The sequence below is a fragment of the Glycine soja genome, chromosome 3, assembly GCF_004193775.1.
Source record: "Glycine soja cultivar W05 chromosome 3, ASM419377v2, whole genome shotgun sequence".
In the NCBI taxonomy this organism is placed as follows: Eukaryota; Viridiplantae; Streptophyta; class Magnoliopsida; order Fabales; family Fabaceae; genus Glycine; species Glycine soja.
In genome coordinates, this window is record NC_041004.1 from 30,200,202 (window position 1) to 30,272,290 (window position 72,089).

Consider the following 72,089-nt stretch of genomic DNA (forward strand, 5'->3'; position numbering starts at 1 on the left):
TTTAAATGCTATTGCAAATTGGGGCATTATTTTACTGAATGGTGATTATTTGTGTTCATAAAAACAATTTTCATTTCTAAATCTGAAAACAAAAATCACCATATGAAAATAATATTTTTTGTGCATGAATATTAACAGTTCCTTGATTCTTGCTTTAAACGTAAATAAGTAGAAATTTCTATTCTCTAAGTACTTGATTGTTTGCTTTTATTTTTTAGTTTCTGATTGGGACTGGATATTCTAAACTAACCTTTCGCGAAGACTAAGGAGCAAATAGAGGTACAGAGCATGTGTGTAATATGAGAAAAAAGACAAGCAAATATTTATGCCATTAGGACATTGGCAAATTGAGTGATTAAGTATGCCATTGAGAGATGAAAAACTTAATCTCATTTTTAGGATATTTTACTCCTACGGAAGATAAGAACAAATCTATAATATGTAATTAATAATCTGTAACAGAAATAGTTGTAATTGGATTTGTTTTTTGGGAAATTGCTGGATTTTTATGTGCAATAAAATCTGCAGTTTCAGTTTGTCAGGAATAGCTTAAATTCTAGGAAATTATTGCTTTTTCAAAAAAAATCTCAGAAAACTGGCAAAAACAGCCGGTTATTTCTTCAAAAGAACTAAGCACACACTTAAATGAGAAGGGAAATATGGAGGAATACACTTTACAGACACAAGTTTTGCTTCATTGTCTGGCTGCTAGCCTTCACTGCAAAATTTGCACAGTAGCTACTTGGTTCTGAAATATCTGCAATATAGGGAGTTAGAAGCTTGAAAACGTACACCCTAAAATTATACACTCGCAGAGGCAGAGCTTTGTTTTCTGAACATTGCCAATTGCTCAACTCCACTCCACCAACAAAAAATTCCTCCTTTAGGTAATTATATATTATAACATCCCTAAGTTATAGTAGCTTTTGCTCTCAGCCTTTATCATTAAAATATTTTCCTCAATGGCAACCTTTTATCTGTTTTTTGTTGTTTTTATTTATCTTGCATCTGGATAGCATGAGTATTGTTTTTCTCATATGATGTATGTATGATTATTCTGATATCAAGATAACGAGTATTGTAATTGCTGATATATGTTTAGTTCCTACTACTGCACATGGTTTGTCTGTATATAATTTAAAACTTGGTATTTGTTTCATTATTTTATCTTCTTCAGCTTCTTTGCTATGGAAGACTCGGATTCAGTTGCTACACTGATAGATTCTACTACTTCTAAGATACAACAGCTGCAGAAGGCATTTGCTGAACTTGAAAGTTATCGGGCTGTTACTCTTAACTTGAAATGGAAAGAACTAGAGGAACATTTCCATGGTCTTGAGAAATCCTTGAAGAGGCGCTTTGATGAATTGGAAGACCAAGAGAAAGAGTTTGAAAACAAAACGAGGAAGGCTCGTGAGATACTGGAGAAGCGGGAAGCAGCTGTTTTTGCTAAGGAGCAAGATTCGTTGCAGAGGCTTCAAGAGAAAAGAGATGCTGCTTCATTTGCCATTGTAAATGCTCGAGAAAAGCAGAGGAAGATTTCATCACGTGAATTGGCTACTTTCTCTAATGGTGGTAAAGGAGGGATGCCAGGAGTGGAGGAGAAACCAGTGGATACTTTGTCCACTGCAGCTGAAGGTAATGTGGAAGATGTAAAACTTCCTGATAATGGAAATGTGGAGTTGGTATCTTATCCAGAGTTGGTAAAACTATGCAAAGAGATGGATGCTGCTGGACTTCACAAATTCATATCTGATAACCGTAAGAACCTTGCTGCTGTAAGGGATGAAATACCAAATGCTTTAAGAGCTGCTCCTAATGCTGCCTGTTTAGTTTTAGATTCTCTGGAAGGATTTTACTGTACAGAAGTGTCAAATCAGGACGTAAAGAAGGATGCTAACTTATTGGGTCTTCGCCGAACCTGTATCATGCTGATGGAATGTCTCTGTGATTTCCTGAGCAGCTCAGGTTTTGTTTCTAATGTGATTTCAGAAGATATCAAGGACAGGGCAAAAGCAGTTGCTGAAGAATGGAAACCCAGGCTGGATGCTCTTGACATGGATGCTAGCAATGGGAATTCCTTGGAGGCTCATGCATTTTTACAACTTCTTGCTAGTTTTGGAATTGCCTCTGGTTTTGATGAGGAGGAGTTATCTAGATTGATTCCAATGGTGTCTCGGCGCCGCCAAACTGCTGATTTATGTCGTTTTCTTGGGCTGTCAGAAAAGATGCCTGGTGTGTATTTGATCTTTATAATGTTTGACATGAATTAAAACATTACAAGAACTAAAGGAAATTTGAAATATTGAGCCAAATTTGATACAAGGAAAAAGTTTTAACATTCTGTGCAAAAATTTTCATCTAATTGCATCATGTGTTATTTTTCTTTAGTTTTATTTTTATTTCAATAACAAAAACATGTTCCCTTAATTTTCATTTTGTGATTAATATGATTCTTTGTTAAAGTATTGACTGTCAAGTGGCTGCCAAAACTAACCATTTTAGTAACAGGATTTTTCGAAGTCCTACCAACTTTGAATAATTATTTTCTTATACTTTGCTAGTCTTCTTGGATGTTCCTGCATGCTGGTTCTTGTTAAATAATTGAAAGGAAAAGCTAAAGGAAACTTGAATTGTGATAGTATGCTAGGATATCTACTGAAAACTGATGACTCTTAAACTTCCCTGATAATGTTTGAAGACAATTGAATGGTGTGTATTAGTATGCTAGGATGCCCACTGAAAACTGCTGATGCAAGTTATTTAATATGATATAAATTATATGGTAAGAGAGTTTTGGTTCTTAACATATTACATTGCAGCTTTGATTGACTCTTTATTGAGAACCCTTTACTTTTGTTTCTTGGAAGTATCCCAAATGGCTTTTAACATGCAAGTTTCATACATGAAATCTAGCAGTTGTATCAATTACAGAGTGAAGCAATAAAACTATTGCATCTGTTTGTTTTAATGCTTCATTTTTCTTTTTGGATATGCAGGTGTAATTGAGGTTTTGGTGAACAGTGGGCGACAAATTGATGCTGTTAACTTGGCTTTTGCATTTGATCTTACTGAACAGTTTTGTCCTGTTTCTTTACTGAAGTCTTACTTGAAAGATGCTAGAAAAGCTTCTTCTCCTGTTAGAAGTGCTCACTCTTCTCCCACTGCACAGGTGTGTTATTTATGTCTGCTATATTAAGTAATTATTCCCTCCATTGTCTTCTTTTCACAGTTTGAGCTAGTGATCTAATATTTTGCCAAGCTCTTCTATTTTCCGTGAAATTCTTTTTGCCTTGGGTCATAATTGCATACCACTTGTGACATTTTGCTAGAACAAGACAGTGTATTATGTTGTGCTTCTTATCATATAAAACTTTGGAAAAGTTTCTTAGCAGATACTGATGGAAACACCATCACTCTTTAAAATGTAACCTGGACTGTAGGTAAAGCTGATGAGCTGGAAGGCCTACATATTATTCAACGTTTGTTTCGGAAAAAGTTGGAGATGAAGGGGATTCTCCAATGGATAATAAATGAAAAGTATGCTTAGTTCTATATAGAAGAACCATTTATACTTAGGTTAAAAAGCAATTTGGTGCAAGAGCCTTATGAAAGTCTTAATGGTGTATAAAAATAACTAGATTGTAGAGCTTGCTGTCTTTGTTGTTTAGGACTTAAGGGATATGCTTGTTGAGAAAGATCTCAGATTCTTATTCCTTGTACAGTGTACACAGCTTTGGGTTTTCTGTTCAACTTATGGGTAGTACGTGATTTAGTTTATAGTATACTAGATGTGACATGGCATTTATAGCACAAGTATTGCTTTTATTTATGTCTGAGATTCTTTTGTATTGCATGGTAAATTATTCTAGTAATTTATAATATTCTTGCTGGATGTTTGAACTATGTACATTTTCAAACATATCTCGGGTGAATTAAAAGGAAAAAATTGAAAGCAAATGCTGTTCTTAAAAGCATCCCTTTTTCGGAAATAATTCCACAAAAAGAAGCTGTATATGTGTACTGAAAATATCAAATTTTGTCTTTTCTTTTTTCTTTTTACTCCAAATTTTGTCTTTTCTGAAATGTAAGAAACACCAATTGTTAAGAGGTGATACTAAATCTACTCCTATATTATGAATTAGAATACACAAATTGGAGAGTGAGACCTTACTTTCTTCACTTTGTCAATTAGACATTTTGAATATTGCCTCTCGCTCCTTTGGAGGTGTATTTCACACACTGTCTCTGATTAGCTAAAAGAAATTCTTTCAATCATCTCAAACTATTTTCCTTTTATTTGATCTTCTTAGTTCATTCCTCCTTCAAAATCTACCTTCATTTATCTCTACCTGTAATTTGATTTTAATAGTTTTCTTAAAAAGAAATTGGCTTTTGTGGTAATATACTGCTATTTTCTCTCTTTTAAATATTCCTAGTATCTTTTGTCTCAGATTGAGGTGAATGAACGAGAGCTGGTTGCACTTAAGGCTGTAATCAAGTGCATTGAAGAACATAAACTTGATGAGCAGTATCCTCTGGATCCTCTCCAGAAACGATTGGTGCAGCTAGAGAAGGCCAAAGCAGACAAGAAGAGGGAAACTGAAGCAACAAAGCCTCAACCCAAGAGACCTCGTGCAAATGGTGTGGGATACGGTCCACGTGTCACTAACATTCTTTCGGATAAAACTTGCTATGCTAGAGTTGCTGACAGGTATCCACAATACGTGTATGACCGACCACCTTACATGTACCCTGCACCCACTGAGAATCATTGCCCCCCTCTCATGACCACTGCAACATATAACATCTCTCCCAGCCATGGCAACTACTTTGGAAATGGGTATCAGTACCAAGCCTCATATCTCCACTAGAGTTAGCTGATATGTGAAAACAGGCAACTATGATCCTTTTGTTTAATATCTAGTCTTTAACCTTTAAGCTGTTGTATGTTGCACTTCCTCAATGTAGTCTTAAGAACCTCTGAAAAGAGGTAAAATGACGAGCTAAAATTTAACTTTTGTAGCACAAGATATTCTGATCCTCTAATGTATGAACTCTGTTCTCGTTTTGTACGCTCTTACTTTTACGCTTTTGTGGTATATCTTGTCTTGGATCTATGGTTGTCTTTTCTATTATTATTATTATTATTGGGTGTTGTTTCTAAACAGTTGCTCTTTCTATGCATGTGGTCTTTTTTAAAACATGGATTTGCTGGGAGACTGTGGAGCACCATGAGCCCTTAATCATCAGCATATGTAGGGACCATTAAGAGTAGCAAAATTATCCATTTATCCATGATTTATTCGGTATATCCATAGTACATAGCCGTTCGTTTTGTGGATTGTTGAGACGAAGTCCTTGAGGCTTACGAAAGGCACTTCTCTATCAACCAACCTTATGATGTACTTCACATTATCTACTTACTGTTGATCTCTGTACAAACCCTCTATTTCTAGTTTATACAATACCTGCTTGAAGTTCTGCTTCTTTTTTTCATTTTGTTGGTAGCTAAGACGTGTCTTTCACAGACTTAACTGCCTCATCTAAGGCAGCCAGTTCCTGCTTCATCAATTTTCTTTTCCTTTTCTACTTCATACTTAGCAAGGGCTATTACTTTCTTGAACTATACATTTTCTTGTTTCGTTGACTTAGGCAGTTAGGCTCAACTATTGCAGGTATTTTGCCTTTGGTGGCCTTTCTTCTTTTCCTTAGCAACAAAAGGTGACTTCAATTGTAGCTTTGTCTTCTTTCATTCAAGTTCTGTTTGTTCTGGTATATGATTTCTTTTCTTCCAAGAGCGAATAATAAGAGTCTCTTCTTCATTAACATCTTTAATCGGTTCACTTCTAGATGGTTGCATTATTTGCTTGTCCTTACCATAGCAAGCTTTAGCCTTATCTTCAAAGTGTTCTTATGAGGTTATGTCTGTTGGCTTAGCAGATGGTTTAAGTTTCTTTCTTTCGAGGGTTTTGGGTTTGGGCTTAGGCTGCTGCTTAGGTTTCTGTTTGGGTTTTGGTAAAGGTTGTTGTTAAGGTTCTATTTGTAGTTAGTTCAGACGGTGTTTGAGGGGTTTCTTTTGAGGAGGCTTTTACTGTCTTGTTTTTATGGTTATGGTGGAAGACTTTTTGGTAACTTAGGTAATAAGGGCTTGACCAAATGGTTCATCAAACTTTTGTTGTATATACGCAAGTGCTCTAGGGTTGACAGATGGATTAGCAAATGATTCGACTCTGAAAGCAATGCCAAGGCAATTACTTCCTGCACCTCCCATATTGTTGGGGTGAGGGATTTAAAGTTGTTTAATGTTTTCCTGAAATTTATTTCATCAAGAAAACACTATGGGTTGATATTTTGGAAACAAAATATGGAAGGTGGATGGGCTTGGTAAAGGAGAATTTGTGTGGGGTCAAATCTAAGGATGTTGGGAGGGGGAGGTGTTGAAGTGGAAGTCTTGGTGGAGGTGTTAGTTAGTTCCAAATGGATTGATAGCTTGGTAAAATGAAAGGTCGGAGATGGGAGAAGTTTAGTTTTTAGAGAGACTCTTAGGGAGGGGATGAGTGTTTGGCTAGGTTATCTCAGTCTTTTTTCTAAATTCAGAGCAAAATGAGAATGTTATTAAAGACTAGGGATGTTGGGAGGGGGAGGTGTTGAAGTGGAAGTCTTGGTGGAGGTGTTAGTTTGAATGGGAAAAAGGAGTTGGTGGAGGTCTTGGAGGCGGACGGTCTAGAAGTCCAAAGATAAGAAGGATGGGTGGTGGTGGGAACAAGAACCGAATGAGGTGTATAGTGTTAGCTTGACTTATAAAACACTCCATGAGCTACACTATGTTTCACAAACAAAAAACTTTTTTTTTTGGAATTGAAAGTTCCTCCTAAGATAAGTTTTTGAGTGTTGCTAGGTGCACCCAACATTTTTGCTGGTGCACCCAGCACTTGTAGTGAAAAGGCCATAATACCCATGACTTATTTTTTTAAAAAAATTAACGCGAGACTCTATCTCTCCCGCCCCGCTTGCGTTTCCGCTTCTTCTTCCTGCGGTTTTCTTCTCTTCTTCCTCACAACCTTTCCGCTTCTTCTTCCTGCATTTTCGCATTGTTGTTGCTCACGTCACTGGCGTTTCCATTTGTCGTTGCTGTTAAGAGGAGGTTGCGGGAAGAGGTTCTTCTTCTTCTTCTTTGTTGAGGAGCTTGCCACCATTGTTGCCGTGAATAGGAGGTTGCCGTGGTGCATTGAGGAGGCTTTCGGGAAGAGCAATGCCACCGTCCTCCGTCCACCGTTGAGGGAGCTTTGTCACCGTCCACCGTCGAGGTAAGCGTCGTGACCATGTCGTTTCCACCATTGTTGTCGGAGTTAGGATGATCCGATAGGGTAGATTGTTGATCTGAAAGTGGAGATGTGTGTTACGGATCAAGTTGATCCGTAAGCATCTTACGGATCAAGTTGATCCAGAAGATGCTTACGGATCAACTTGATCCGTAAACTGCTCGAAGAAAGTTTACGGATCAAGTGATCCATAAGCATCTTCCGGATCAACTTGATCCGTATGATGCTTACGGATCAACTTGATCCATAAATTTTCTTCGAACAGATTATGGATCAAGTTGCTTACGAATCAAATTGATCCGGAAGATGCTTACGGATCAACTTGATCCGTAATCTTCAATCTTCATTTTAAAAATTGTCAAATATTTGATACATAGTGAGTTTTATTTGAAATTAGAAATTTTGGTTATTAGGATCACCTTTGAATGTATGCTATATATTTGATAAATAGTGTCATTTTGGAGAATATCAATTGTTTCAATTTGATTTAATGCAAATATGTAATTGCCTTTTATGTAATTGCCACTTAGCATCATAAGTTGGGGACTACCTAATGCACCTGCTGCCAAAATGACATCACCCCTCGAACTTGAATTCTTGGCTTTGTTTATGTATGCTTCATAGGTCTATGTATGCTTCATGAGGAAAATAAAAAAAATATAGCATTGCAGTGTTCATACTTCATTTAAATTTAAAATGAAAAGGCTGCCAAAAGCCCTTAGGTGAGGGTGTGAGGTTAAAGAAAACGACTAAGAAGGTTGCACTCCTTTCAGAAGGGTATTACTACTAATGTGTTAGGTTTGGAAATTCATTTTTGTGCAATTCAATCTTTTAGACTTTGACACTACTTCAATTTGATCTCTGTGATTGTTATACATTTGGAGGGTGGTTACAAATTCATGTAACCACCCTCCACACTTTCATTCTATCAAGTGATTTTTTTCTTGTTATACAATTTTGTAATCATACTATAATTTATGATTTCATTTGAGTGGCTATCTTCATTTGAGTTTATTGAAATATGCCTATTTAAAATTATGGTGAGGGGAACATGGTTGGTGAATGGAGGAAAACGAACTGAATGTGGTATCGAAAAACTGATTCAAAAGAAAAGACAACTCCTTGAAACTTATTATCTATACACTTGATGGGACTTTTGTAATATTGATGGAAACCTGGAACTGAAACAGCAACAGAAACTAATATGCAATAATTGTTTATGAATTTGAGAGAATATTAATGGATTGCTTAAAGGAAAACTCAGGAAAATACAATACCCCCTGCCTAGAGCTAGGCTACTTCAGATTGCTCAAAAAGCAATCCGCCATACCTCTAACACTACAACCCCAAGAACTGTTCCTCTCAAAGGAAACCCTAGGAACTAAGCCACTACCAATTGTACGAGGAATGACATATATTCTGCTTGGTGAATATGGTGCATACCTCTATAAATGCATCTTCAAAATTTAACTTCAACTAATATTAACATTGGGTTTGATAGATTTTTAATTGTCTAAAATTTCTAAAAAATACACATTTAAACTAAACTTTTCAAATACATAAATGTAATCCTGAAAACTTTGCAAATAAATAATTGACTAAATGACAGCCCTACAGTCAATGAAATCCTGACAACTTGCGTGACTTTGAGTCGATGAAATTTGCGTTAGACCAATGAAATTTGAGTGAATGAAATCAAAGATGGAATTTGCGGTACAGATTTGCAGATCATGGTTAAGACCAGAGGATTAGGTCGTGTCATAGATCACGTTACTGGCAGAGGTGTGGGCAGAGGAGATCGTGATGATTTCGGTGATGCTCCGCAGCATCGACGACCTACCGCATCCGCATAGAGGCAGCGAGTACCTGTGACTGCGACGCACGATGAGCCAGTGCTCCCTGCGTCAGATGTAGAGGATGACGTATTTCCAGATGACCCGATGGCACCAACTGATGTAGAGGACACTGGGACAGACATTCCTGCAGACACAGGCGCGTAGGCTGCTGAGGATGAGCATGAGGGATTTTCGGGTGGTCCGAGCGACCCATCCGTGCTGACCCAGTATGCGGATCATGTTGCTTGCAGCGCATGGACGGGAGAGGTATTTATAATATTTATTTTTAGTTACTTGTTAATTATACTTTATGATTGAAATTAGTTTTCCTTTAAATGATTTTAACGAATTTTGCGTTCTTTTATACTTTAATTCAGGAGCGTCCTGAGTTGAAATTATCCTCTCACGGGAGGAAGGTCCATAGTTTAGGCAGGTCTGTCCCTGCCATTGAGGGACTAGTTGCTGGGACAGGACTAAGTCCTCTGATCGCGTGTTCGGTAGACACTGGCGATCGGGGACTTTTGTCCTCGTTTGTCGAGCGGTGGCATAGGGAGACGTCTAGTTTCCATCCCCCTGTGGGAGAGGTGACGATCACGTTGGACGACGTCTCGTCGCTATTGCATCTGCCTGTGGTTGGCGACTTGCACGCCTTTCATCCCTTGCACGTGGATTATGCGGTTCAGATGCTGGTGGACTTATTGATGGTCTCTGCAGAGGCTGACAGGGCTGAGACAGGATAGTGTCGTGGACCGTACATACGCATGTAATGGGTACGTGATATCTACGAGCGTCGATGCCAGGCAGGTCATTGGACAGTTGCGACTCTCGCGTATCTTCTTCATCTTCTGGGTTGTACTCTGTTTGCTAACAAGAGTGCAACCAATGTTCATGTTGTGTATTTGGAGGTCCTTCGTGACTTCAATCAGACCGGGAGGTACGCTTAGGGAGTAGCTGCGCTGGTGCATATGTACGACCACCTGAATGATGTCTTTATCAGCAGCAGCCGACAGCTTGACGGTTACATCACACTGCTGCAGGTAACAAACATGTTTTCATTCGTTGAGGTTCAACAATGTTTAACTTTAAATTTCGTTAGACTTTCATTATTAATGTTTATCATTTTGATGTTACCTCTGTAGTGCTGGATATATGAGCACTTTCCCTCAGTCGCAGAGTCCAATACTGATCAGGACTACGACGAGGATTCACCGCGTGCCTGTAGGTGGATTACCACAAAGAAGACCGTGAAGAGCATACGTACATCGGCGTACAGGGAGCGCTTGGACTGACTCTGGATTCCAGATGTTTGTTGGATCCCATATGGGGAACACCGACCGATTCGTGACTTCCATATGATTTCATGCTATTCCGGTCTCCAGCGGTCGGGGCCCTTTGCTGTGTATTACCGACCAGAGAGGGTCATGCGGCAGTTTGGATACACCCAGACCATTCCTGCTCCGCCTGTCGATTCATGGGTGTCGTATGATGATATACACGATAGGTGGATGCACTATTCAGATCATATGTTTCCAGCAGGTGCGGTGTGCGCTGTGACAGGTCAGTGTGCCAGCGACTACATAGACTGGTTCTTCCGCATTTCCCATCCTTTCATGAAACCATGCCAGGCATCAGTTCCTCTGCCAGATGGTCATGCTCCGCAGCCCCGAGTCGTCCCTCAGGCCCCAGAGACAGATATCCCTCACGTGTCGGAGCTAGGAGCACTATTGACATCTGCGAGGCCCGCTGTGGAAGAGCCTAGACATGCAGTGATAAGTAATACTAATAATTTATGTCATTTACGTCAATATTTTCATAATAATTTGTGCAATTTGTTTGTTTTGTATTTAACAGGAAGTTTGCTATGGGATTGCTGAGAGTTTGGAGCTCCATCTGAGCCTAGGGGTGGTCACGCCAAGCTCATCGATACATGAGGTGATTGAAGAATGTCTCAAGATGGCCAGGAGTGTCACACAGGACCAGCTAGTATATGTTAGGTCTTGACGCAGACGGCGCACGGATCAAGCGTAGTTTATTTACATATTTTATATTGATATTCGATGTATATACATATATTGTACTTGAACCCATTTTATTAATAATGTTGGTTTTATTTATTTCCATTAGTAATGTTAGTTTTATTTATTTCCATTGATTGTGTATTCCCTTTGCCTAATCTAGCTTATAAAATTTTATAATTTTATTCTATCAAATTAGAAAAATGTTTTTTTTTTTAAATTTCTCTCCTCAGATAAAAATCCGTATTTTTTAATTAGAATTTTATAATTAGGCGTAACATTTATATTTTATTTTAATAAAAGATGTGGTGCTGAGGGAGAATGTTTAATTAGAGTGTGGGAAGCATGATGTACTTATCTAAGTATTAAGAACCACAAAATCTTGAGTCTTACAACTAATTTTATGAATCTAATTTTGAATTATTTGTGGAAATGCTGTAGAAAAGAATAAATTAAACAAATAATGGAAATTGAAATAAAGAAGTTGAAACCATGGACACGCATGCTTAAAAACTTTTAATTAAAAAAATGTTTTTTTTTAAATTTCTCTCCTAAGATAAAAATTCGTATTTATATTTTATAATTTTATAATTAGGCGTAACATTTATATTTTATTTTAAGAGACTAAAAAATAAAAATTCATATTTTGCATCAGAGTTAAATGTATTTTGTTAAATATTTTTAATTAGTTCAACATTAAATTATTTTTAATTGATGACAAAATATATTTTAATTTTATAGTAGTTTCTTTAAAAAAAATGAACTACTCGAGTTTAAATAATTAATTATTATTTTTCGGTTGTTGTAGTTGTTTTTTTATATTTAAAATAAAATTGCAAGACCGACAAAAAAGCAAAAGTAGTAGAAATCAAATTTAATAGAGAACGATTAGTCATCTTCCATTTCCAGAAAAAAAAAATGATTTATGCGATACATGAATTCAAACAGTACATTAACTTCAACATAGTCGAACGAAATTAAATTTGCATCAAATACTACAACTAACTCATGCTAATTTTATGACAAGGACAACTCGTATTCCATTTCCGGTACATGTTTATCGAAAACAACTAAAATTTCTATTGGCCCAATCTTTTTCCAATAGTTAGACTCAATCAACACTTTCATCACGTCATCGTTGGTTTTGAGTTCAATTATTTCGAATTTTATAACTTTTTCTGAATACTCATGATGACTTGGTTTCCGAAAAAACAATCGCCTTACCATTTGTATTTCATCAATACCATAAGGGGGAATCCCAGGAAGCACAACTTGCTTGGTCAAATCCTTCAGTTCATCCATGGTACATCCGGTGGGAATGTCAAACTTTTTGGGAGTTTTTCCTGTGAACGAGTAACCAACAAACTCATTTTGGCATGACATGTTCCACCTCCCATTGTAATATAGCAGGGCATCATGAGTAGGGGTCATAGTGGCTTGAAGTAAGTTTAAAATATCATCTGGGGTTCTAGCAATGCTACATAATAACTCAATCGGACCAATAAACGAAAATTCATGATTACACATTAACATTGTGTTAACATCAGCATCATTTTTCAGTTGCATACATTGAAACCGAAATTCATTACCTACATATGTGAAAGGCTGTCGGTAGTAAATTTCATCCAAAAATTGCTTGTCGGTTAGCTTAAGGGTATTGTGTATTCTGGTTTTTAACATTTGAAAACCACACCCATTAGGTACTCGAATGGGAACTAGAGTGGAAGCTTGAAAGGAAACACCACTGTCGTTGTGAACAATGGATCCATTTGGAAAAATAAAACCTAATGTAGAGTTCACAACTGTCTAACTGCTTGTCTCTCCCAAGAATGTCATAGTTTTTTGTAAGATTTGGGTTACGACTGAAACTTGTGGTTTTTTACAGTGTTAGGTTGTGTCATATATATAGATGAGTTTTAATATCAGTGCTGCATTTTTTAAAGATTAAAAATACGCATGCACATGCTTTCTGTATGTGTTGTCAACTACACCAATGACGTGACATGCTTTAGCTTGCATCAGATCTGCATGTGTAGTCATGCTGTGCAAGGTCCTTTCACGTGCTTTATGTTAATGCAGACAACAATTTATCATACACATTTTTTCACAATGTGTTGTCAACTCAGACAACGATATATCATACATGCTTTTTTAGAATTAAGTAATAATTTTGTTGTGGACGTAACAAATATACAAAGACACATAAATGTAAATATCCAATTCAAAACGATCAGTCATAATAAATTACATGTTCAATCATCATTTATGTCAACATAGTCTCTCTTGAACATCACGAAACTCTTGTAATGTTGCATTTTGCTAATATATGGATTTGACCACGACTTCGCCTGCGGATGACAATTGCTAGACCATAACAATGCTATAGGCGGTAAGGGACAACGTTCTTTTAAATAAACCTGTTGTACATGCGAAAAAAGTGTTAACTAAATCCTACAAAACTCATTGCATAAATATAAAAAAAAACTTCATATGTACAGTGTACCTCAACAAAATGATTGACATACAAATGATTGATACAAATTATACAATGCAATGAAGAATTTTCCAGCGGTTGACTTCTAAGAGGAAAGAATGTCGTGCTTTGTTGTTTAGACAAGGATACAACGATTACGTCATAACTTGATGCAATGACATGTCCCATGTTTGTTATATCCATCCACTTATCCGTAGTCACCTGAATGAAACAAATATATACGTCAAACTTAATTTCAAAGTTAAGTCTTAAAAATCAAATACATAAATTACATACCTTGGTTAACCCATCAACAAGTAGTGACATCCTTAATTCCTCAAATCTCTCCGTGCCACCAAAGAGCTTGATATAGTCTTCTGAGAATTTGGCAAGTTCTTTAAGTAGATGGTTGCAGACCACCGACCAAGAGTCTTGACCCATACCTAATAAACCGGCAACTGACCGATATCTACAGTTACCATCATCTTTGACATCAACAATCTTATCAATGAAGTCATGCATAAATGGCTGAAACTGGTACAACATGGGCATCATCGTTCTTCGATTTGGTTGCTCAGAGGATGATGCAGTACGCCTCATCGACGAATTTCTTTTTTGCATAGATTCAAAGGCATCTACATACTCCCAGTAAGATGGATCGCGCTTTGTTGACCTTAGGTTCCTGCTCATAGCTTTCTTCAGTGCCCCCTTTGTGTTAACCTTTGCTGGATGAGGACACATGGAATTCTAATCAGGGTATGCAATTTCCCAAAGTTTAGTCTTCAGAGTAAACTTGCCACAAACATCAAGTTCTTCGAATCTTTTGGATATTGTTTCCATTACTTCCTTGATGCTCACCTCGGGCTCAGATAACCCTTGGTCTGAAAAACTTAGTCTCCTCTAGAACATATGGATTGAATCCAATGGGATGCAACCACTAACATATTTGGGTAGCTCACAAGTACAAGGAAGACAAAGCGTGGTTCTCACCACGCAACCACAACTTGAGGGATTCTTGCCAGCATAGTCAACACGCTTTAATTTAGCAACAATCTGATTTAAAGCATACCTTGAAACCATTCCAAGAAGCCTCCTGTATAAGGTTTTTTTGAACACATGTCCAACGACATGTGTACTTGTTTCAAATGATGCTTTAATCTCTGTGTGCTGCAACGCAATCATATTGTTCATGACATTCCACACACTGCATAAGTCTCCAAGGCTATTTTGTAACAGTCTTTTTAAAGACGAGTGAGCAGATTCAACCCTACATTTCAAATACACAAATAAAAATAAACATATACAATAATACAATTCCATCAATTCATCAATGTTAATAGAAATAGTTGAACAGTTTCATACCTATTTGTTGTTGTGTTTCCTAAGTGCATCACCTTATTAGTCCAGGAGGAAACAAATTTTTCCTTGTGTGTTATTATCCATGTTTCCTTGACATAGTCAACAAACATTGGCCAAGGTGCGCAAGCCATTTCGAACTTCTTCAGGCATTCATCAAACTGCTATTCTGAAGGACAATCAGTCAGACATCCCCAGTAATCCATGACATAATCCCAAACATTTTTTTTGTGCAATTAGTGCTTTACATTTGGCCTTCACATTCTTGTTTATGTGAAAGCTGCACCACAAATTTGTAGAGTCAGGGAATACAACCTTCACTGCATTCATCAATGCTTGGTCTGTGTCAGTGACAATAACTCCAGGGAGGGCATCACGCTTTAAAAAAAGGCCTCGGAAGCGTTGTAAAGCCCATACCAAATTATTAACGCATTCACCCTTCACATATGCAAAACCGGCAGAGAATGTCATCCCAGTCGGTGTCACCCCAACAAAATCGAGCAATGAGAGTCTGTACCTGTTTGTTTTGTAGGTGTTGTCTATCAAAAACACCAAATTACATGCGTTGACTAACTTCACTGCATCATGGTGACACCAAAAGATATCATGAACCATGTCTTCATCCTTTATTTTGTGCCAATGAATATACTGATCACGTTCAAGAAGCTTCATCAAATGTTGTATTTCAAGATCGCTTCCTCTTATGGAAGGACGGAATGCACTTCTTGCATTGTATATCTGTTTAATGGTCGTACAACTATTGGCATTGTGTTCCTTCAGAGTTAGTAGAATGTTTCTTGGCTTCACCATGGACTTCGTCATATCATCAATAAGTGTTTTTTCAGCTTTAGTCAATCGCCCCATATATGGATGTCCAACTAATGAGTTGGCCAATTCATGATTATGCACTCCACAAATCAACTTCACCATCCAGCCTTCTCCTCCAACCGCTGGCTTACAACGAAGCTTGAAGGGACACCCACATTTCCTAGTCCCAGTGTCTCTTCTGATAAATTCTTTTTTCCTACACCTATACTATACTCACCATTCCTTTCACAGCCAATTAACACAAACATATTGCTTCCTCTACTACCTGTGTTTGTATCCGACCTTAAAATCACTGCCACAAACCCGTTTTCATGAGCAACGGATTGAGCCCACCGCAAAACATCCTCTCGGCACTCAAACACCTACAAAACAATCCACATAATTAAAGTTTTCTACCAGTATTCATTTTATTAAATCTGTGACAAACATTAACATTATAACCTGAAAAGTATTGAACGCATCCGAACAATCAACATGTTGTTCATTCGCACCACATGCTTCTTCATTTTCATAATCCATATCCGCTTATTCAGACATTATTTCATACATCCACTCATCTTCATCCGTCTAACCAACCCAAACAAAAAATGGCCAAACAAAAAAATTAATAATTTTAAAAAAATGGAAACTAAATTCAAAAAGCATCAAATTTTAAAAATAGTTACTCTTACGGATCAAGTTGATCCGTAACTGTAACACACCAATTTACTGATCAAGTTGATCCGTAAGTCACTTACGGATCAACTTGATCCGTAAGTAATCCGTACGTTCGCAACACAGCCAACACCTTCTGCGTACCTCGTTTGCCGCAGTCAACCACCGCAACGCACCTTCACCGCACCTAACCGTTCACAACGAACCAACGAACCAGAGACAATGCCGCACGAAAACCACAAAAACAGAGAAAAACGGCGAACAAAAATGGCTGTTGAGTGAAGCGCAGGAAAAAAGGGCTTTTATAATGAAAAAAATGCCAGGGGCATTTTTGTCATTTATAAATTTTGCTGGGTGCACCTAGCAACACTCTAAGTCTTTTTGTGTGGAGGGTTATTGAGAAATAGGCTCCCAACAAAAGACAATCTCTATAAGAGGAATGCACTTAGTGATGTTCAGGATCTAATGTGTCCTTTTTGTTATATTGCATTGTAGATGAATCATGCTCTCATATTTTACTAATGTGTTCCAAGGTGGATAATAAATGGAAAACTTGTTACAACTTACAAATGGTTAAGTTTGTTAACAGTCCTTCCGAAGAATATCGAGGATCATTTGTGGCAACATGGTTACTATATGAAAAACAAAGATAGGAAAGAAAAGTGGTCTGTGGTGTGGTGTTTTGTTTCTTGGTTCTATGGAATAAGAGAAATGAATGTATCTTCAAAATTGGCTTTTTGGTTGACCAAGTGATATTATAGGAAGTAGAATTTTTGGCTTGGACCGAATGAAAAATTAGGTGAAAGCTTTTGACTATTCTTTATTTATTTTATTGCTTGGTATGTAAATCATGCAACATGCTTATTGAATGAAGGTGATGCCTGAAGATTGGTGGGAATTGTACATTGCCTATTGGAGCTATGTAATTCACATGGCATATAGGTTTTATATTTTCTGCTGGTTGATATTTAGTGAGGACAAAGCTTTGTGGTAGGGTGCGCATAGGGGAGTCGAGTCTTCAAGAGTTTGAAGAGATTCAATTGGTAATAATGGTGTCTAATGAGATGTTGGATTTTTTTTTTCTTCTGATCATGTTATTGGTACGAAGCAGCCCTTGCTGAAAGCGGTGACTAATCTTCATCGGGGACCTCGAGCGCACACAAGGTGGGTATTTTTCTCCCAACAAGATTTATTCCATACCTGAGGATCAACCAGGATTTGAACCCTAGGCCACTTGATTAAGAGACACAGACCGCTATCACTTATGTCAACCGTTGTTGGTAGTGAGATGTTGATTGGTGCTAGGTGTAATTGTGTAATTGGATTATACTTGCGCGGTGGAGAAATGCATTAGACTTTGTTTTGTTTTGTTAAGGGTAGGATGTTGACTAAATTATCTCTGCAGGATGGGTTATGATCTATTTTGCTAGATTTATGGTAAAATAGTAAATAACTTATTGGTAGAATTTTGAATTATTATCATACTGTATGAGTTTTAGGTACCCTTGTACCTATTATTAATATGTTTATTTTGTAGATAAAAAATTATTTCTTGCACATAATTCAAAATGTAAAATAATATTATGAAAAGGTCTTTTTAGAGGCCAATTCTAAGGTGGACCACGTGATAAGTGATCAATTATGGACCATGATTTTTTACCATTACACTAACCTCAGTATTATAGACTATCCCACACCAAATCTCCAACTCTCTACCAACATCAACTATTTTGTTGCTGCCTACATCACTTTTTTTTCTTCTCCATTCCACCAACCTCTTCCTTCATGGCACCCTCATATCACCACCCACCACAACCACAAACACCGTCATCCACCAACCCTCCTCCACTCCCATCTCCACCTTCGTCCTTAAATCCCACACTGCCATCGTTGTCTTGCGTGGCTCCACGCGTCCTCTCCCACCAATAATCCTCGCACCACTAGCTTCTGAAATAACAACAATCACAATAGAAGGGGGGTTGAATAATGTGTTTATCAAAGATATATTAATTTTTTTTTATAACTTTTAAAGAAAATATATATAGAAATGTAGAAGAATGATGGGTCATCCACAGAAGAGAAAAACAAGTTTTAATAAAGACAAGTTTGGTCCTGTAGAGATTTGATAATAGAGTCTTTTTAAAACAGTTTTTTTTTAAATAAACACTTGGTATAAAAGAAGTGACAGAGAGTATAAATATAACTCTTAATAAACCATAAAGGAGAGAAGTAGAAACACTTGGTTTATACTGGTTCACTCAAACTGAGCTACGTCCGGTTCTCCTTTACTTAATAGTAAAAGGTTTCACTAATCAAAACTTGATTACAAAATAAGTATTCTGACATGTCACTTATGACTTTACAAGTATTGTTAATACCACTTCTGGCACTTTCTTAGACTCCCTTAATATAAGAAATCAAAGTATTATTTAATACTAAGCCACCTAACTTTCACAAACAGTAGTTTGAATGAATACAAGTATTCAGTAACACTCAAAGAGTGAATAAACAATAAATTAAGTTCAAATACAAAATGACTTTGTTTAACAAAGAATAAACAAATGAAAACTTTGTATTAGTCGTCCAGTAATTTTAGCTGAGTTTCACTTTAGATAAGTTCTTGCTTTTTCGTCAATTTTTCTCTCTTTGCTTTTTGGGTAAAGACAACCTTTTATAATTTCAATGAAGGATCCGTTACGGGATTAGTGTCGATTCCTTGAAAAGGCAGTTGTCTCACAGTGGAAGATTAGGCTACGTGACGTGCTCTGATTCGCAAGGAATTGCACGATATTACAAATAACACTATGTGCTCCTTGTTCTTGGCAAAAGCGACCCTTAGAAAATATTTTGTGAATACCTTCTATTTTTTTTCTATTATATCCCTTCCTTAAATTCAAATGTTAGAAATTCAAAATAAAGATAGACAAATTGAATTTATATAGGATAGAGTATTTTAGTGTTTTATTATTTTGCTTGCAAGTTTTTTTAGTTCTCGTAACAGAGATTTGGGGAAGAGGGGGAAAGGGAAGTGGAGGGTTGAAGGGTGTGTTTGTGGTTGTGGTGATTGGTGATAAATGGGTGTGTGGAGGATGAGATTGGTGGAGGGAAGATGAAGCAAAAAAAAAAAAAAATGTTGTCACAAGAGAAGTTGTTCTCTCTCACTCTTTCTTTCTCTCTCTCTCTCACTTTCTTTTCCTTAGAGAAAAAGGTGGATGTGGTTGAAAAAAAATGTTGCTGATGGAGGCAATTTTCAGTGGGGGTGAAAGGTGATTGCTGGGAGGAGGTGAGGAATTTGGTGTGAATGGCCTACAATACTAAAATTAATCTAAGGGTCAGGAATCATGGTCCATAATGGATCATGGTCCATCGAAGCAGTGACCCTTTTTGAAATGTATGTTTTTATATTCTTGAAATACCTTTGTGGTTACATTCTAGATTAGGTGTTCCCGAAGCTTAAAAAAATGCAGGAAGTAACATTGGAGGTGCAGGAAGTAACTATTCAATGCCAACCAAGTCATCAATGGGTTCTTCCTTTATTTCTTGAGAGTGCTTGACAGAGTACCTTAGAGACAACTTTGCAAGGACCATCTTGCGGATGATTGATATGTAGATATCTGAGAGCCATATATTAGAAATAAGATTGGAGAAGTGAAAATAAAAGTTTAAATATGATTATAGTTTCCCTAAAAATAAATTTTAAGTTAGTCTCTATTTAGGATTTATTTATTTTTAATTACTAAAATTGATAAAATTTATATAAATTCCAAAAATGAATAAAATTAATAATAAAAAATCTTTTTTGAAGGTCAAAACTCAAAAACATATTTAAACTAAAAAGCAATATATCTTAGGAGTGTATGTTGGATGTGTGATATTGTACGAACATTTAATTTTGGATTAGATTTATAAAATACAAATAAAAATATTTATATATAAACCTATTTCTTTCTTGTCACTTGTCAATGGCATTATAAATATTATCTGCTCATTTTTTTTGGGTCCCCTTTTATCAAATTTTGAATGTGGTGGGATTATTAGGTAATAAATCATTTTTCAGAAGTCAAAGATGCATTTAACACTTTGATTGGTTTGTATAGACTGACCCCAAATAGTACAGATTATTTAGTTGGATAATTGACTAAATTCTCCCCTTTAATTTTCTAGTTGACTTTGTTCTGTTTTTCCATATACTCTTTTCATTGAAAGATTTCTTTTGAAATATATCAAATTTGACAATTAAACTTTGTTTGGTTGTGACTTGTGAGGAAAGAAGACGAAGAAATGAAACTGAATAGATGAGGGGAAAAAAGGAGAAAAAAAAGTAAAAAATAGAGTAAAAATAGAAGTCGTTTAGTGGTAGAGAAATAAATTAAAATAGAGGATAAATATTTAAATTAATGTTGTTTGGTATGCAAGAAAAAATAATATTGAATAAAAAATATATTATTATTATTATTAAAGAAGAATAAAAGGGGATGGATAGCATAACCTATCATGCAACACATAATTATAACTGGATACATTTGTTAGAGAGGAAAGGACATTTGTGTGGCTTGCAGTATATATCAGTACGTGGAGAAAAAAACATTTATACGCAAATCCACTCACTTTAGCATGAAAGTTTTTTCTCGTGAAACCCATAGTTTTTTTTTATATATATATATAAAAATTTCCTCATCTTTTATTCAATCAAACCACCATAAACCTTTCACTTTTCCTCTATTTCCTCCTCTCCATTATTTCTACTCAACCAAATGAACTCCAAATGTGGAGGAGCCCTAACAACACATTGATCAAAATTTATCAAAAATTATAAAATCATGGACAAAATACATTAAATTGGGATAAAATTTACAAAATTTTGCATTTCTTAATAAATTTTAACTAATAATAAAGAATATATTAGAAAGAGTTTTTTTTTTTTCTTTTTAACAGCAGCGTATTAGAAATTTAGATAGCGTGTGTTAACAACAATTCGTATTATTACAATTAACGGTAGTTAAATGGGATGAATGACTTTTTGCTTAATTATAGCCCCCCCCCGTACGCATACAAGTGTTGAATATATATATATATATGCCCCACTGTTGTCTATTATTGTTAATTAATTAGATATTGATCGACCTAGTATGCGTTTTATATTTCTCCTCGACAGTTATAACATGCATCATGCAGGCTTTCTTGGTATATTAGCAAAATTACATGTATCTTGTCATTTGAGTTGGTAAAGCAAGTTACACACGTATGAAATTGAAACATTTTTTTTTATTATTTCCAACCATATATTGCATATAAATATAGTTGTGCATGACATAAATTTCCCAAGAACCAAGTCAAGCAAAAAAATCTCAATTAGCAACACATAAACCTCAAAGCTGTATCCACTCTCTCAAGCAATTAACATGGCAACAACATTAATCCCCTCAGATCTCACTGAATTTGTGATGCTTCAAGGGAATGGAGTAAAGGGCCTCTCTGAAATGGGCCTAAAGAGCCTCCCAAGTCAATACATCCAACCTTTGGAAGAGATAATGATCAATGTTTTGCCACAAGAGTCCATTCCCATCATTGACATGTCCAATTGGGATGACCCGAAAGTGCAAGATTCAATTTGTGATGCAGCTGAGAAGTGGGGCTTCTTCCAAATCATCAATCATGGGGTGCCCCCTCAAGTGTTGGACAATGTCAAGGATGCAACTTATAGGTTTTATGGGTTGCCACCTGAGGAGAAGGTTAAGTACACAAAAGAGAATTCTTCAACAAAGCATGTGAGGTATGGGTCTAGCTTTAGCCCTGAAGCAGAGAAAGCCCTAGAGTGGAAGGATTATCTCAGCCTCTTCTATGTTTCTGAGGATGAGGCTGCAACAACATGGCCCCCTGCATGCAGGTAAAATTAAATCTCAACCTTGTTTCAATTAAATAACAATATCAAAGTACCACATTTTTTAAAAATAAAAATGAGTATACTCGTATGTTACAAATTAAAATACAAAAATTAGTCTCACTATTCTCAGTCTTTTAATTGGATATTAGTTATCATTATTATCTTTCTGCTTTCTTTTAAATATGTGTTTTATAGACTACTATGCAACTAGTAATTTTTTCCTACTATTTCGAACTTATCTACTTTTATCTTTATCAATATACTTGATATTCTTAGCTAACTATCGATCTATTTCAATATATTTTCTTTTATCTCTATTTCTAAATTGAATTTCAATTGTTTTTTTAATAAATTGGTAATATTTAAAATATTAATGTATCACAATTTAAATTATTCATTGTAAATAAAAAATAAAATTTATACATATTCAAAGATATTTACTATGAATTTTAATTATATAATATAATTTATATGTTAAAAATATTTATTTATTATATACTTTAATACATAAGAATAAAAATTTATCATAGGGCTAAAATATTAGATGCCCAATATTCTTTTAAAATATTCTGAATTTGTAATCTCACCTTTAGTGTTGCTCGTGATGCATATATTGATCTATCTGACGGGTTGGAGTACTAATTGTATTTGTAATTTTTATTTAATAAAGTTAGTTTTCTTGGTTGAAAAATAAAGGTTGCTCGTGAAAACAAAGCTCCTTCAATTATATTTTTTAAGACAAAAGTAACAAACTTGCCATTTTATTTTAACTTTCTTAGTATATTATCGTTTCAGTCAAGCATAGTCTTGACTTACTGTGAGGTTGTTTGTTATAAGAATTGAATATCACTCCTCCTTTCTTATATATATATATATATATATATATATATATATATATATAAAATAGATTAATACATAAAAAAGTCAACCAGTGACAAAAGATATGGATGTTTAAATAGTGGGAGGATACTTCAAAAGTTCAAAAGTTATATGTAGTTATATGTAATATTTTTTTTAAGTATTGATTTTTTTAAAATTCTCACTAATAATTAACTTAATAAACTGACAAAACTAAATATACTCCCTTTTTTACAAAGCAGAATTCAGTTCCCGGATACATCAAACATTTTTTTGGGTTGTATTCTCAATTGAATTTTCATGTTTAATATTTTAAATTGGAGGTTTACCAACTAAAGAGTGAAACAAGTAAACAAATTTGATTGGATGACTCTTAATTTGAAGGGATGAAGCACTGGAATACATGAAGAGGTCTGAAATCTTTATCAAACGACTTTTAAATGTGCTAATGAAGAGGCTAAATGTAAGTGAAATTGATGAGACAAATGAATCAATATTTATGGGTTCAAAAAGGATCAATCTCAATTATTATCCTGTTTGCCCTAATCATGACCTAACGGTAGCAATAGGGCGACACTCTGATGTCTCAACTCTAACCGTTCTCCTCCAAGATGAAACCGGTGGCCTCTACGTCCGAGCACCGAACCACCACGACTGGATTCATGTGCCACCCGTCTTCGGTGCTATAGTGATCAATATAGGTGATGCACTCCAAATACTGAGCAATGGGCGATACAAGAGTATTGAGCATCGTGTGTCTGCCAACGGAAGCAAGAGTAGGGTTTCAATGCCTATTTTTGTAAACCCTAGACCCTCAGATGTTATTGGCCCTTTGCCTCAAGTGCTTGCTAGTGGTGAGAAGGCCATGTATAAAAATGTGTTGTATTCGGATTATGTGAAGCATTTCTTCAGGAAAGCTCATGATGGAAAGTTGACAATTGACTATGCCAAGATATGCTGAGCTTAATTCCTTTGGGAGGTACTACAGCAATGCAGATATTTGAAGAGATTTAATCATGATATGATGCAAATTATTTATTCAAACTTTTCTGCATTATATAACTTACGTTGAAGAATATTATTTAGATGCATGTGTGTTCAAAATAAAGTGGCTTTGAGGGTTAGTTTTATATTATTAGGATGGTGAAAATCCCACAAGTCAAAAAGTTCCGTAATCTGTTTTTCTTTTTTCTTTTTAATCATTTCAATGTACTTTACAACTGTTATACACATGGACACATTGTTGTAACTAGAATTGATATTTTTTCTTTTATAAGATATTATAAGAGATACTAGTTAGTACAACATCATAGTAAACATTTTTACTTTATTGCAACATCAATTGGAAATTAACCGTATCTAAAAGTTAATGATAACATTTTTTTATATGTTTAAGGTAATGATTTTTCTCACCTTATAGACAGATAACAAGCAATTATTAGAAAAACCTAATAAAGAAGAAATTTTGACCTAGCCTTTTTTACTAAAAATTAAAATTAAAAATAACTTCAAAATAAAATAAATCCATCACCTATGAACCAATTTGCCCACTCAGCATCCAAATTATATATCTCATTCATTATCACTCTCAAATCGTACATAGTACATATATTAAATTATTTTCTAGTCCCCTCTTATTAATTCTCTAAGTTCTCTTTAATAATTTTTTATTAGAATATGTTATCTAAAAGTGAAAATTTTCTTTATTTTTTACTTCTATTTGAAAATTATATTTAGTTTCTCATACAATATTGCTTTTGCAAGATTGCAAGCTTTTCTCGTTTTTATTGTTACTCTTATTACTTTGTGCTATGAGTTTCTTTTATTATGTTACCAACATTTTTCATCTTGCATTTTTTATCCCGAATTTTTCATTGTCTAAACATCTAGTAGTTGTAATTATTATCTTTATTGCATCCCTAATGTCCATTATATCTTCTTGCATTTTGTATGTTCTTTCTTTTTAATGTGTATTAAAAGTTTTTGCATTGCATTATTATTGTGAAACACTTTTTTTCTTTTTCTTTTTTATGTTTTGCATTCTTATTTATTAACTTTCTTTGATATTAGACTGCCATTGCTGTAGTAATAGAATTATGCATCCCACTCAAAATCCCATATTGCTTAGCTTTGTTAAAAATACCCCATATGTTCCTATATAAGATTCAATCACTTGATTCATTAAGATTAAGAAAAGTGATCAATTTAGTTGATAACAATGTATTTGTTCTAATTTTTTCCTTCAAAACCATCATTGTCATTAATACTCATCACTCTCTTATAACTATTTGATATAGTACAATTAATTAAGGATATTTTATTATAAAAATAATTAATACAAAAGAACAAGCATTGTTGAATCCACATCCCTGATTTTAATTATGACAAACCATTAGCAATGTAAATTGAAAGGATGATGACTTTAGTTATGGCTAAGATTTTGCTTAAGTGTTTTATTGTTTATTACTTTAAGAAGCATATATGAACAACAATGCCTTATATAAAAGATTCATCAAAAGCAACTTGAAGAGCTTCGTGAACTAGAATGAAGCTATGTAGAGTCTATATCAGAATGATGAAGACCTTGAGTTTGAGTATGTGAAAAATCAGAATGGTTCAAAAAGACTCAGAATGCATCCCTTGGACAATATCAGAAGACTGAAGTCTAGCAGTTCTTCACTTTCCATATGTTGCCACAATCACTGAAGGCACATCAGAAAGTAAGAACTAACTGCATAAGAAGATACAAGATTGTTGAATGATGAAGTCGTTGTCCATGAGAAGCACTGATGAGAAGCATAAGAACAAAGGATTGAAGAACACTACTGAGTCTAACATGGACAATACACTAACACGTCAATGACTGAACTTTCATTAAGTCATTCTAAAGTAATCAACCTTAGAATGCTTAAGAGTTGTGAATAAGTGTTAAGAATGATGAAGATGTGTTACTTTAGAATAAAATATCAATATGAACTTCATCAAAGAAATTCAACAAGCATGGATTCATTTTCAATAAACATCCAAATGACTATTATGATGGTTCTTCAGAATGCCCATCAGAAATGTTTCTTAGAATGATCCCGCATGTTGTCACTTTATGACAGTTATAAAGTGCACCTACTAGCTCCAAAAGCTTGTCAGTTGTGTGGAGCCCACTACAATGACCTTTTTGGGAGCTTTATGAGGCATTTTCGATGGCTATGAAGAATAAGTTGAAGCATTCCAAAAACAATAATAACAAGAGAAGATATGTGAGTGAGAAATATGCATTTTAGCTTCAACCCTTTCCGTGAGAGTAACCCACTTCTGATTTATGCTTACAAAGTCTGTAATATTCTTAGATAGAAGTCTGAGAGTTAATTCCAGAGTGGAATCCCTCTTGTAAGGTAAAAATATTACTTCTGTGCAATAAAAAATAGATCCATTTTTGTGTAAAAGACCAACAATGCTTGGCAAAAGTGAAACCCAATGGTGTAGTTGGTCTACTCGAGGCTAGGATTGAAGTCTAGTGGGGAACTAGCAGGTTGTTGAAACTAGTAGTTGTTGGTCCAGTTGTGAATTGGTTATGTTAGTGAAATCTCATCTTGAAGGGTGAGGACTGGTCATAACCCAAGGTTAGGGTGAACCAATATAAAAAATTTTGTGCACTCTTCTTCCTTATCTCTCTACTTTGCTTTGCACAGATTTGAAAATTTTTGTTTGTCTAAACATTAAACCTGTTAATCTTTCTAATCAACAATTGAACTAAACTCATTTTTATCAAAAGGTTTTAAGAGAACAATTTCCTTTGAAACAAAAGCTTTAAACTGTAAAAGATTTTTTTTCTAGAATTGTTTGCATTTTCATTATGAGTAACTTTTATTTCCATTATGAGCTCATAACAATTCTTCATTTTGAACTAGTTCATTCTAAACTATAATAAAAAACCTTTTCATTTTCAAAGGAAGCTTAAAAGTTTTCAAAACCCCAATTCAACCCCCCTTCTTGTGGTATTTTTGTCACATCAAGCATCACTCTTAATTTGGGTCCTATAAATAAGAATAGAGGAAGTTATAACTCAATATCTTTCATAAAATGATCAACTTATAGAAAAATTATCTTTGAACAAATAAAACAATTGGTTTCTTTTAGTAATATTTTGTATAGATTTATAGTTTCTATTTTTGTTAATGATACATCTATACTTAGTTAACTTATTTAAGCACCTATAATGTGTAATTCATATAACCAAGTATTTTCTAAGAATTTTTCATGTGTGACTCAAGTATATATTTTTGAAGTATTTTGAATAATATATATGCTTTGACAATAATGAAATTTTCTTTTCACTTTTAATTTTTTTTATACTTTCTTCTCCTTTGATCAGGCAACCTATTACTCAACCATTAATTTTAGATCCACAACGAACGACAGTCACAACACTTGTATATAACGACTTAGTCTATTGAACGAATTGCTACAAATTGGGTAGATCCTTTTATAGAAACGAACACCACATCTTTAGGGACTAGGTAGAGAAATAAATACTCGCTATCAAAAGTGGTTTCTAGGGAAGAGAAAGGGAAATGTACCTTACGTAACGACAAACAAGATTGCGAGGTGGTGGAGCAACAAATATCTCTAACACCCACGCTGGAATTATCTTCTTACCACATGGACTTTATCTTTTATTTTAAAATTTGAAAACCCTATTGTCTTGGTAGGTTGCCCTTTGAAATCATAGTCACTACTTATATTTAGGGGAAATCTGAATGGCTAGAAAAACTTCTCCCATCATGGGAAACATTGTCCACCTCCCATGTTAGAAGCCGCCTATGCATGTGGCAGTGTGCATGAAAAGTAAATAATGTGCATCAGAGACTATTGTAAAAAAATATTGGGTAGCATGCAATTTGGAAAACTAGTAAACACATAGAATTGGGTGACGAGTTTTCATCAGGTTAACACCAAGTTGGCTGGTTTTCATGGGATCGATTGCATAACCAATCCAACTAGGTGTCCGGACTGACCATGGCACCAAGTTCCAGTTGAATTGGTCGGATCGATTAGCCTTATTTTAATAACGTTGGTCCAATCTAAAACAATTTGGATTGAATCGTGTGTAATTTAGTCTTATATTTATTTTTCTTTAGAGAAAGTACTAAATAAATAGTAATATATATGAGGGAAATATGGATAAGTGAAAAAAGGTGGTTTATAGCAGTTAAAGGGTAAATAGGTCTAGAAAAAATGAAAACCAAATGTGAGTTTTGTATATGTTAAGGTCTTGGCCATTGGTCAATCATTAGTATTACACTTGAATCTTATTGGATATTGGTCAATCATTAGTACTACACTTAGTTCTTATTGGGCTTTGGTCGACCATTAGTGTTACATTTGGGTTTTATTGGACATTGATCAATTATTAGTGTTATGATTGAGCCTTGGTCCATACTTAAACCTAATTGGGTCTTGGTTAAGCATTAATGTTATATTTGGGTCTAATTGACCCTTATCAATCATTACAATTGTCACTAATTGGACTTTGGTCAATCACTAGTGTAATGCCTAGACGTATTGTGCCTTGGTGAATCATTAGTATTACACTTAAGTTTTATTCGGTTATGATCAATCATTGGTTTTATACTTGACCCTTATTAGGCCTTAACGAATCATTAATGTTACACTTTTACTTAATTGTGCCTTAATAAATCATTAGTGTTTCAGTTTTATCTTATTGAGTCTTAATCAATCATTAGTGTTACAATTGGATCTTATTGAACCTTTGTCAACCATGGTTGTTACACTTGATCATTATTAAACCTTAGTCAATCATCAATGTTACACTTTAACCTAATTCAGTCTAGCCCAATCATTAGTGTTAAAGTTTGACTTTATTGGGCCCTGTGTCTTGATTAATTATTAGTGTTATACTTTAAATCATACAATGTCTTTGTTATTCATTAGTGTCACACTTAGAACTTATTAGCATTAATAAATTATTAGTGTTATATTTAGAACTAATTATGCTTTGGTCAATTACTAATGTTATATTGGATTCTATTGGGCCTTAATGAGGCACCAATGTAACGTTCATATTGAACTTTTAGCATTGTATTTTTATTCTTATTTATTATTTCTATTATATATCAATATTTATTATATTTCTAATTTTAATATTATGGGCTCATTTAGTACCCACAAACATTATAGATTGATTATTGTTTATATTATTAATTACATAAACTATTTATCACATTATTAATATTGATTTTTTTTCAATTTCATAACAAACCTACATGTTTACATTAGGTGTTTTCTTCTATTTTTTAAATTAAAAAAATAAAATCTATAATATAAAAAAATCTATTCTAAGTGATTTTATAATTTTTTTGGTTTTATTATTATCATTATTATTAGTTGTAATTAAATATGGAATATTTAAAATATTTTTTTTGGTTAATAAATATTTATAATTACAATTAAAAATAGCTATAGCATGATCGATGAACTTCAAAGCCATCTAGCGATGGACTCTTTTTGTCGTTACATTTAAGAGAAATATTTGTTTATCAGCGATCAGATTAAATATCGTTGATGCTTTAAACTAAATTTACAATGTTAGCCACCAAAATGTTTCGATCGCTGAATTAATCATAAATTTCTCGAAAAATCGATCACCAACATACTAATGTGAATTTTATTTTAAAAGGAAACCAAATAGCAACTAACTTAGCAACCTACTAGTTTGTACGGAATGCTTTGATCGCTTATTTTGTGGTTGTGTTGGGATAATGAATGATCAATTATATTATCAATGGCTAAATCAGTCACAGTTTGTGACAAATCTGTTTCGGTCACTAATTTCAATTGCTATTTTGCATTTTTCTAATAGTTTGGAAAATCACGAGTCATATTCATATAGGAAATAAAAATATGAAAGTACAATAAGTCTCCTAATTGGATGGAGCATTACATCGGTTATCAGTGGCGGACCCAAGACCCTAGATCAGTGAGAACAAATTATAAAAAATAAAATCAAAGGGTTCAACTATATAAATGTATATGGAATAAAATGCAAAAATATAAGATTTTATTTACAATTTTTAATTTAAAAGGAAATTTATTAGTGAATTTTAAAAAATGAGAGGTACAAGTGCACACCCTTACCATAGTGTAGCTCAGTCACTGTCTCTTTAAGTACTTGATATATATGCTACATGAAGGCTTCTGATTAATTTATTTAGATGACTACAAAGCTGGAGAAAATAAGTAGACAACTTTGCACCCGGTTTAACTTTATTGGAAATACATCATACTCCATAACTTGTTTTCAAATTGATTGTGACTCTGATTTCAGCTTTAATTCTTCTCAAAGGTTAACACCTGAAATTCAAGAATTTCATTACATTTGTAGTCTAATTTGGAACTTTAAATAATATAGCAAGATGATATTAAAAAAATCGGACAATAGTCGAAGCTAGCGACAATTAATTAAGGATGTTTAATTATCTATTAAAAGATTATTGTACATGTTTTTGTTCCCTACATATTTTTCTTTGGAGATAATTTTGTTTGGGACAAAATGTGAAATGAATTATGATTAATTTTTACATTCACCTAATGAAGATTCAAAAAGTTCTATTCTTTTTTATTTTGTGGGGAAAAAACTTCATTTTAGCATTCAAAGAAAAATATATTATTATTAATTTTGAAGAGGAAAAACTATATTATTAATTTTGAAGGGCAAAACTTCATGTACTTGTGAAATAATTCATGAAAAACATAAGACAAAAGAATAAATTATATATGATTCTCTAAAAAACATAAAACTATTATTTAGAACAATAAGCATTTTGTGTCCTATAGTAAAGTGTGGAGAATTAAATAAATCCAAATTCACTCACCAACAAGAAAGGCCTTTCTGATTTGATTAAGTTCCCTAGTTAGATCAACCATATCCATTCTTTCTTTTGGTGATTCCATAGAACAAGCAAGTCCAATCCTAAAAAGTGAAATTAAGCACTTCTTCCAATTGTTTCCTTCCAATGTTGCTTCATTTGTAGGGATGAGCCGTGGGTCCAAAATCTGCAAAAGATTATCAGGAAATGAAATTGCAACAAAGTTATGAATATTTTGACCATCTTCAAACATTTCGTCTGTGGGTCTTCTTCCAGTAAGCATTTCCAACAAAATAATTCCAAAGCTGTACACGTCACCATAAGTTGACACCTCAGAACCAACACCATACTCTGAAATATACATAAAAACTATTAATACACAATACTAATAGCAAGTTGACACAAAAAAAATAATTCAGAAAACACTAGTTATTTCAAACTTAAAGAACATACCTGGAGGAGCATAGCCAACTGTTCCCTTTATTCCAATTGTACTTGTTTTCTTAGAAGTTGTACCATTGATGGTTGAGATAAGTCTTGCTATGCCAAAGTCACTCACATGAGCAATCATGTCATCATCGAGGAGGACATTGCTTGGCTTTAAATCACAATGAACGACCGATTGCTCACATTCATGATGAAGATAATTTAATGCAGAAGCGATATCAATCATGATATTTAATCTTTGATCAAGGTTTAATGCTCTCAAATGCTCTTGACTAAGTGCCCTCGGGTGCAGCCATTGTTCCAAGCTTCCATTTTTCATGTACTCAAAAATTAGAGCTTTAAATTCTTGACCTTTGTAATCTGTGCTGGAACAACATGTCAAAATCTGAACAAGATTTCGATGTTTAATATTTTTAAGCGCATTGCATTCTGCTATGAAACTCTTGTGAGCTCCTTTTCTCTTAAGGTTTAGGACCTTTATGGCAACAACATTGTTTTCTAACTCAAGAGTTCCTTTGTAGACAGAGCTAAAATTTCCAGACCCTATCAAGTTTGCTGTTGAGAACCCATCAGTTCCATTGTGTAGGCTTTGGTATGAAACTTTAGCCAGCAGGTCAAATGTTGGTGAATCCAAAGATGCTTTCTTGCTCCTCCTCATCCAGTAGATAGTTAGAATTATTAACAGTATTAGAAGAAAAGCAACCACACTAACCATCACTGCTATCAACCTAAACTTGTGGTGTTTTGCTAGTTTCTTGCCTTGGATGACAGGGCATGGTGGTAGATGCAGTTCTGAAATACCTCCACAAAGCTTGTTGTTTCCGGTAACCACAAACGTGCTTGCATTTCGAAAGACACCTTCAGTTGGTACATCACCATCCAACATGTTAAAAGACACATTCAAGTATTCCAAGACAAAAATGTTCTGCAGAACATTAGGAATTGATCCAGACAAGCGGTTTCTTGACAGGTCTAAATATCGAAGACTTTTGAGTGATGCCAAAGAGGATGGTATGTTTCCTTGTAAAGAATTCCCATCCAAATAGAGGTACTCCAACATTATGCATTCGCCAATTGTTCCAGGAATGTCACCAGACAAATGATTCTCATACATACCTAGCCAATTGAGATTTTTTAGGTTGCCAACTTCTTCTAGTATACTACCACTCAATGAATTTTGTGACAAATCCAAGGAGTTTGTAAGGGAAGAAAGATTAAAAATCTCAATAGGTATGGTTCCTATAAGGTTGTTTTGTGAAAGATTCAGATATTGTAACATTTGGCAGTTTCCTATGCTTGGAGGAATATTCCTTTCAAACATATTTGCTCCCATTGCCAAATAAAATAATTGACTAAGGTTTCCTACAAAGGCTCCTATCTCTCCTAACAACTTGTTTGCACTTAAGTCTAACAATTGCATCTTTTGAAACATACCAAAAGTAGTTGGGATAATTCCACCAATGTTGTTGTTTTCCATCGTCAAGAGAATTAATCCAATTAGAAGATTCCCTAATTCCTCAGGGATTTCTCCTGATATCTGATTGCCTCCAAGATATAATTCACTTAGTTGGGTGGATAAATTGCCCAAGGAATTTGGCAAATGACCTCCAAAATTATTGTAGGATATTACTAGTATTTGCAACTTACTACAGTTTGTCAATGATTCTAAAAACTCTAAGTCATTAGATGAATTGTCACCTAAATTGTTAAAAGTCAAAGATAGATATTGAAGATCTTGTAACTTCCCAAGTCTTGGAACTTGTCCCATGAAATGGTTTCCGCCAATGTCAAGTTCTGTAAGGATAGATGCATTTGTGATGGAAGGTGGGATTGGACCTGAGATTTGATTACCACCGATATAAAGTTCTTGGAGATTGGGGAGGGTGTAGAACATGTTGGGAGGAAGAGAGCCATTAAATTGATTGTTTGTGGCTGAGATTAGAGAAAGAGATGACATATTATAAAGACAAGAAGGAAATGTTCCACTCAGTTTGTTGTTACTCACATATACATTCGTCAAGCTTTTGAGACTGCACATTTCTTGTGGAATATGTCCCTCTAAGTTGTTGTCACCAACCCAAAGATCAGTTAGGGATGAAAAATTCCCTATGAACGATGGGATTCCTCCGATTAAACGGTTCTTACTCAGGACCAATTGTTGAAGCTTCTGAAGTGAGCCAAATTTCATTGGTATTTTGCCAATCAAATTGTTCCCACCTAAGTCTAAGACTTTGAGGCGAGTGCAACTTGCCAAATTTGTAGGAATTTTCCCTACTAATGTGTTATTATCCACATAGAGAATCTGTAGACGTGACAATTGTCCCAATTCTTGTGGGATTTTTCCATAGAAGCTGTTGTTTCCGAGATCCAAGCTTCTCATATAAGAGAGATTGCCTACGTGAGGGGATATGGTTCCCTTCAACTTGTATCCTAATAAGTTTAACTCTGTAACTCTTTGAAGTGTGGGATTACATATGATTCCATGCCAGTTACAGAAGTGAGCAGAATTATTCCAAGAGAGGAAAATTCCATATGGGTCGGTAGATATGGATTCCCTGAATTTGAGCAGTGCCAACTGATCCGTCTCATTTCCTAATGCAAAGGTAGACCATAGTGAATTTAATGCAAAGAGAGAAAACAAGTGGGCATGTATAGATGAAAATGCTAGTAACATGAAAGAAAAATACTTCATTTTGATGAAGAATTGGAGGCTTCTTGATGGTGGTGTTTCTATTGTTAGATAGCTTTATATAGAGTATGGTAATTGGAGAAGAAGCCCGTGTTGTACCGTCTGGTGCTTTGGTTTCCATTACCAACATTAAATGTCAAGTCAATGGATAATTTATGTGGCAAGAAATAAATCCAATAAATGATAACTTTAACGTAAGAAACATGCTATTATTATGGAGAAAATCCTTCAGCAACTGCCTAACCAAAGTGCTTTTCTATTTGTATTGATAATTACCCCCAAAATAATAATAAAATTGTCATCATATTGATATTTAATATTTATTACTTAAAAAAATTGAGTCTATAACAACTCGACCAACAACAACTTCTTGCTAAAAAAAAATCAAAAAGCTTTTGTCAAATATTATAAAACTATCGTTTGAGTTAAAATGATAATTTACAAATTTGGAAATAAAGCATAATAGAAAGCTATGTCAATTTGAAAATCAATTTTTAGTAAAAATTAGAAGTTCAACTTAGCAATGTAACCTTTCTCAATTATTCAATCGATCAGTTAGAGAAACATTTATACTCAATTTGAAACAAATAATATATATAATTAGAAGATGAATAATAATATTCAAGTTATTAACTATACCTTTTTTTTTATAAGACTTGTTTAAAATTTTGAAAAAGTAAAGATATATAAAAAAGAAAGAAAATTTGTGAAAATGTTAAGATATACGGTATTGAAGTTAAAAATTAGATGAAATTAGTTAAAAATAACATCTATTTTTGTGTGGATTTATCTCTATTTTTTAATTTATTTAAAAAATAACATGTATAAAATAATATTGAATTTATAATATAAATAGAAAATAAATTAAGAAATAATTTATATTTATGTATATTAAAGGGTTTAATATGTTTTTGGTTACTAAAGTTTATTTTTAATATCACTTTTAATACTTAAACAAAATTTTGATTGGTCTTAGTCCAAATATTTTTCTTCCATTAGCATTTTTTGTCCTTGCGATTAAGTATCACCGTTAAATAATAATTTGACATCCACATTAACATCCATGTAAATTGTCACATTATCAATTAGTCTAATCTGATATTCATTTGTAATTTTTTTTTGATAAATTATGTTTTTAATCTCTTATCTTTTCACAAAATTATCTTTTACGTCAACATTTTTTTGACTAGCTTTAGTTCTTCATCTTTTCAGGAATATGATTTTAATTAGGGACGCTTATAGTTTGGTTCGAATGTGAAATAAAATCCGAATCAATTGATTTTAATAGGTTCAAATTTCAATTTTTTTCCTAACTTAAATCAAATCAACTCGATAATAAACGATTTGATTCAGTTTTGGTCATTAGATATCCAATCATTTTTTTCTAGAAAATAGTTTTGAAAAAAACAAAAAAAAACAAGATTTTATCTTGGATTTTGACAAATGATGATGCCATAATATAATGTTATCAACATATTTAAATGTTATTCACTTATAACCAACTAAATAATAACATAAATTATAAAAAATAGCACATGATCAATTTGATTACATCATAAAACTCCATCTATATATAATAATTAAAAAGAAATAAAATAAATTATCCAACACAAACCTTAATTCTGAAGACAAACTGAAGTGAAATATAATGAAAAGATTTAAAAGAGCACAATAGTAGGTAAATTAAACATTAAAAAAATAAAAAAATAGATATATAATTGGTTTGGTTCGGGTTTGAAATATGTGAATATAATATCAAAACCAATCAATATCGAATTTCAATTGATTTGATCTGGTCCAATCTAAACAAGAAAAATAATTGAACTAATTTAATGGTTCAGTTTGAATTGTTGGATTTATCAAATTTATCTAAACCCATACACACTCCTACTTTTAATCCCTTAACTATTTTTTTTTACAATGTTTAATCCCTCTACCGTGTTTGTCATTGTTTCTAGTTCCTCTCATCAAAGATCATTGTTAAGTGATGATGGGTAGTCACCTGACTTTTCATGGGAGCTACAAGTTTGACATAATACTCAATTATATGGTAAAATATTGTTGGTCCAAAATATTTTTTTTTTATGATTCTAAGGTTACAAGTTTTCTGACAATGTAAAACAACCCGAAAAAAAAAAAGATGTGAAAATTTGAAGAAAAAAAAGCAGATGCTATAAGAAAAATCAACCACCAACAACATTTTACCTCACACTCCCATGCTCTTAAACAAGACTCCACACATTTAACATACTAAGAAATGCTTTTAACTAAATTTAAATTGATAATTTTATATTAAATTTTATTACAAACATATTTTTAAAATAAAACTATCAAGCATAAATTAATTTATTAAAAATCATTTTCAATTAAAAATTGGTACTTGTCAACTAAAATGAAACATATGTATACAGAGACACAACAGTCATGCCCCAGTTTATACGTTCGTTCCAAGCCATGACAGTCAAAAGTTGGTACTTGTCCATTTTAGTGAAGACTTGACAAATTGACAAATTTTCAAATTTGCTTAACAAATTTGATTCGTCCCTACCAAGGGAAGACTTGACAAATTGTGCACCTTCCTATCAGGTGCTTCCTAAATGAATGAAGACTTCCCACGGTGACTACAACCAGTCTCGGGCCAGTTTTATACTTTCAAGTGTTCACTTGAAATATTTTAATTTATTTTCTTTGATAAATTAAAAGTCTTATTTATTTTATCACGACTATATATTTTCTTATTCTAACTTCACTAGATGGTTGACAAACGTTTCTATTGGGACATAGAATTTATTTTCCTTTTCATCATGCTTAAGTGAATTAACCAATGTTGAAAGTTTGTAAAACCGAGGAGTCATTTATATACGTCAAATAATATGGGCTTACAATATACACACATTACCATTTGGTATCAATTCTAATATTTGACATGAGAGGAAAGACTGAATAAACGTTAAAGGTGTATTTGCTTTGAAAAAATTTCTGTATTTTTTTATATTTTTAATTATGAATATATTATTTTACGTTTTATATTTTTAATATATATATATATATATATATATATATATATATATATATATATATACTCCCTCCATTTCCTTTTATAAGGAAAAAATAATTTTACACTTATTAAAAAAATTAATTAATTTCATTAAATTATGTAATTTTTAATTAAAAATAAATATTTTTCTTAAACTACCCTTCAATAAAACTTAATATTAAGCATAAATTTGTTGTTAAATAAATGATATTTTAATCATAGTCTCGTTAAATGAAGAAAATGTAGTTTAAATTTATTTATAAAAGAGAAAAAAAAATTGATTTATCTATATCCTATATAATAAAAGAGAAGTAGAGGAAAAACCCTAAAATGTCCCAACTTAAAAATTTGACACATGGCACTTTTTGTGGTTTTTTGGTCATTTGTTGTGTTCAGCTTCCACTGGTTTTGTTGTGCCATGTGTCTGATGATTAAGCCAGCTTCCACTCTTTGGTTGGGCACGTGGTTGGATCATTAAGCGTTGGGTGTTTTGTAGAATCTCGTTTTTGTGTCATTTTGGTTTACTTAATTTTCCAGTTCGAAACCAAAATTGTTTCTTTTTTCTTTGCTTGCTTCTCCATTTCAAGCTGTGAGCTTTTTAGTATACTGAGTATGGCTGTGTTATGTTTTTTCGCTGAATCTCTGCCTTCGGTTTGTTTTCATTTTGCATGTTGTGCCTGCCTGTGCTTGTGCCTGTGTTACCTTTTCCCGCTTATTTTAGAACTCTTTTTGGGTGTTTTTCTAACTTTCGTGCTTTGTTTTCTAACTTTTATGTTGTGCATGACTGTGATTTTAGAACTTTTTTTGGGTGTTTTTCTAACTTTCGTGCTTTGTTTTCTAACTTTTAATGAATTAGGTTTGTTTTTTAGTTTGGCTTTGGTCCGTTGTTTGGTTTGGCTGTGAGAAGTTTGTTTTCCAGCTTGGTTTTGCTCCGTTGCTCGGCTTGGCTACGAGAAGAAAAGGTAATGTTTATGTTGTGCATGCCTGTGTTACCTTTTCCCCCTAATTTTACAACTTTTTTTTGGGTGTTTTTCTAACATTCGTGTTTTGTTTTTTAATGTGTTACGTTTGTTTTACAGTTTTCCTTTGCTCGGATGTTCGTTTTGTGTGCGAGAAATCAAAGTTATACTTTTGTACCCATGTTGTTGGCTGTTTATGTTGTGCATGCGTGTCTTACTTTTTTTTCCCCTTATTTTACAATTTAATGAACTAGGTTTGTTTTCCAATTTGGCTTTGCTTCGTTGTTCGGTTTGGCTGGGAGAAGTTGAGGCTTAACTTTTGTACTGATGTTGTTGTGTGCTTATGTTGTGGATGGCTATTTTTTGTATTCTTTGGTAAGTTTCGTGCTTTGTTTACGTCTATAGTTAATGCATTCTTATATGTTTGTCGGCTCTTTTGTTAACTCTGTTTACTCACATGGTCAGGTGTTTATTTTTACTGATTCATATGCATGATTGCCTTTACAAAAATTCTTGCGGTCCTATGTGTGTTTCTGAGTTTTCTTCTTTGTTTTTTTTGTCATAGATTGTTAACTTTGGTTTCCCGTGGTTGAGGTGGTAATTTAATTTTTTTTCGTTCGGCTATATGCTTAGTTTTTAACTGATGTTCTGTTTTTCTTGGTGTTGTTGTTCAGGGTTTGCGATTGCCTACATCATAGATTTACGAGCAACCAATTTCATATAAAGTTATGGCAAGTGTTCCTGATAAGATTAAGTCGATAGACGGATCAAGGGAAACTCTTAAGCTTTCTGTAAGGATCATTAATCTTTGGTTCATTGGGATCCCTGAAAAGTCTGAACAAGTCGAAATGGTTATTGTTGATTTTGATGTATGTTTTTCCCCGTTTTTTTATTACTATACACTATATTATTGACCATTCAATCAGGTATTTATATACTTTGTATATTATAGGGAGATGAAATCCATATTGTTTGCAAACAAGATCAGCTAAAGTCTTGGAAGGCTGATTTGAAGGAAAATTTAACTTATGTGATGCATAATTTTAAAGTTATGAAGAATGATGGTCAATTCAGAATTTGCGATCATGAATATAAATTATCTTTTACTAGAGTTACTGTTGTTAGGTAATATGATATGGAACACCTACCTTTTAGGAAATTCAAATTTGTTGATTTTTCCACTGTCATTGCTGGTCATTTTCAAACTGGACTCTTGGTTGGTAAGATCGTTTGCAATTTGTGCATTAATTTTGATTGAGATACTTATGGCTTTTCAAATAACATGCCTTTATGTTGTGGTTGCTTTAGACATTATTGGCGTGGTTGATGAAGTGGTGTTCTGATATGTCTCATAAAAAAATACGAGGGTTGTTTTCAAATTAAAGGACTTGAGGTTATGTTTTAGAATTTAAGTTTTGAGTGTGTGTAATTGTTATTTGTATTTGATGATGATTAGATACTGATATACTGATACATTTATTGTTGTTTGCTTCTTATAGTGGGCAGGTGCTATCCTGCCCACTCTGGGAAAATTACTGCTTACAGTTTTTATCTTACTTGAATGAGGTTGAAGATGAAAGGCGTATTGTTATTCTTTTGACACATGCCAGGATCAAGGAAGGCCAGGGTCAGTGTAATGTCAAATTTGTCAATTGTCATGCTCACCAGATAACATTTTTTTGTCTCATCTATAGGATCATATCCACCCTTAGTCAGTAATTCTTTGAAGGCGTCTAAACTAATGATCAACGAGCTTGTGTTGGAAATTCAAGAATTCAGAGAGAGGTATTTTAACAATGTGTTATTTTTGTGTTTGTAATTTCAAACAATTAAATATGTAACTAATCTTTGCTATGTTTTTGCATTTGTACTATTCTTATAGGCTTTCAGATTTATGGATTGAGGTCAGATCAGTTTTGACGCCTATTAGACAAGGGAGTTCACAGGTTTCAGGGTCATCTCAATTATCATCAAAAGATGTGTTTCTTTCAAAGGCTGAAGCAAAAAAATATGTCAGATTAATGCCATTTCCAAGGTGATGTTCTTATTCATTTCTAGCTTCTCTTTGTACAAAATCTAATGCCAGTTTTTTCAAACAAGAAATTGTTTGTGTTATTGTCACCACGATTACAACTATAGTGATGGACAACCATTCATGGTGCTATCCGGCTTGCAGTCAATGTCACATAAAAACTGACATAGAAACTATGCCATTCACGTGTCCATGTGGCAAAGATAATCATCAACCTGTACTAAGGTCATTGGTTCACTGCTCAATTGGTATAACCTTCATTAACTACTTTTTCTTACACTGGTATGTACATTGGCAGGTATAGAGTTGAAGTGATGGTTAATCACAAGGGTGAACAAACCAAATTTTTGCTCTAGGACCGTGAATGTGCAGAGTTAATTGGTCAATCAGCCGATGAAGTCAACAGACTCAAAATAACAGTATGTTATTGTATTATCATGCAGTGTTTTTTAATTTACAATCAAAATTTGTTAAGTTGCTATCCATTTTCATTGTTCATATTAAGTCACCGATTTTTTTCCCTAAGGATGGCAATATTGATTTAAATGCCTCTCCTCAAGCACTAGATAGGCTACTGGGTTGTTTCCTTGCATTCAAAGTCAAGGTACAACCAAGGTTTAGGAATGATGTTGTTCTTAAATATTCAGATGAATTAGACTTGATCAATGTTGTGCTAGATATGCTTCCTGATACTGAGGTGGTCTTTTGTCAAGTGTGTTTTAGTTATTGTGACAGTATCGATATATTCCATTTGTTTCTTTACTCTCAATTCATATATCATGCAGCCATGTTGCAAGATCGAGAGTTCAATGCTTGACTCGACCGACCCTACAGAGCTTGAATCTGTAAGCTAACATTGTCCTTGTGTGTTTTTCCTGGTGTATCTTGCGATGATGGCAACAAAATTTAGCTCACTGATCAGTTAATATTTTATGCAGCAATCTGTGTCTGTTACCGTGAATCATGACCCCCTTTTGAGGATTCCATTAACACCAACTAAGCACCTATCCTCTGATGAATTGGATGATGAACCCAAAAACTTTGAGATTTCACCTGCACAAGTTTCCTCAAACAAATTACCCACGCATTATCAGGCCGAATGAATTAACCTATTCACAGGTTGTCTTGGATGTTTTATTTATCATGGTATGACCAAATTGTAATATTTGACCTGTGGCACTTTTTATGGTTTTTTGGTCATTTGTTGTGTTCAACTTCTACTGCTTTTTGTGTGCCATGTGTATGATGATTAAGCCAACTTCCACTCTTTGGTTGGGCCACGTGGTTGGATCATTAAGTGTTGGGTGTTTTGTAGAATCCCATTGCTGTGTCATTTTGGTTTAGTTCATTTTCCAGTTCGAAACCAAAACTGCTTCTTTTCTCTTTGCTTGCTTCTCCATTTCAAGCTGTGAGCTTTTTAGTATACTAAGTATGGTTGCGCCTGTGTAACTTTTGTCATATGTTATGTGCTACTCAGATTAAATGAAACAATTGTTTTTTTTTGTTTCCATTACTTTATTTGTTAATACTGTTATGAAATTGCAATTTGTTCTATTACGAAATACTATTACGATATTGCAATCTATTCAATTGTTGTCAAAATCCTGATCAATGTAAACAACTCAAGTTAACTGATGAATTAAGGTTTTTTTTTTCCGAAGGAATTGCACAGAAACTAAAACATAAGCTGACATTTACCAATTAAACTCAGTTTTTTGCCAACTTAAACATTAATTATGAGTTATTAAAATCAACAAAATAGATTGGTATATTAAGTAATTTTAGAAACTATTTAATCCTATCTTTATTGGTAATATACAGCTAAACCAGTTTTCGTTTAAAGTTGCCTTCATGTTTTGGCTTGAAATTTAATATAATCAGTACTAACTAAAGCTATCTACATTACCTTTCATATCAAAGTTTTCTGCACTGGCAGCAACCCCTGTCTCTAAATGGAAGTGCAATGATTCCTATATACCAAAATTTTCTACTCGTGGATCTTTAGTTGTAGTTTTGGCTTCTAATTTCAATTTCATCCTTAGCTTTCTTTTTTATTGCAACAACTGCAGATTTGATACTTACCATTTCTTCCTTTGTGCCAAAATAAATTTGTTTATTAATTATCAAATCCATTATATAAAAACGTCTAATCACATTTAATCCACCAAACACAGATTTGATATTTGTCATCTCTTGCTTCATGTCAATTAAAATTTGTTTATTAATTTACCCGTGAATCTTTAACTGTAGTTTTGGCTGCTAATTTCAATCTCATCCTTAGCTTTCTTTGTTATTGCAACAATTGTAGATTTGATACTTATCATATCTTCCTATGTGCCAAAAGAAATTTGTTTATTGATTATGAAATCCATTATATAAAAATGTCTAATCACATTTAATCCACCAAACGCAGATTTGATATTTGCCATCTCTTGCTTGATGTCAATTAACATTTGTTTATTAATTTACAAAATATTCCATCTTTTGTTCCAAGCTGAGCTCCAAATTCTTCACCTTTAAACGTGCAAATCAATCACATAGTTGACTCTACATCAACAACTTACCCCTCTATATACAATGTCTTTACATGTGAGTCTCATCATTGTTAGATGGGTCATTTTCCAACCTACTTAAATTGAATTGCAGTTCTGTGTCTCATTTGTCATTCCTTTCATCTTTAATTTTCTCTTTATTGCACAACTGCACTTTTGCAATTCCTTTCATCTTTAATTTTCTCTTTGTGCATTTCAAAAGTGTGTGGTGTTGAATTTATATATCAAACAACTTCATTGATATCAATTAACAACATGCAAAACCACGGACATGCAAATCCATCTAGCTCAGCTAAAGCCAGGATGAACAAGAAAGCTATCCTGCAAAAAAAGAAAGAAAAAACTTAGCCTCTGACACCACATGAGGCAACTATAGATTCCACTTTGCAACATATACAATGTCATGGTGAGAAATTATAAATAACATGTTTTCTTTTAAAAAAAAAACATTAGTCTATTCAATTTTACTTAATTTTTCTCTATTTTTAAGTCATAACAACTGATTCATTAGAGGATATAAATTCTGAATCCATACAAGGTACGATGATAGAAAATCCTTGCTCCATTTTTTCCCCAAATTTTAATTATAGCTATGATATCTAACTGAAATTGTTACAGTATCTGATTCTAATTTTTTGTCTGAGAATGAAAATTGTCAATCCGGCGCTAATGAACCTGCAATCAACAATGAAAGTAATAATTATAGCTTTGACTTAAGGTTAATGATATCAACTCATATGCTTTAAATTATGTTGTACTATCTCATTAAACAATTTCAGGCTATTCTGACTTGGGTGATCAAGCCATGCAATGTAGACATTGTAATGCAAAAATGTGGTATAATGAAAGAATTTCAAAAGATAAAAATACAGCAAGCCCAAAGTTCAGCTTATGTTGTGGAGATGTCAAAGTTGAACTTCCATTATTACAAAATCCACTAAAATATCTTGAACGACTTTTGTTTGATGATAATGCAACTGATAGTAAAAATTATCAACATAACATACGGACATATAACATGATGTTTTCCTTTACCTCTGTTGGTATTAAGCTAGACAAAACAATTAATGAAACCAGAGGACCTCCTACAATTAGAATTCAGGGCCAACCATGTCATCGAATAAGCAGCCTATTACCAATGCCTGGAAAACAACCCAAATTTGCACAATTATATATGTTTGATACACAAAATGAAGTTGAAAATAGAATTAATACCATGAGGTAGTAGTTCTTTTGTTTCTTTTATTATCAAATATGAAGAATTCTAATTGGCAAAACATGTTTTCTAACAACAATGGATGTATTTTGATATTGTTTTTTGCAGCCAACATGCTGCAATTCAGCCACACATTGTTTCAACTTTGAGTCAAATGCTGGATGACCACAATGTCCATGCAAAAAGTTTTAGAATGGCCAGGGATAGATTGGCAGATATTCAAGTAGATAATGTGAAATTGAGATTGATAGCCGTTCGTGAAAAGGATGGTCGTACATACAATCTCCCAAATGTTTCTGAAGTTGCTGCTCTCATTGTTGGTGATTTTGATGCAAACTCAAGAAGGGATATTATTGCTGAAACTCAAAATGGAGAATTACAAAGAATCCATGAATTAAATCTAGCTATCTAGGACTGCAGTACCATTTACTCTTCCCTTATGGTGAAGATGGATATAGACCTGACATACTTCACCGTTCTACATCTGGCAACAAAAAAAGGAAGAGAAATCATCTAACGATGAGAGAATGGTTTGCTTATAGACTTCAGTCTAGGTCAAATGAAGCACAAACTTTGTTGTATTCTAGAAAACTGTTCCAACAATTCATTGTTAAAGCATGTACCATGGTTAAGTCTGAAAGACTTAGCTACATCAAGAACAACCAAAAAAACTTAGAGTTAACAAGTATTGCAGTTTACAAACATCATTGGATGCTAGAACCAGTAATGGCTCATCTAAAGGAGAAAGAGTGATTTTGCCTTCAACATTTGTTGGCAGTCCACGTTACATGGATCAACTTTACTTTGATGGTATGGCAATATGCAGCCATGTTGGTTTCCCAAATCTTTTTATTACTTTAACTGGTAATCCAAATTGGCCTGAAATCTATAGAGTACTTGCACCTTTGAATCTGAAAGCAACAGATAGACCAGATCTTATATCCCGTGTTTTCAGATTGAAGTATGAACATATGCTTTCTGACTTAACAAAAAAACACATGCTTGGAAAAGCAGTTGCATGTGAGTTTGCTATTAATCTGGTTGTTAAACTTATACATTCGTTTATTACTTTCCATTTTTTCCTCATATGATACAACTGTACAGAATTTCTATATTACTGTTGCACTATTAATACCATCAGCTAACAATTGCAGATATGCACACAATTGAATTTAAAAAAAGAGGACTTCCTAACGTGCATCTATTGCTATTTTTACACCCAGACAATAAATATCCATCTTCAGATGAAATTGACTAGATAATATCAGAAGAAATACCTTCACATGAAAATGACCCTGAACTGTATACATTGGTGCAAAATCATATGGTACATGACCCATGTAGAATTCTACAATCTAAGTCTCCATGTATGAAAGAAGGCAAATGTAGTTGTTTTTACCCTAAAATGTTTCAGCCTCAGACTCTTTTAGATTCAAATGGATATCCAGTCTATCATAGAAGAAATGATGGTCGTACAATCTCAAAGAATGGTATTATCATTGATAATAGATATATAGTACCTTACAATGCAAAATTACTGAGGAAATACCAAGCACATATAAATATTGAATGGTGTAATCAAAGTACTTTCATTAAATATCTATTTAAATACATAAACAAAGGTTATGACAGAGTCACTGCTGTTGTTGTTTATGATGCTAATGGTGCACTTGAGAATCCTATCACTCAAAATGATGAGATTAAAGAATATGTAGATTGCAGGTAATATTGATTTAACATGCATACTTAATTTGCTCATTGTTTCTTTAATTAACTTCGTTAATTAGCAAATCTATGTGGCATCTATATTTCTCCCTGTCAAGTTACTTGGAGAATCTTTGGTTTTCCAATACATGCTAGAAAGCCTGTTGTCGAGAGATTACATTTTCATCTCTCAAGCCAACACAATGTTCTTTATGAAGATGATGATGATATAGAAGATATCCTATCGAAGCCAAGCATTTCAAATTCAAAATTATTAGCTTGGATGAATAGCAACAAATGTTTTTCTGAAGGTAGAAATCTTACTTATTCACAATTTGTTTCCAAATTCGTGTACAACCAAAAGGCTAGATCATGGAACCTCAGAAAGAAAGGCAATACAATTGGGAGGCTAATATGGGTTCCACCAATCACTGAAGAATTATTTTATTTAAGAATGATGCTTACTACATGCAATGGACCTACTTCATTTGAGGATATTAGAACAGTTGAAAATGTACTATACCCTACATATAGAGAAACATGCTTCGTAATGGGTTTTTTGCAAGATTACAGAGAATTTGTGGAAGCAATCAAAGAAGCTAAGGACTGGGACACAACTAATTATTTGAGGAAATTATTTGTGTTGGTGCTATTAACAGGTGCCATTACTAAACCTGAAGAACTTTGGAATTAGACATGGAATTGGCTAGCTGAAGACATTGTATATAATTATACAAAAACAACAGTAAACACAGGTTAGTTTTTATGGGTTTGTAACTTTGTATGTTGAATAACATCAGAGATCATCATTGTTTAACTATTTTCGTTATCATTTGTTAGAATTACACATTGATGATGAACAACTTAAAAATTTAACATTACTGGAAATTGAAAAACTTCTACATTCAAATAAAAAACTACAATGCCATATCCTGAGGGTGCAAATCCTGCATGGTGTCTAGAGAATAGCTTGATATTATCATAACTTAATTACAACAATGATGAGGCTAGATCAGAATTCAAAAATCTTTTTTCATCTATGACAGGTAATCTACCAATTCATATATTATAAATTGCATTTAAGAAAGTTAAATTCAATTGAAAATATGGAAAATGTAACTGCCATCTATATCTTCCAATTTTGCATCTACTTATTCTTCATTTCTATCTAATGTGAACTTATTCTTGATTCTAGATGAACAAAAGCAAATTTTATGAAAAAATTATGCAAGATGTGAACAACGATGAAGGTGACATGTTTTTCCTATATGGATACGGACATACAGGAAAAACATACATATGAAGAACATTAGCAAGTTCATTGAGGGCAAAAAAGCAAATTGTGATTATGGTTGCTTCTAGTGGCATAGCTTCTCTGTTGTTGCCAGGAGGCAGGATTGCCCATTCCAAATTTAAGATACCTGTGCCAATTTTTGAAGACTCAACATGTAACATACTTCAAGGAAGTCAGTTAGCAGAATTGCTAAATCAAACAAATCTGATAATTTGGGATGAAGCACCCATGGATCACAAATTTTGCTTTCAAGCACTTGATTAAAGTTTAACAGACATTATTAAAGAAAAAAATCTCAATCAAATCTTTGGAGGCAAAGTTATTGTATTTGGTGGAGATTTCCGACAAATACTGCCAGTCATTCCAAGAGGAAGCCGTTCAGACATTATAAATGCAACAATTAATTCATCATATCTGTGGCCTTCCTGTCAAGTCTTAACACTCACAAAAAACATGCGTTTACAAGCCAATGCCCAATCAGTTGATGATCAAGAAATTGCTAAATTTGCAAAATGGATTCTAGATATTGGAGATGGAGTTATTGGGAATGAAAATGATGGCTATGCTACAGTTGAAATTCCTGAGTACCTACTGATTACTGAATATAATGACCCAATTGATGCTATAGTCAGATCAACATTCCCAAATTTATATCAACACCACAGTAATCTTGAATTCTTCAAATGTAGAGCAATATTGGCTTCCACCAATGAAACAGTTGAAGAGGTCAATGATTATATACTTTCTTTGATTCTAGGTATTTATACATATCTGAAACTTACAAAAACTAGCATCTATTTAATATTTGTGCTCTATATGATAATTGTTATTATTAAGTTTGCATGCTAACTGAAATAAATATAATAGGTGAACACATGGAATACCTAAGCTCTGATTGTATAGACAAATCAGAAAGCATTGAGAGTTGGCATTTCCAATCAATTACCACTGAATTTCTTAATTCACTAAACACATTTGGTCTGCCAAATCATTGTATAAAGCTAAAAATCAGTAGTCCTATAATATTGCTAAGAAACTTAGACCAAACGCAAGGCCTGTGTAATGGTACTAGATTAGTAGTTACAAGACTAGCCAAACATGTAATTGCAGCTGAAATTATTTCTGGAAAAAATCCTGGCCATAATGTTTACATCCCAAGAATGTCAATGTTGCCTTCACAATCACCATGGCCTTTTAAACTTTTGAGAAGGCAATTTCCAATCATGCTATCTTATGCAATGACAATTAACAAGTCTCAGGGCCAATCACTTTCTATGGTTGGACTTTATTTGCCAAAACTCGTCTTTAGCCATGGATAATTATACGTTGCATTATCAAGGGTCAATTCAAGGGAAGGATTAAAAGTTCTTATTCATGATAAAGACCAAAAAAATATGACTTCTACTACCAATGTAGTTTTTAAAGAGGTTTTCAAAAATCTTACAAGGTAAATCTAAATTTTGCAAGAACATAAATTCTACTATTTATTGGCAACAATTATAAACTGCTATCTTACTCATGTACATTCTAATATACAACTTAGGATGAGATCATATATCACAATCTTAAATATTACATTATCAGGTACGTAATCTTAGTTATTACATTAAAATCTGGCAGCTGAAGTTTATAATTCTATCTTTAATTTATAATTTCATTTACTTATCTTACTTTTAATAATGTTATATTATTAACCGGTTTACAAAGATATCCATAACCTCTGAATATTTAGCAGTTTATCACAGCTTAGCATAGTGCTATCGCAACTTTAAAAATGTCTTTTACTTAATTAAACAATGCTCATGATATTCAATTGCATTGTTTTATAGGGAAATCATAGAATGACCCCCTTTCATCCACAAATAACAGCTGCTCGAAGTCAACTACCATCAAATGACTTCAATATATTTGACCCATGAATAATATTATGAAAATAGGATACAAATTTTTGGCAGACATATTCAATTTTTGCTATGTAAGAATTGTGTTTATTTTTCTGCAAAACATAGGAATTTAAACAAGAACTAAGTTGGAAATTCTTCCTTTGACATTTTTTTATGACCTCTTGAAGTTCAATAACTCAAATAACCATTGATAATAATGTATCTAGCATTCGTCTGAGGCTAAAATTTCTTTTTGTTTCATCTACTACTCCTTATATGATAATTATTTTTTAAAGAATATTTAGGAAATTTACCTTGCACTTTTCTGTGACTGAAAAAAATTCACTTATGTCAATCTTGCAAATACATCAAATTATGTTACATATGCTCCATTGGCTCAAAACAACATCATTCTTATTTTACAAAAAAGACCACATTAAAAAAATCCAATTATGCAGGATGACATAATTATTTTTAAAAAATTGGTGTATATATGCTTCAGATATCATATGATATTCACTAGGCACACAAAACACAATATGTGTTCAAATTTGGCCACTCTGCAATATTTTTTTTTCCTACTATTATTAAATTGATCTTTCAATCATTATTATATTCTACTATTATACTCCGATGTCTATGTATTAAAAACAATGCTAACAAGGAATTCTAGAAATTGCACCAATGGTCATATCCAGGGTGAAAAAAAAAACAGGACCGTTAATGCCCCATGATATCAACGGTGTTAACCTTCTGGTTTTAAAAAAAACTCTTCAGTTACTTGGCAGCTATTCACTTTACAACTATTCACTTCACGCCTCTTGACAACCTTGCTAAACTCAAAAGCAATGATGAAATCAACCGTCAATTATAGCATTGGGAACAGACATACATTAAATATTACACTCTGCAAAATGCTATAACCTACCTTCTCCTACAAACCCTGTTTCACTTTTTTTGGTGCAAACTCCAGTTTCACGCCATCCACAAAATGAAGAGCACATCTTCAACAACATCAAGTGAAGTAATTCGTTCCTATTCTACTCTTTACCGCATAAATTTTTTTTCTCCTTTTATTCAACATCAACACTTTAACTATTAAAATTACAATGCCTTTGTCATTGAAGATGAAAAATCCCATTATCGGGCCGCCGTTGATCATCCAATTTATCGCTACCTTCAATTTATCGTTCCATATACATGCATTTACATTTCTCAGTTTTTTTGCAGAACATCATACAACTTCCAGCGTTCTACCTTACACAATGGGCGCCATAGTATCCCGAGTCTGTTCACCTAAGATATGATGGAGCCATCTACAAAATACGGGTCAGACGACACAAAGAAAGAGTCTATTTTGCAAATGGACTCGAAAACTTCAGGAAAAAATTGAAAATCTACAAGTCAACCACCATTAACTTTTTTGCCTGTGACCATTAGTGCGTGTTTGACATACACTTCATACCACCACTGGAGCGGCAAACTTGTGGCAGACAGAGGCATTCATCCAAAAAGCATATCGGGACTGTTCGGTTTACTCAGGAAATGCTCGATGCTCCTGAACCCCTGATAAGTTGACCTTTCATAGATTAATCTCTTTAGACATTTTTAGCAGTTTATCAATTTTACTTTTTTTCTATCTGTAGAAACTCTCACGTTGTACAGAAGTTTCTCTTAATGCTTGTGGTCACCACATGACAGTCTTAAGGCGATTTGGTCCTCCATTGCAATGGAAAGTTGAAACCCTGAATGCTGGTATTGGTGGAAAAGGCGTTGTTCAATCATGGTATAATTTTCTTGAAGATATGAACTTTGATGATGGAGATGAAATCTCTATTTACTATAGATATTATGAAAAAAATTTGGGATATTGTAATTAGAAGGCAGAAGGATTGGGACGATAGCGACACCAATTAAACTGCCTTTCGTAGTTTGGGATTTTGAAAAAAAAAATATTGCTGATGTAGTTCCAACAAACAATTACCAAACTCTATTTTATTGTATTTGACTTTAACTCTATTTTGCTGTTCATCAACGTTTGCTAACTCTATTTTGCTGTTAATTAACGTTTGCCAACTCTATTTTACTATTGTAACAACGAAAATAATTTTTAATCTAAAACATATGATTGTTGTAAAAATAATATCTTTATTGTTTTTAGTTTATAGTTGCTCAGAATTATAAAAAAAACAATTAATTTTAATTCCTAAAAGTTTATATTGATGAGGTGATAATCGGTATTCTCTTTGTTCTTGACTATAAAAAAAATCTTGTAGCTTAATATCAAATCCCAATTAATTTAAGCTTTTTTAATCAGATAATTCTTAAGGTGTCCTTGGTTTAATTAAGATTTTTTTTCTAATGACACTTCTATTCTTGATATATCAACTTTTAAGGAAGGATAATTTGTTTCAAGACAAGGAAGCTAATTTAGAAAAAAGATTTATCTTGTAAATAAAATAGGCATAGTTAAATGATTCTAAATGACTTTCTTAATAAGCTTAAGTTAATTTTTTTTTATCTTCTCATATTTGAGACGGGAGAAAGTATAATAAACGTTATTGTAATTTAATTTTTTTCCCTAATTCTTAAAAATATATATTCCTAACTCAAGTAACTTGTTTCAGGCTACCGAGGTCATGTCTTTTTGACCCTTTAATGCACACCATTTTCATTCTAGGGTGAATTTATGGCATGGTGCTCCATAAACATTCGAGCTTTCAACCGTTTGAATCCCCTCAATTTGTTCATACGCGTAAGAGGATGATGTCGATGGCCCAACACCTGGTTCAACCCGCGATGCTAGTGGATGAGGTGGCGGTGGGACTCTCTAACTCCATATTACATTAGACACAACCTATACTTATTTATTTGTTTTAAATGTTGTGAGTTTTTCATATTTTTTCGACTTATAAAATATAGAATTTCCAAATAAAGAAACATTTATAAATAATTACATAAAGAATCATGATCTTCTTTTATTAGAAACTCAATTTGTAATACAAAATAAATACAAAATTTGAAGATACAAAGAAATATGCACTAAGTATCTCAACCCATACAATAAATAACTTGTTAGAGTAGTACATGAATTCTACCCTAACTCAAATACAAATTGTTATCTTTATATATATAACTTTATATATATAAAAGGAGAAGGGTGGAGATGTTTTTAGAATATAAAAAAGATATGGTGGGATACTTTTGGAAAAATATTTTTTGCAATTGCTTAGTAAAAAAAAATGAATAAAATATGTGTTGCATGAGAATGCAAAATCTGAGGACATTTAAAAGGATAATTATTCAATTGCAATTATGATAGCAATAACAACACAACAGCCAGTCAATAGGTAACAACACAGGCCTTATATCAGAAGTTAGCAGTAACATTAACAAGCCAAGGAGAGTCACTAAGAAGCTCAATTACCTTTCAAGAATACGTTTGAGGTGCCAAAGCAAGAATCACCAAGTTGGTTGTAGTGATCCACTATCCTCAGGCAGTTATAGCAATTCCACTAATTAGTTGTTGAGTAAGATGTTAGATAATTCTATTATAACAAATTGAATTCTGTTAGAATGAAATAGTATAAATATGTAAAGAAGTGGAATTAATAAAGCATCATCAGAAAACTTATCTCAATTAGCCATTTCTTAGCTCTCTCTCTTTCCCAGTTGCCTATCAACGGTCCGACCTACCACTACCATGCCGGAGCACCACACACGCTAGGTTACTTCCGACAAACTGGAGGAGGCTGTCACTCGCCTCACCCAAGGCCAAGTTTCTCTGAACCAAAATCACACCAACCTAAACACCAAAATTGATTCAATCCATACCTCCCTCACCTCCAAGATAGACTCGATTATTGATCGCCTTGCCGCCATCATTGTCACTCCACCCTCTCCCACTTCCCCCACTCATCCGCCTCATTCTCCAGTTCATCGTCCTCACATGAAGCTCGATGTGCCCCGCTTTGATGGCCACAACCCCCTCGGCTGGATATTTAAAATATCCCAATTCTTCGATTATCAGGGGATCCCTGATCATAAGCGATTAACGGTTGCATCCTTTTACATGGATGAGCCCGCTTTGTCGTGGTACCAGTGGATGTCTCGAAATGAGTTTTTCCCTTCTTAGCCGGCCATGCTTCAGGCTCTAGAATCGCGGTTTGCTATCTCCTTCTATGACGATCCTCAAGGCGCTTTGTTCAAACTCCAACATACCGGTTCTGTCAGCGAGTACCTTACAAAGATTGAACGATTGGCGAATCAAATTGTGGGCCTTGCCCCTTCCTTCTTGCTGAGTTGCTTCGTCTCAAGGTTAATTCTGGAACTTCGCCGGGAAGTTCAGGCTCTGCGCCCTCTTTCTTTGCCTCAGGCGACCGAGCTCGCTCGCCTCCAAGAGGATAAGATGTTGGACCGCCATCGTGGCTAGCACAGTCTTTCGACTCCCTATTCACCCTTGTTGCCTAAACCCTCGACCCCTTTTTCTAGCCCTTCCTCTAAGCTTCCCGTCAAGAGACTCACAGCAGAAGAGATGGCAGTCCATCATGACCAGGGGTTGTGCTACCACTATGACAACAAGTGGTCTCATGGTCACCGCTGTAAGCCCCGCCTACACCTTCTTATCGCGGACGAGGACCTTGAGTTCTCCTCGGACCCTGTCCTTCTTGATTTGCCACAGCCTTCTTTGACTGAACCCTCATTGGTCCCTCAAATTAGTCTGAACGCCATGGAAGGCACCCTGCTCCACAAACATTTCGTCTTCTGGGCTCTCTGTGCCGCCATCAGGTTGTCATCCTCGTCGATGGCAACAACACCCATAAATTCATCTAGTCGCGCGTGGCCAAATTCCTCGCCCTACCATTTGCCCCAACCATGACCCTTTGCGTTATGGTAGGCAACAACCATATCCTTGATTGTGACACCTTGTCCCTCCAGGTTTCAGTTTCGATTCAGGGTCACTCATTTACCCTTGATTTATTTCATTTGCCTATTTGTGGTGCTAATATTGTATTAGGAGTGGCTCAAGTTATTGGGCCCAATTACTACTAATTATCAAGGTTTGACCATGACTTTCATGCACATGGACCACAACATCACCTTAAGTGTCGATGCTCCCTCTCTTCCTTCATCTGCCTCAGCCCACCAACTCAAAAGACTAGCCCAGACCCAGAGCATCTCAGCTCTGCTCCATATCACCATAACACCAGCCCACTCTTCACCATCTTCACCCCTAACAAATACCTTCCATCTCCTCCCACACACCACTCCTGTCAATGTCAAACCTTATCGATATCCTCATTTCTAGAAAACGGAAATTAAGAAGCAAATTGCATTAATGCTTGAAGCCGGCCTAATCCAGCCAAGTCATAATCCTTTCTCGTCCCCTATACTTCTGGTCAAAAAGAAAGATGGAACATGGTGTTGTTGTGTGGATTGCAGGGCTTTAAACACCGTCACCATTAAAGACTATTTCCCTATGCTTACCATTGATGAGTTGCTTGATGATTTGGGCCAAGCATCCTGGTTTTCGAAGCTCGATTTGAGCCAAGGATTTCACCAGATACGAATGGCCGAGGCAGATGTCCATAAAATGGCATTCCGAACTCACCAAGGCCACTATAAGTTCAGGGTCATGCCATTTGGCCTTTGCAATGCTCCTTCTACTTTCCAGGCTGCCATGAACGATGCACTCCACCCATTTCCGAGGAAATATGTCATGGTATTCTTTGATGACATCCTCGTCTACAGCTTTGATTTTGACTCTCATGTTACACATCTGGAGTCTATTTTGTCTACTTTATCGGAGCACAATTCCCGTCTTCGCCAGTCTAAGTGCTTATTCACTCAGAATCAACTCAATTACCTGGGCCATATCATCTCGGCCTAAAGAGTGGCCCTAGACCATGATAAAGTGGCAGCTATGCTTGCCTAGCCAATTTCGACACCCCCCACGGCTCTTCACGGTTTCTTGGGGTTAACTGGCTTCTATCACAAATTTATTAAGGGTTATGTTGCCATAGCTTCGCCCCTTACCTTGCTCTTATGGAAGGATCAATTTTGTTGGTCCCCAATGGCACAACAAGCTTTTCAACATCTTAAACAAGTGATGACCCAGGCCCCTGTTTTGGCTACCCCCAACTTTTCGCTACTTTTTACAATTCAAACAGACGCGTCAGGCTACGCCATGGGTGTAGTGTTACTTCAGGAAGACCACCCAATTGCTTATTATAGCAAGGTTCTATGCCCTCGGTTACAGAGAGCATTGACTTATGTTCGCGAGTTGCATGCAATCACATCCTCTGTTAGGAAATGGTGCCATTACCTACTGGGCACTTCCTTCACCATCCTCACGGACCACAAGAGCCTTAGAGATCTCATGTCACAAGTCATTCAGACCCCAGAACAACAAACTTATTTGTCTAAGCTTCTAGGATATGATTACACTATCAAGTATAAGCCAGGGTTTGCTAATGTTGTTGCCGATGCGTTGTCCAGACTCTTCTCGACCGAGGTCTCCTGCTTATCATTAATTATGCCTCATTTCACTTTTTTGCATCAACTCCGTCACACTTTGTTACAGGATCCCCAATATGTTGATCTTCTGCATACCATTAAATTGCGCCCAGATGCTCACTCCAACCTCGCCATTCATAAGGACCTTATTTTCCGACAAGGCTGTATTTAGATTCCCTTCCCAACCCCTTTTACTGCCTTACTCTTAGAGGAATTTCATTCTTCTCCTCTCGGAGGTCACACAGGGGTATCAAAAACTCTCCATTGTTTACGACAAAATTTTGATTGGCCACATATACAGAAAGATGTTCGTCGGTACATCGCGCAATGTCCCACGTGCCAACAGACTAAATACGAAACAAAGAAGGCTGCCGGTTTGCTACAACCTCTTCCCATACCTTCCCACGTATAGGAATATTTGTCCCTCGATTTCATCACATGACTGCCCTCATCCCACGGTTTCACAGTGATATTAGTGATCGTGGATCAATTTTCCAAGGGGGCTCATTTCAGTGCTCTTCTTGCCTACCATACGACATACAAGGTTGTCATATTATTCCTCGACATGGTCTGTAAGCTCCACGGATTTCCATGTAGCTTGGTCTTCGACAGAGATCCTATTTTTATCAGTGGCTTCTGGCTCGAGCTATTCCATTTAAGCGACACTAAGCTTCGAATGAGTACCGCCTACCATCTGCAAATTGATGGTCAAACGGAAGTACTTAACCAAACTATAGAACAGTACTTACGCACTTACGTGCATCACCAGCCATCCCAGTGGTTCTGCTTCTTGTCGCTTGCCAAATGGTCTTACAACACGACCATACATTCCGGCACCAGAGTTTCTCCTTTCGAAGCAATTTATGGCAAACCACCGCCAACACTCATCCAATACTTACAGGGCACCTTGTCCATTGATGTTGTTGATTCTTTGCTAACCACCAGGACAAAAATTCATGCGGCCTTGCAATGCCATTTACACAAAGCACAGGAAGCCATGAAAACTACGACAGACAAGCATCGTCGTGAGGTTTCCTTCGTTGTCGGCGATTGGGTATATGTCCGGCTTCGCCCTTACAGACAGACATTGTTAGCCTCTACCTATACCAAATTGGCCAAACGCTTTTACGGACCTTTCTAGGTGCTAGAACGGATTGGACCAGTAGTGTACAAATTGCAATTGCCGGATTCTTCTCAAATTCATCCGGTTTTCCACATTTCCCTCTTGAAGCTCCATCAGGGACCATTACCTCACTCTCCAGCAGAACTTCCCCAAGCCAACTCGAATAATCATCCACTTGTTACTCCATTAACCATTTTGGCTTGGAAGTGTGATAACTCAGTTTCTCCCCCAATCATAAAGGTCTCGGTCCAATGGGATGGCTTGGCTCCAGAAGATACTTCATGGGAATTATGGGATGAACTGCGCCAGACACACAACCTTGAGGACAAGGTTGTTTTAGGGGAAGGGGGTATTGATAGCAATAACAACACAGCAGGTAACAACACATGCCTTATATCAGAAGCTAGCAGTAACATTAACAGGCCAATGAGAGTCACTAAGAAGCCCAATTACCTTCAGGAATACGTTTGAGGTGCCAAAGCAAGAATCACCAAGCTGGTTGTAGTGATCCATTATCCTCAATTTAGCCATTTCTTAGCTTTCTCTCTCTCCCAGTTGCCTATCAAATTAATTGGAATAAAAGCTATATATATAAGCAATTAAAAATGTTTAAAGGCAACGAAATGGATTTTAAAACGTAACACCAATTAAGAGATTTGAAATTTTCGTTTCCTTTTTAAATGCAATATGACATATTTTTTGTTTACCTTTTTATTATTACTATAAATATTGAACCAAATCATCTAAGTCATCATTCTGTTAATTTACTTATACGTGTCTTTTGAATTTGTAAGTGCTTTTTATATGGTTTATTATTATTTATTTTTAATTTTATTTACTGTAATCATATCATATTGTAATATTTTTCATGTTTATTCAAATTTTAAATTATTTTGTGTTGATGCCTAAACACAAATGGTAAGGTTTTTTTGCCTGTGATCTTGGAGTAAATTAATATCCCTTCCCCCCCCCCCCCCCTCTCTCTCTCTCTCTCTCTCTCTCTCTCTCTCTCTATATATATATATATATATATATATATATATATATATATATATATATTAAATTTGTATTTATTTATTTGATGTTTGTAGAATTATCTTAAATTACATACTAATATATCTTATTAATGCACTCGTACTATAAAACTAAAAAACTAGTATGTATACATTAACAAATGCTTGTGGGGTTAACTAACATATACACATCTATTTTTTTTAGTACAAGGACATTAGCAAATTATAACTAAAGATTATCTTAAAATATATCAATGGTTAAGCTACTTAAAGATGAAATTTTTTTTAATAAGCTAGTTTAACAACTTTTAACTAAGTAACTTTTAACTTTCCGTTATCAGCTCACTTTTCAAATAGTTTACCGAACATCACTATTATCACTCATATAAAGTCACATGCTTATCCTAATATCATATATTGAGTATTTAATTTTATTTTTTAATTTATTTTTCTTTTAAATATATTTCTTAAATTTTAATTTGATTTAACTATTAGCCTAAAAAATTATTTGTCATCCTCTTAACTTATTTTCCTTTTATCTTTATTTGTAATTGTGTACTTGGTTTTCTTAATCTCTTATATCTTTTAACCTATCTTTTTTAGGCTTATTTGTAAATTTTATCACTCAAGTTTTTTAATTTTTGCATATTTTACCAATGTAGATGAACTTTTTTTTTTTTTACCAAATGAGGTGTTTTTGTAAAACTATATACCAGCCTAGATAGTTTCAAAAAGTATTTACCCAATATAGATGATTTTGACATCGATTGTAATTATAACCGATGTAGAAAAATAATTTTTTAACATTGGTTATAACCACAATTAATATAGAAAGTCAATTTTCTACATCGATTATAATTACAACCCATGAACAAAAATCTACAAAAGTAACTTTTGTATCATCTTATTACTAATGTGATGGTAAAATACATAAAAATAAAAAAATAATGGTAAAATTTATAAAATGTTGAAAGTTGAATAGTAAAATTCATCAAAAAAATTAAGTGGTAAAATTCATAAAATTATAAAAGTTGGATGATAAAATTTATAAAATAATAAAAGTTTAATGATAAATTTTACAATAAAATCAAAAAGATAATTCCATAGGCATGATAGTTACTCATATCTCTTAAGATAAGACATAAGGTGCATGCTTTAAACTAGCAAGTAATAATTAATATATGTTCAATTTTTTTTTTTTACATCACACCCTTACATAGCCTCATAAATACTTGAGTTTAAATCTACAAAATAGTTACATAGTAAGAAATGAATTTAAAAAAACATTGACGAATGATCACAACTATTTATTTTGAGATAACTTCACTTTTTATTTTTATTTTAAACTACTATCACTTTATGATGACTTGGTGTCATAAATTGTGAAGTATCTAACAATTGTCTTGAATTCAATATATAGTCCTATTTTAATTTATGAAAAATTATACAATTGTTATTAATTTTGTATTATTTTGAATTTTTAAGCATAATTTTGGTTTGCAATATTTGGAAAAGAATAAATCAAGAAATTGAAGGTGTAATATTTTCTATTTTAAGTTTTAGACATAAATGAAACAAAAGGTGAAGCTTAATTTTTTTTAGTTAATATAAGTTATACTTTATCTATATATATTATATAAAAGAAAGTTTTATATAATTGAAAGCTGGAACGTGACACACTCTTGACTCATTCTTAAATTAAATGCAATTAAATTAATTTTAATTAATTAAATATAATAAAATAAATAAATAATAAATACATATTTAATCATGGATTTAATAATTTCACGTGTATTATTTCCAACTTTCACGTGCCTATTAATATATATATATATATATATATATAAAGCAAAATCATCATCAATCAAAATTACAAGCAAATTACAAGTGTATTTAATTTTTTTCGTTAAATCAATCAATCCTAATAAAAATCAAAATCATCATCAATCAAAGTTTTAAATTTTAAAATGCGACAAGATTATTTTATTCTTTCCAAATTAACGTGACATTTTTTTTAATCCATCACCTTTTTCAATTTTTTAACATGACCTATTAAATGCTTGATTAATTTTTTCGCTTTTTTTTTTTTTCATTTGTTCTCTTATTTGTTAAATAATAGGATATGTATGCAAATGCAATGAGAGGAGTTTAAGTCTCTAAGAGATACAAAATTCACGATGCAGATTAAAGGAGTTTTCCAATAGTTGCCCGAAACTAGATACCAATTTAAATTAAAGATAATTTTACTTTAAAATATAAAAATAACATGAACCTTACTGTCAATTTTTATATAATTTTTTTTTTATTTTAATATCAAATATCGTGGATTGAAGTAATAAATAATATATCTTACTTTTTAAAACTTAAATCACTTTTAAAAGAATATCAACATGTTTCAAATATTTTTCATCAATCATCTACTTATATTCATAATTATAGAAAAAAATATTATTAATTATCTACTTAAATTTAATAGCTAATTAAATTCAAATTAGAAACATTGCTAATTATTTTTTTTTAAAATCAAATATTTTTTATATGAACAAATCACTATTGCATTAAATTTAATTAAATTAGTAAATTCAATTTTCTTATAATTTGAAAAAATTAATTTAATGGCAAATTTTTAGGAGAACTAAATTACATTCCTGAATTATCGTCCAAACATGTTATCACTTCAAATTCAAATTTTTTTCATTGTCTACATAAAGCCTAACACTTCGCTGCAAATTCAAATTTTTTTCATCGTCTACATAAAGCCTAAACACTTCGCTGTAAATACCAATCGATCATGTCAATTTGGTTTTGCATATCTCAAGCCCTTTCACTTCCACACATCCTTGCTTTTATCAAAACCTTTTTTGATCATCCTTTTGACATTCTTCTTGCCATTCTTCTGCAGCCAAGTAATTATTTGTCCCAATTTTTTTATTTTTTATTTTTTGTTTTCCTTTGCGAGGATGCTTATTTTGTATTCATCTTTCCTTCTTTTAAATGTGGTTCCTACCTTTTTTTTGCTCTCATTTTGGTGTTAATTTTTATTATGTGTTTAACTTTTCGTTTTGTTTTCACTATCCTAGGTAAATGAAACAATAGACTAATGCTCATTTAGTTGAAGATTTATAATGAAATTATCCCACTAAATCAAAAGTTAATTTGTCAAAGATTGATTAAAAGGGCAAGTGAAAATTCTAGATTTGAAAGAATTGAAAATGACAATGAGACCACTAAAGACAGTCCAAAAAAGACATTATGGTGAGTGTATTTTTCTCTCTCTACACTTTTTGACTATTTTTTAATGTTAATGTATTTTTCTATCTTTTCAATATCTCTCAGATAAACATGAGCAATACCGAGAGAAACAAAAAAAAAAAAGAATAAATATAAGATAATTTTGAACAGTAACTCAAATTTTATTTAAAATTTGCGTAGTTAAGTATTATTTTAAATTCAAAATGACATCATCACATTCAAATGCTCTGTTTTTATTAGAAAATGCATAAAATATATTTATTAAAAGTAAATTTTGACTAATGATATTTTTTATGCAAGTTATACTTTATTTAATAGGATGGGTTTAACACGTAGCTCACGTGCTGACGATACGTGAAGAACATTTGGCACTAAGAAGATCTAATGAATAATATTGGTGAATAGGATAATTCTGATGTGTGATGGAAAAATGTTTTGAAGGCTAGAGTTGAAATATCCTAGGCTAGATAATTAATTTATCACTCTATTCAACCTCACCATTTTGTGTTGCAAATATCTATTTGAGAGCGGACAATACTATGATTAAAATCGGGCTAAAACATTGTAGGGGAATGCATATATATATTTTTTGGTTTTAGAATATCTCTTAGTTCTCATTTTATTATTAGAATTTGGTTATCAGTTTTAATATTTTTCAATATACGATTTTCAAATTTGTTTAAAATTACATTTTCAAATTAATAAAATTATTAATACAATTTTATATATAATTAACAAAATTTCTCTCTCAAAATCTACTCATGCATCGTATAGATGTTATCTAATTTATGAGTAAAATAGACACATGGATGAAGTTATATCATTTATCCTACTAATATATGAAAATTAAACAAATCATTTTACCATCAAATATATACAAAATTATTTTAATAAATAAAAAATTTATTTTAAAAATATTTAATAGAACTAAATTGATAATAAGTAAACAATAAAATTATATATATATATATATATATATATATATATTCTAAATTTAACACATTTGAGTAATGGATTATATTTTCTCAAACTCGACAGTCTCTTTCCTATTTATTCCTAGTATACACCTATTTTAATTTTAATTCTTCAATTGGACCATTTTAGTTAGGACGGTGAGGAGTCGAATTGGGAAACTCGACTTCTCACTTGGTTGGTTTTTTTTTTTTAATTTTATTTTTTTAGTTTAAATTATAATATAAGAAAGTTAAGAAGTCAAAAATTTGACTATCCGACTTTCGTATTTTATTTATTTTAAATATTATATTTTATAAAAAAATGATTTTTAATTTTTTTAAAAAATAATTTTTTAAATAATAATTTTTTAAATAATATTTATTTTTTAAGAAAATAATGTTGTTATATATATATATATATATATATATATATATATATATATATATATTGTATGTTATTTAATTTTTAAAAGTTGATAATATTTTTGATTTAATAATAATTAATTTATACAAGACTTTTGAACTTTTGATTTTTTAAAATGTTTTATAAAGAACACAATGAATATATAGTTATCACATGTTAGTTATATTCTATGCAAAACTTATAACACTCAAATAACAAAAAATACTATCAATAACAATTAAAAATAATAAAAAGAAATTGAAACATAATAAACGGAACATAATAAAATGAAAAATAACGATAACAATTCAAACAGGAAAATGACAAACTAATCATAGTTTGGAAGGTTTTGCACAAGAGACATGTCTTCTTCTAATAATTGGATTATTGGTTTGTTAAAAATAACTAAAATTTCTATTGAAAAAAAAACGCTTCCCGTAGTTGGATTTTATTAACACCTTTAACACGTCTTCAATAGATTTCAACTCTATCATTTGATATTCGATTAATTTTTTTGAATATTTTGTATGGTCTGGTTGTCGAATGAACAATTGTCTAACCAGTTGTGATTCATGAATTCCATAAGGGGGACCCTTATAGGCGCAACGTGCTTGATGAAATCATTGAGTTTTTCGATGCTACATCCCAAAGGAATTTCAAATTTTATTAGGTTTGATCCAGTGAAGGAGTAACCTAAAAAATTGCCTTGTTGTGGTATCTTTCATTTGCCATTGTAATACAACATTGCATCATGAGTAGGAGTGATGGTGGATCGAAGTAGGTTGAGTATACCATTGGGTGTTTTGTTGATGGTACATAATAATTCTATAGGGACAACACATGGCTATTACTCATTTCACATTAACATTGTGCAAACATCATCATCATTTTTCAATTGCAAAGAATGAAAAAAAGATTGTCGACCTGCATCTATGGATGGTTGTCGATAGTAGATTTCATCCACAAATTGGACATTAGTTAGCCGAAGGGTGTTGTGCATTCTACTCTTCAGTATCTCAAAAGAACATTCATCAGGAACTCGCATTGGTATTGGAGTAGGACATTGAAAATAAACACCAATTTGATTGTGAATGAATGATCCATTTGGAAAAATGAATGTTAATCTCAAGTTAGAAATGGTCTGAGTGTTTGTTTCTCCCAAGAATGTCATAGTATTGAGATTGAATATGGTTTGTGAAGGTATGTTGTGTGGAAGTGTGTGGTTGAATTGAGAGTGTTTGGTGTTATTTATAGTTGTTTGAATATTTGTTTCGTTGATGTTTATTGAGACATTTCATTATTGTAATTTCACTTTTATCGATATAGTGCATAGTATTTTGAATTTCGACTGTGATTTTACCTTGTTACCTGGTGCACCAGACATCCATTATTACTTTTAGACTTAAATTTAAATTGTGAGTTATCAATTCAATGTTAGTTTTGTTGGTGAAACATGTATTGCTTTTTCAGAGACTTGGGTAAATTGCAAAGTGTTGTCAATTTTGACTGTGATTTTACCCTGCTGCCTGGTGCACCAGACATCCATTATTATTACTTTCATACTTAAATTTAAATTGTGAATTAATAATTCAATGTTAGTTTTGGTGGTGAAACATCTATTGTTTTTTCAAAGGTGTGGGTAAATTGCAAAATATTGTCAATTTCAAATCTAAATTGCAAAATATTGTCCATTATTATTTTCAGACTTAAATTTAAATTGTGAGTTGTCAATTCAATGTTAGTTTTGTTGGAGAAGCATTTATTGTTTTTTTCAAGAGACTTAGGTAAATTACAAAGTGTTTTCAATTTCGACTATGATTTTACACTGCTACTTGGTGTAGCAGACATTCATTATTACTTTCAGAATTAAATTTAAATTGTGAGTTGTCAATTCAATTTTATTTTTTTGTAAATAATAAAGACTTGATTAATTTGCACAGACTTATGAAAAAAAAGTGTATGTGTTTTAGTGAGTTGTCAATTTTTTTTTACCAAATTGTCAACATAAACTAAAACAAATGATTTATTTCATTAACTAAATTAAGTACTACAAACAACAACTATGAAAAGAAGTAGGTAATATAAACTCACAATGACTTAATGTTAAAGCACTGAACACCAACACAACACACCATTGGATAACCTCAAAGCAAAAACAACTAACACACGAATCATCCCCAAATTACCAACTTCTTTTGCATATTGGTTCATGGGAAGGAGACATGTTGCATCCTTTCGGCCCGAAAGATGAGTCACTATCACTACCATGGTCTTTGACCCAACAATTCTCATATTCATATAATAGGTCCTCAACATTGGAGGTTGAGTCATGTTGGTTGTTTTGTGAGTTATTATTGTCACAAATTGTGGCAAATAACTCCATGAATGGTAATGTTGGGTTGTTGTAAAAGACGTTGAACATTTGTCAAACATCAAGACCATCTCCTAGAATAAAACATGTGTACATATATGGTTGCCCTGGCTCAAATATAGGGCATCAAAAGCGGAGATGTTGGATATGTTGGTGTGGTTCAATGTTTATTTTTTGGTGAACAAGTTCAAACAATTGTGTAAGGGTTGTGGCTTTGTTGACCATGAAAATTTTTGTGTTGTTACTAATGAAGGTGGTGCCCTCATTAGTGTTACAGATTTGGTCGTTGTAGTAAACACAAACATATGCAGTTAGGTGACACATTGTGGTAGGGGTTAAGATAAATATTTGAAAGTTCTATAAACTGGTAATGGTATTTATAGAATTTGTCGGTTGCAAACAGGTGTTAATTGTTTAGTCACATGCACTGGTAAATGGCATGTGAGCCTGTCCAGCACACGACCTTGAGATGTGATACAGGTCAATGGAGATAAATTTTATAAATTGCATAAAATGGTCACCTAATCATTATTTTAAGGGTGGAAACATATTTTTTTTACTCTTAATTTGAGGTCCTTCTTGATGAAATTGTTACACGATATTTCTGTTTTGATTCTTTGACGTGAAAACTATCAAATAAATTTTCCATGGATATTTTTAATGTATTAGAGATAAATTTTTTAAATCGCATAAGATGACCACTTAAACATTGTTTTAAGGGTGGGAAACATACTTTTTTTAATCTTAATTTGAGGTCCTTGTTGAAGAAACTATTACACGATATATATTTTTTTGGATTCTATGATGTGAAAACTATGAAATAAATTTGTCACAAATATTTTTAATGTATTTGAGATAAATTTTATAAATTGCATATGACCACTTAAACATAACATAACATAACATAGCATGCCCACTTTAACATAGTTTTCAAATCTACATTACAAGGGTAATTAAACATAGTTGATCACATTATCACAACATTTTATACTTCAATGACCAAGACGATGACCAGTCCCACTGGGCGGTGGACGTCGATTACATCATGGATTTCTTCTATCTTGTATGACTGGTTTTCCCTCATGATGATGATGTTGTTGTTGTTCTATCTTAGTGTTTTCAATGTGGGTTGCTACAGGTGAAGAACTTTGTCCTTGTTTTCCAAATGAATATGGTGCATCAAACTGTTGTAAAGAAGCTAAATATGCTGCTGCAAATTTTGATGTATTCAAATCGTCACCAAATAAATTGGTCATCCATTCATGGCTAGTTGTGTTGACTGACTCACAAGTTTGACCAAAAGTTTGATGAATAGGTGAAGGAGTACAAAACATTGACTCAGAATGTGAAACTGGGAAATGTATTTCTTCAACACTTGTCCCTACAACATTATGGGTAATTATTTTGCGTGGATCATTTAGTTGTTGTGTAATAAACAAGAACAAAATAGTGTTTCCCTATACCATTCCATATACTTTGGTGTATGTGTCACTAGTCTTTCAACCCATTGTCTAATTAAAACATCATTGCATTTGTTTTTTCATATGCTAATCCACCCCGCATGATATTCCATCCAATCACTGTAATGATTGTCTCGCATATCAATCTAGTGAAGTCGATCAAGATTCATGGGATCAACAAGGATATCTTGATGTAGTCCAAATTGTAGCTTGACCTGGTTTGTTTGATGCCATTCCACAAAGGGAAAACAAATAATTGCAATACATGTAGACCAAATCTCCTTGTCTCTGTATGCATGTTTCGGTAGGTGTTCTTCAAATCCTCTATATGGGACCCAAGAAAACTGAAATATATGCTAACAATGCAATATTAGTAAATGTTAATATGTACATATTGATGGTGCGGTTGATGATAGTATTATACCTTATGGTTCTCCATATGATCTATACGAGATCTATACCCGACCAAGTCACCATGAGGTGTGCCCCTATGTTCTTATCTACCATCACTCCATCTGAAATCTAAATGAAACAAAACCACTATTCATTGTAATGTTATAATGCGTGTCATTGAAATTAAAAATTTGGATTTCACTATTTGTAATAACCTTTTAGCGAGTGGATAAGTTGTTTCGTGTTGTGAGACAATTGGTGCAATAAAAGGCATGCGGTACCAAACCCATGATTGCAATAGTATGGCGTAACCACCCATAACTCTACCAACCTCCAATGATGCCCAACACAATTCTCTGTACAGGTTTGCTAAACAAGCAAAACCCTAACTATATTTTTTTATGTTGTCGAAGTCACGTTATAGGTTCAAATACATTATATGAACTCTATTTTCAAATTTATCAAGTATTAAAGCACCACCAATCATGTACATTATGTAAGCTCTACACTTGCGTTGTAGTTGGTGTATTGTTGGTTCTTTAGGTAATGGTGTGTGCAAGATGCTAAGCAACCATGTTAGCTTCAGCTCCCTTACGTGCATTATCTGGAGGGCCTTCACCTAGTAACTCGTCGCATAACTCATCCCAATATAAGAAGCTAGGTCCAGTCATAACACAACCATCGACCCTAATGCCTAGATGCAGTGCAACATCTTCGAGTGTGATGGTGCACTCACCCCATGGTAGGTGAAAGGTGTGTGTTTCGGGCCTCCATTGTTCAACCAATGCAATGATCAATTCTCCACTGGTTGATTAAGGCAATATGTTGGAACCCAATAGACGATAATAGTGGTATAATTTGTGGTTGTGGTTCAGGTATTGTATGGTAATATGAAGTGATTAAGTCGTTCATTGTGGTACGTGAATGAGTGTTGATGATGCAATAAAGGTATATGAGCCATGACAACAAGGTTAAATGGTAAATCAAGAATAAATGATATAAAATTTGAAGTTGAGTGATAAAAATATGGTATTTACATGCATCTCCCATCTATTTATAATATAAACTGTGTCGAGATTCCAAAGCACATTTACACTTTGTCTCATTGTAAGGCCTCGAGATTTGAAAGCACGTTAACAAGATTGTGTTACTGTCATGCATCGAGATTCTAATTCTCGCAAACCATGGACCCGTGATTGATTGTATATATAAAGGCACCGTACCACCATAGACTTTGCATAGTTGCATCAAACCAAATTGTGCGAGTAAATAGAGAGAGCAAGAAAAATGAGTTCAAAGCTAATTTATGCGTACGTTTATGCCAATGGTGAGATCATTCACAATTCAAGTGCAAATGCAGTTTTCAGAAGTGACAAGACAAAATTGTTAATGCTGAATCAAACAATGATGCTAGAAAACATAATCACCACAATATAGTCATGTTCAATGTAGGGTAATTCAAATTATTGACGAAGAAGGTATTTGGTGCATGTTCGATATATTTACAAACTAGCGAGAAGCCCGTGCCGATGTACGGGATCATACTCTAATTTTGGTGATCATTACTAAATTTTTGATTCAGAAAACTAAATTTATCATTCAAACTGGAAAATGGAATTTATAAAGGATGCACATACAGCTGCAAAAATGGGTAACAGATAAAATTAACCCACCAACCATCGAAAAGCAAGGTATAGAAAAAGATAAGCTAATGATTAAATGAAGAAAGGTCCAACCTTTTGTCTTGTTGGACTACGAGAACTCAGATACCATAACAAAAACACATACACCGATATTCAAACCTCATGATACATCGGTAAAAATAACGTGACAATTCCAGTCAGAATGAGCAACACACATAATGATAATTCTATTGACAACATAAATGAAAAAACAAAGATAATTACTGAAGAAAAATCAAAGATAACTACTTAAGAAAAAACAAAGATAATAATATATACATTGAACATAATAAATTGATAGTGATTAATTGTGAAGCAGAAAATTAAAGAAATTGTTTAATACCCTAAGGTATTGGATTAACAACATTAATGAAAATATAAATAAAATAAAATTGAAACAAAAAAAGTCATGAACTTTAGGCATGGTGATTCAAACCGGGAGGTCTTCATCCCACATAACTTGTTTCCTAAATATGACCTCCCAGACATGTTTGTCAAACCTAAAGAAGAACATGACTTCATCTCCTACCATTAAATTATTTTCACAGAGGTATTGAAATCATGGATCTGCAACAGATGGCAGACCATTGTGCACGGTGATCTGCCATTGGTTTCGTGTGCCATTTGGACGCTGAACAGGAACAATTTTTTTTTATCCAAACAAAAAATTTAAAGCTGCTGCTGGAAGAACCTACATTGAAACCAAAACAGTGATTATACAACCATTCAAAGTGATCAACAGTGAATGTAATTTGAAAATGTTATTTGAAGTAAGAGAAGATGGGAACCAAAAAATAAAAACATCATTGAGTGGGTAACAAACTCCTACCAAAGGGTTGGTATGTTCGATCATGTCTTGGGTGACATCAGCGGTAAAGATGTGCCTTCTGGTTGTAATAACCAACCTTCGACATGTCTGTCTAAGGATAGGTCCCATGATGCCGACTTCCAAAGAAGTATCTTTAGAGGCTGCAAAAAATTGGATAATGACACTGTCATTAATGTCATGGGTTCTTCTAAACTCTTTCAGCCCATCAGCAAAAAAGCATCGAGTGCCACATTTGCGCACCCTAATAAAATGCTTGGTTCCATTGTAGTCAAATAAAACATAAGTTGGGTAAGATGGCCTCCATTGACTATGGTAACTCAATGGAACTTCAATGATGTTCTGCACGGAAACATGAAAACATTAGGCAATCACAATTTTTTTTATTTGGAATAAGAGAAAAGGAAAAGTGGTTGGGATTGTTAATGTTGACCTTCTGAACACGAAATGCTACTGTAAATCGTGTTCTTGCCATCATATTTGATGGGCCCTATAGCACAACATTGAATGTAATTAGTTTCAAAACAAAATAGGAAAGCAACATATACGAAAGGACAAAAATCGATTCCAAAACGCAAACAACGTATAATGAAGTAATACATAAATATACATAAAGATTGATGATTGGAATGTTAAAAGAAAGAAAAGAAGTTAAACATAAATAAGAAAGAAAAGAAGAAGAATTAGAATGTTAAAGAACTTACCGCATTAGAGAAGAATGATGATTGGGTACTCATACTGTTAAGGGTTGAGTGATGTTGTTGGAGAAATGAGCAAAGAAATGAGGAGAACAAATGAGGAGAACTATTGGTTATGATTTGATATGCCTGAGTTTTTGTAATTTGTATTGAATGGGCTTTAATTTGGAAACCGCTTATAATTCGGGAGTCTTTTATAATTCTCGTACCCGTTTTTTAATTTTGAAAATCCTAATTAATAATTAGGAGGCTTTAAGAATTCCGGTACTGGTTTTCCTTCATAATGGTAAAAACAATGATTAACATTGATAACGGTGAAAATATATTAATATATTAATTAATTGGGAGACTTTAACAATTCCCGTACTGGTTTTCCTTCATAATGGTAAAAACAATTATTAGCTTTGATAACGGTGAAAATACTAATAAATATTAATTAATTGGGAGGCTTTAACAATTCTCGTACTGGTTTTCCTTCATAATGGTAAAAACAATTATTAGCTTTGATAACGGTGAAAATACTAATAAATATTAATTAATTGTGAGACTTTAACAATTCCCGTACTGGTTTTCCTTTATAATGGTGAAAATAATTATTAGCTTTGGTAATGGTGAAAATATTAATATATTAATTAATTGGGAGGCTTTAATGGTGAAAACAATTATTACCTTTCTGCCATGTGAAATATGATTAGACGTGTACAACACGAATTCCAATAGGATCTATTGTGGGGATATTGAACATTTTACACGGTACCTTGAAAACTAAGTCAGCATTGATATGAAGCTTTAAATTGGATGTGACTGTCCTACTTCCCAACCTGCAACCACATCAAAGTATGACCTTCCATATTCAAAAATTCAAAATTCAAATTCGTTATTAAAATAATACTTAATGACTATTTTCGAAAATAAAACACATAAATGTTGTGACGAAGTTGAATGATAATACAATAAAATGAAAATGAATTTAATAGTAATTACAAATAAATTACAAAAAAAAGTGATAGCAAAGTCGTCAGGTATAGGAGCAAAATTGAAAATCAAAACGCAAGAAATATGGGTATAAGAAATGAAAAAAGTAATAATAATAAAAATAACAAAGTTGACCCTCTTAGCAAGTCATTCAGAAGTGAATTATGACAGTCTCCAAATGGGGATTTCTTTGCAAGATATGAGTACAAATTGATGCACACGTCGCATTATGATGAAGAACTGACATCAACACTAAGATGGACAGCAAAATTTAAGCAAAAATATAACTGAGACTTCAAATAATAATTTAACCAAATCCATCTACAACACAGGATTGACAATAAAAATGTAAGCCTATGTGAGCGACAAATCAGAAGACCAAAAAAAGTAAGTACATGATATACATGGTGTACCAAAAGATAAAATAAGAATAAAGTATGCTAAGGTCCAGGTTGTGTGATGTACCCAATCAAATAGATCTGCACAATCGCCAACATGGAAATGAAAATAAAGTTATGAAGGTTTGCCTCGCAAGTCGCTCAGAACGCAAACATTGCAAACATGGAGATCGAAGGTCTTTAAAAATGTAAGCTTGTGTCTTGCAATATATCAGAAAACCAAGATGGAATACAATTGAAACCGTTTGACTTGAAATACATCAAAACATGAAAAAAGGCAACAATTTGCTAAAACATGAAGAAAATAATAATGTGGACACCATATAACAATAAAATGAACAAAATATGTTGGGAAACTTGTAGAACGGACATCAACAAAGCATGGTGAAGGCCTTCTTTCTAGGACATCTTTGCAGAACAAACATGAACATTTAAGCAATTAAAAGAGAATTAAAAAACAAACCTGTAGTTAGGTTTGTGGGACAGTGTTAACGACCTTTATTGTGCTTCACTTATCGTTTTTGCCTTCTTTGTTGTTCTCGACCATCATGCAACCAAATAAAAACATGTATGTAATGAGTTGCTAAGAAGGTTGTTCATGATGCAGATGCAACATGAAAAGGTAAATTAACGAAAACTCATATACCCTAACAAAAATGCATACACCGATATACATCAGAAAACGAAATTAGAATTATGACAGTCTCCAAATGGGGATTTCTTTGCAAGATATGAGTACAAATTGATGCACACGTCGCATTATGATGAAGAACTGACATGAACACTAAGATGGACAACAAAATTTTTAAAAAAATATAACTGAGACTTCAAATAATAATTTAACCAAATCCATCTACAACACAGGATTGACAATAAAAATGTATGCCTATGTGCGCAGCAAATCAGAAGACCAAAAAAAGTAAGTACATGATATACATGATGTACCAAAAGATAAAATAAGAATAAAATATGCTAAGGTCTAAGGTTGTGTGATGTATCCAGTCAAACAGATCTGCACAATCGCCAACATGGAAATGAAAATAAAGTTATGAAGGTTTTCCTCGCAAGTCGCTCAGAATGCAAACATTGCAAACATGGAGAT

At 33.3% G+C, this 72,089-nt stretch overlaps 3 protein-coding genes and 1 long non-coding RNA gene across 6 annotated transcripts in view; 2 read left to right on the top strand and 2 right to left on the bottom strand.

Moving 5' to 3' along the window:
• The window catches only part of LOC114406402 (FRIGIDA-like protein 3), a 6,127-nt gene extending 1,025 nt beyond the window's left edge, over positions 1–5,102 (top strand). Inside the window, exons 3-6 of one of the 3 annotated variants that reach the window (XM_028369091.1) lie at positions 219–279; positions 1,178–2,235; positions 3,000–3,172; positions 4,455–5,102. In XM_028369091.1, the coding sequence (XP_028224892.1) occupies positions 1,188–2,235; positions 3,000–3,172; positions 4,455–4,874 (1,641 nt within the window). In that variant the 5' untranslated portion in view covers positions 219–279; positions 1,178–1,187 and the 3' untranslated portion in view covers positions 4,875–5,102. Of the gene's footprint in view, positions 1–218; positions 280–768; positions 888–1,177; positions 2,236–2,999; positions 3,173–4,454 lie in introns of those variants that run through there. The other 2 variants (XM_028369092.1, XM_028369090.1) reach the window with 2 other exon arrangements.
• A 16,692-nt stretch (positions 5,103–21,794) lies between these two features.
• On the top strand, positions 21,795–24,506 carry LOC114406404 (feruloyl CoA ortho-hydroxylase 1-like). The gene is made up of 2 exons (XM_028369093.1): positions 21,795–22,373; positions 23,613–24,506. The coding sequence occupies exons 1-2, from the start codon at positions 21,889–21,891 to the stop codon at positions 24,187–24,189; spliced, it is 1,062 nt and encodes a 353-aa protein (XP_028224894.1). The 5' UTR covers positions 21,795–21,888; the 3' UTR covers positions 24,190–24,506.
• A 5,973-nt stretch (positions 24,507–30,479) lies between these two features.
• LOC114406405 (probable LRR receptor-like serine/threonine-protein kinase At3g47570) lies at positions 30,480–34,282 on the bottom strand. Its single transcript, XM_028369094.1, has 3 exons — positions 31,565–34,282; positions 31,118–31,462; positions 30,480–30,596 (listed from the first exon to the last, which is right to left on the bottom strand). Exons 1-3 carry the CDS (start codon positions 34,248–34,250, stop codon positions 30,583–30,585), a joined length of 3,045 nt encoding a protein of 1,014 aa, XP_028224895.1. The 5' UTR covers positions 34,251–34,282; the 3' UTR covers positions 30,480–30,582.
• A 34,095-nt stretch (positions 34,283–68,377) lies between these two features.
• Positions 68,378–70,436, bottom strand: LOC114405462. Its single transcript, XR_003665232.1, has 3 exons — positions 70,372–70,436; positions 68,920–69,406; positions 68,378–68,781 (listed from the first exon to the last, which is right to left on the bottom strand). It is a non-coding gene; the product is annotated as an uncharacterized LOC114405462 (long non-coding RNA).
• Positions 70,437–72,089: the final 1,653 nt, after the last annotated feature.

Excerpts from the sequence above, each read along its gene's own strand:
- LOC114406404 (XM_028369093.1), top strand. The coding sequence starts at position 21,889 with ATGGCAACAACATTAATCCCCTCAGATCTCACTGAATTTGTGATGCTT. Across the intron at positions 22,374-23,612 it reads ACATGGCCCCCTGCATGCAG|GGATGAAGCACTGGAATACA; the intron begins GTAAAATTAAAT and ends CTTAATTTGAAG.
- LOC114406405 (XM_028369094.1), bottom strand. The coding sequence starts at position 34,250 with ATGAAGTATTTTTCTTTCATGTTACTAGCATTTTCATCTATACATGCC. Across the intron at positions 31,463-31,564 it reads AGTTGGCTATGCTCCTCCAG|AGTATGGTGTTGGTTCTGAG; the intron begins GTATGTTCTTTA and ends TGTATATTTCAG.